Source organism: Lepidochelys olivacea, assembly GCF_965140295.1.
Source record: "Lepidochelys olivacea isolate rLepOli2 genome assembly, chromosome: 14".
NCBI lineage: Eukaryota > Metazoa > Chordata > Testudines > Cheloniidae > Lepidochelys > Lepidochelys olivacea.
In genome coordinates, this window is record NC_140424.1 from 38,698,049 (window position 1) to 38,768,350 (window position 70,302).

A 70,302-nucleotide genomic window follows, 5' to 3' on the forward strand; every position below is an offset into this window, starting at 1 on the left:
AAAACAACCCTACATCAATAAATTGCAATGATTTGGGCATGGATAAGGGCAGATTCATTTATTCCTAAAGTTAATTAAGTATTTTAGACCAAATTGTCAGAGTGGCCACCAGTGGTAGTTGGTGGCCATGCTGTGAGGCCACCAAAACATTTGTGGTGAGAACCCCTGCACTAGAGAGCTAACTGGGGCGCGGCTGCATCTGTAGCCATGACCTAAGAGTGCTATCGAATATCTTGATTTCTTTTTGGCCTAGCACTTAACTCGGTGGCACTGGTCTGTTTCGATGGCTGCATCGGATCAATTCCAACATTTCAGGGGAATTTCTAGGTGGCCATTCGGAGAAGGCAGAAGATTTTGCAAAAAGAAAAGGATTATTAGTGGTACCTTAGAGACTAACCAATTTATTTGAGCATAAGCTTTCGTGAGCTACAGCTCACTTCATCGGATGCATTCAGTGGAAAATACAGTGAGGAGATTTATATACACACAGAACATGAAAAAATTGGTGTTATCTTACACACTGTAAGGAGAGTGATCACTTAAGATGAGCTAATACCAGCAGGAGAGCGGGGGTCGGGGCGGGGGGGGGAAACCTTTTGAAGTGATAATCAAGGTGGGCCATTTTCAGCAGTTAACAGGAACGTCCGAGGAGCAGTGAGGGGTGGAGGGGAGGAAATAAACATGGGGAAATAGTTTTATTTTGTGTAATGACCCATCCACTCCCAGTCTCTATTCAAGCCTAAGTTAATTGTATCCAGTTTGCAAATTCATTCCAATTCAGCAGTCTCTCGCTGGAGTCTGTTTTTGAAGTCTTTTTGTTTTAATATTGCGACCTTTAGGTCTCAGATCAAGTGACCAGAGAGATTGAAGTGTTCTCCGACTGGTTTATGAATGTTATAATTCTTGACATCTGATTTGTGTCCATTTATTCTTTTACGTAGAGACTGTCCAGTTTGACCAATGTACATGACAGAGGGGCATTGCTGGCACATGATGGCATATATCACATTGGTAGATGTGCAGGTGAACGAGCCTCTGATAGTGTGGCTGATGTGATTAGGCCCTGTGAGGGTGTCCCCTGAATAGATATGTGGACACAGTTGGCAACAGGCTTTGTTGCAAGGATAGGTTCCTGGGTTACTGGTTCTGTTGTGTGGTGTGTGGTTGCTGGTGAGTATTTGCTTCAGGTTGGGGGGGCTGTCTGTAGGCAAGGACTGGCCTGTCTCCCAAGATTTGTGAGAGTGATGGGTCATCTTTCAGGATAGGTTATAGATCCTTGATGATGCGTTGGAGAGGTTTTGGTGACAATCGGAAAATGATGAGGGGGAAACAGGTGACAAGCCTGAGTGGGCAGAGCACCAGTCCCTGACCCAGAGCAACAGGAGCTTCGCTGCCGACATCCCGGTGCCCGATGGGGAGCTGCAGTCAGTGCCCACACGGGGAGCCAGCCAGGACATGGGCAGAGGGGATCCCTGAGAGGGGGCAGACACGAGAGGGGTTTAAATAGAGCCCAGGGGTGGGTTCATCCAGACCTACAGGTAACCAGAGGAACCCAGGGGCAAAGCTCTGACAGCTCCATGACCCGAGCGAGGGGAGCAGAGCTGGGAGCCCAGGGCTGGTCGCCAGTGAGCCTGGTGTGGAGAGAAGAGACCAGCTCTGACCACCTGCTCCCTGTGCCAGTCTGTTACCAGAGCGGATCACACACAGAGTGTCCCCAAAAAGAAAAGGAGGACTTGTGGCACCTTAGAGACTAACCAATTTATTAGAGCATAAGCTTTCGTGAGCTACAGCTCACTTCATCAGATGTGTCCCCGGCTCCCATCACCCCTGGATCAATCTGGAGTCTCCCTAGAAACCCCCCTTCTCCCCCGCCCCGGGATCTGCACGTCTCCTTTCTGTCCCCCCAGTGATCCTGTGGCTTCTGGGCAGGACGCCTGCATAGGGCTGGGAGAAGCTGCCCGTGCCCAGGGGAGGTGGGGTCCCCAGGGGGCAGGGTTTGGGGCAGGGGCCTGCAGATCGGTGGGTTGATCGCTAGGACCCAGGAGCGGCTGGGGGGCGGCTCTGGGGGGAGGATCGCGGGGCTCAGGCCCGGCCGCAGGAAGTGACTCGCAGCCGCTGCGGGGACTCTGGCTCCCGGCGAGATCCCCGCGCCCCGGCGGCTGGTGCTGGGAGCCCGGAGCCCGGGCTGCAGCCGGGAGAGGGGAACCTCCAGCCGGGCCCTGCCCGCTGCTCCCCGGGAGCCTCTCCCAGGGCAGAGCCCCCAGCCCGGCCAGGGCCCCTTCCCGGCCCGGCCCCTGCCCCGGGGGGCCCCGCTCGGAGGGAAGGTAAGAGAGACCCGGCACCCCCGGGCTGCAGGGGGCGGGTTTGGCCCCGGGCTGCTCCCCGCGGAGCCGGCTGCGATTCCCTGCCCCGGGCCCGGGAAAGCTGCCGCAGCCCCCGGTGTGCGCGGGGCGGGGGGAGCCCGGCCGGGCCCTGCTGGGGGTGGGGCTGGGACCCCTGAGGGGTGGGGCAGAGGAGGGGGGAGCCGCGAGGGGGCAGAAGATGGCAGGGAGGTGAGATCAGGGGGTATTGAGGGGGGAACAGGGATGTGTGAGGCCGGGGGCAGGAGGGGGATGGGATGGGGGCGGGGGGGTGGCTCTAAGAGGGGGCAGGAGGGGGATGGGATGGGGGTGGGGGGGTGGCTCTAAGAGGGGGCAGGAGGGGGATGCAGGGGGCGGGGGGAGGTGGCTCTAAGAGGGGGCAGGAGGGGGATGGGATGGGGGCGGGGGGAGGTGGCTCTAAGAGGGGGCAGGAGGGGGATGGGATGGGGGCGGGGGGTGGCTCTAAGAGGGGGCAGGAGGGGGATGCAGGGGGCGGGGGGAGGTGGCTCTAAGAGGGGGCAGGAGGGGGATTCAGGGGGCAGGATGAGACGGGGGCTGGGCTGTTGTTCCACTGCAGGGAGGTTGGGACGATTCAGGGTGATTAGGGGGCAGGGGGGCAATTATGGGGCTAAGGGGAAAGAGGCTGGAATGGAGGGAAGACATAGGGGGCTCTGGGAGGGACAGGGGGGATGTGGGGAGGGGAGCCTGGGGGGAGACCGAGAGCAAGAGGAAACTGGCTGGGGAAGGGAGAGCCGGGGGGCAGGGAGAAGGCTGCAGGCAGAGGGGTGGGGAGAGATACAAGGCAGCTCCTCTGTCCCGTGGGGTAAGGGAGGGTGAGGGGGCTGCCCTGCCCAGCGGGGATTTGTTCCCCTACAAATGGTCAAACCAGCAGTGGGGGATGGGCAGGGTGACCGTCCCTCCCGAACTGGGCAGGACAGTCCTGAAGTGCAGAGTTCAAGTCCCGGTCCTGGGCTGAAGGACTCCCGGACACCATTTGTCCCGGATTCCCTGCTCCGGGGCAGTGCCAGCCTGTTCCCCGTGGGTGGGATTGAGGTGGGCCTTAGCCCCCCTTCACCACGAGTCCCCCTCGAAGCCCTGCCCGCTGGCCAGCCAGAAGCTAGATTCAGGCCATGATAAGAGTCTCTCAGGCTGTAGTGGGGAGTCCCAGATCCTCCACCTGCTGGGCGGTGGGGGGCAGATGGGCCGGGGCTGCTATTGGCACTGGGGTTGCCAACTTTCTAATTCCAGTAAACTGAACACCCTTGTCCTGCACCTTTCGTTGAGGCCCCGCCCCGGCTCACTCTATCCTCCCTTCCGCCTTCATTTGCTCCCCCCCCCCCCTTCCCCATTTTCACTGCAAGGCCCAAACAGGCACCAGGAGAAGGCCAGGAGTGCAACAGTTTGAATGTGGGAGATGCACACACTTGCCTACACAGAGACTCTCTTTCCATACACTTTCTTGGGGTCCTACGGGGGAGGTGGGGCAGGAGTCCCCAAAGACCACAGGGCCCTGAGATAGGCAGTCTTGTGTCAGGGCCGGCCTCAGGGAAAATGGCAACCTGGGCCAACTTGCATTTTGCTGCCCCTGGCCCCTGTAGGCATGGAGCACCCTCACCCCAATTGCCTCCCTTCACCCCTAACCCCTGCACTGAGCCCCCTTTGTCTCTAACCCTGCCCCCTCCTGCATGCTAACCCCTATGTTGTGCCCCCTTCATCCCAACTCCGACCCCCCTCCTGTGCCCCTAAGCTCTGCATCCCCTTCCTGCACCCCCAAAACTGACCTGGATGCAGGGATGGAGCAGCTGGCATTGCTGCTCACTCCCCCACTGGGAGCCTGCCACTGGGGAGCCTCCAAGATCCCTTTTCGACCCGGTGTTCTGGTCCAAAATCAGACACCCGGTCATTCTCATCGGCACTCCAGCCCCCTGCCAAGGGAAGGTGGAGGGTCCGGGGCTCCCTGCAGTGACCTGGGCTCCCTGGCAGGTGTTATCACGGCCTGACTTCTGGCCTGGCCGGGGGCAGGGCCTCAGGGGAAAGAGGGGGGCAGGGGCGTGGCCTCAGGGAAAGGAGGGGCAGGGCTCCGGCATGTGTCCCACTTTTGCCTTTAGAAAAGGTGGGTCACCCAGAGATAGGGGGTGGGCTGGAGATTGACCCCGAAGGACTGAGAATTTTCCAGGCAAATGTCCACCCAGAATCCTCCCCCCTCCCCCCGCTCCCAATTTCATATTTGTGTTTTAAAACAATCTCCTTATCTGGGGGGTCTGACTCCTGGACTGACAGGACTGAACGGGGGCTGGTCTGATTTCTGCGCTGCATTCGGTGTCCAACCAGAGTCACTGCAAGCCGCAAGGAGTGGAATTGGGGTTTGGTTTGGGTTCAGTGGCAGTCGGTGTGTTCGGTTCTGGTTCAGTTACCAGGCAGAGGGGAGGGGGTTGGGAGTGAGCCCTGTGGCTTGCTTCAGTGGGGAACTGAATTTGGGGCCTGGGGCCTGCCTCAGCTGGGGCAATTGGAGGGAGGAACTGCCCTAAGGGGTGGGGATGGTGAGAGGAGGCCTGTCTAAGGGGAAGAAGAATTGAGCAGCCTTTTCCCTTGCGCTTGAAGAGTTAATGTTAACTCCTGGGACAGGGAGCCCCCACTTCTCTCCCCCCTCCCTCCCTGCTCCTGTGCGCTGCCCCCTTCTCTTCTCCTACTGGGACAGGCCGTTCCGGTAGCGATCAAATGCCTGGGTGTTGTTTTGTTGTCTTGTTTTATAATGAGTGAGATCAGAGTAGGTTTTATTTTATTTTGTCAAATATTGAACTGAAAAATCCAGTGTCAGAGAGTGGAGATGGATGGCAGGAGAGAGATCACTTGATCATTACCTGTTAAATTCACTCACTCCGGGGCGCCTGGCATTGGGGATGGGGAGAGACCCGGGGGACAGGGCTGGGGCCAGGCAGGAAAGTGACTCTGCACTAAAGGCCCCTTTCAGGGGCCTGCTGGTGAGTTTGTACCGGTGTGGGGGAGGAGGCGGCTCCCCCATGCCTGCGGGTCCCAGAGCTGCTGCCCTCAGTGACACAGCCAGGCTCACACTGAGAGCGAGCGCCCCTGGGAACGGGACAGGCCCCAGTTCTCCCCAGTTCTCGCAGGCAGAGGGGAGAGGGAAGGAGACAGGAAGGGGAACGGTGAGACTGAAAGGGGAAGCAGGAGCCAGAAGTGGGGAGGGAGGTTCCCAGCTCCCGGACCCGCCCGGATCCATTCCCTGCATCCCCCTGGGCAGCCTGACTCTCCTGGGAACAAGGGGAGGAGCTGACAGAGGAAAAACCAGGCTCTGCCTCTGCCCAGTCCCCGCGCTGCTGGGGGGACCCGCTGCCCTTCGGGCCAATGTCACGGGAAATCCCGCAAAGTGGCTCCTCTGATTCCGCTCTTTCCCAGCATTTCTCTTCGAGACTCTGTCCGGGGGGGGGGGGGGGGTTTAAAAGTGTCTCAGGGGGTTCAGTGCTGGTGGGAGGGGCCGGGTCTGTGTTGTAATAAAGTGACTGAGGGTTTTCCCAGCGTGGCAGAGCCCAGAGCATCTGTCTGCAGGGAGGGAGCCTGGGGGGAATCAGGGTGTGAAATGGACTCAAGCCCCTTCTGAAACCTCCCCCGTCGCCCCTCTCGCCCTGACAGGCTGAGGAATCACGTCCACGTTTCACTCCAGATCGTCCTGTTTTCCAGGGGACAGAGAAGGGAAATGGCTGTGATGGAGCCAGCTCAGGTAGGGGATTTTCAGGGAGCTGCAGGGGGCCTTTGCTGTACAGGGGGAGGGGCAGGAAACACACAGGGGGAGGCAGGAAGGGAACAGGGTGCGACAAACCTGCTGGGACACATTTATTTAGAGCCTGATTTTCTGAACAGACCCAGTAGCAGGTGGGGGGAGGGGGGAACATTCCCCCATTTCTGAACCAGGAAACACCCCCCTGGGCAGGGCTGGGAAAACTGACCAGACTCCCAGTGCTGGAGCCTGACCCCACTGGCCAGAGGCTGCTGTGAAATACGAAGGGAAGCTGTCGGGATTCCTGTCCCTATCTCCTGCTCAGAGCTCTGCTTCCTGTCTCAGCCTGTGGCTGGCAGGTGTGTGTTAAATGAGAAGACCCTGCTCAGCTCCGTGTGCTGGGGGGGACAAGGAGCTCTCACCTTCTCCCACCCCCTGAAGCCTCCTGGCTGCTCTGAGCAGGGTGGGGGTGGGATTCTGCTCCTCTGGGCCTCCTCCCCCTGACTAGTGGGATTATGGCTGGGGCAGCAGGCGCTGAATGGGGGAGACTTGTTGTTTCAGATGCCGGTGACCTTCGAGGAGGTGGCTGTGTATTTCACCGAGGGGCAGGGGGCTCTGCTGGACCCCGCTCAGAAAGCCCTCTACAGGGACGTCATGCAGGAGAACTATGTGATGGTGACCTCGCTGGGTAAGGAATTCCTGTGCCTCAGCTAATGGAAGCCATGGGATCTCCATGTCTGAATCTGGTCAGGTTCTTCCCTGGTCTGTTAGATTGGAGGAGGAGGGTCACATAGTCCACAGCTTCAGTGTGAGAGAAACTTGCATCTCCATACCCCATTCGAGGGAACAGAGGAGTCAGAAACATAATGGACAGGCTAGTTCCTCCCCATCTCTCCAGCTGTCCAGGGGCCAGAAGCAGGGTATTGTCCAGCCTGTATTATTTCTCCTTCACACCCATTCACCTTGCTCCATTTGTGAGGAGGGCTCTAGATTCTGCAGGCTTGAAAATAGGCAGGAGTTCAACACCCGAGCTGTGTGTGTGTTAACAAGTCCCCCGGAGCGCATCTACCCTGAGACCTCCTCGTGAGGGGGTAAACAGACCCCCTGACCCCCAGATCTCTGCTGCTCCCAAGGGGTCTGAGTTACCACAGTCCAATGTAGGGTCAGGTTAAACTCAGGGAATGTTCCTTGTGACAAATACTCTACCAAGACGCCATGTGCCCTGAGCTTTTCTGATTTCACCCCCTGCGCAGGATTCCCCATTCCCACACCTGACCTCATCGCCCGGCTGGAACGAGGGGAAAAGCCGTGGGTCCCGGATCTCCAGGCCGCCGAGGAAAGGGAGAGCTTGAGAGGCACCTGCACAGGTGAGGAGTCACAGAAACTGAGACAGAACCCTCTGGCAAGTGAAGGAAAAAGCTGGGACTCCTGAAATGTGCTGTGAGCGAGAGGCCCCCGTTCTGCACCATCTCACCCAGGTCAGGGCTGCAGGCAGCAGGTGTTATATCAGTCACAGCTTCCTACCCATCCTGTTAGCTGTTGGGAATTTCCTCCCTGATTTTACTTCCCTGGGGGTGTTTGGGTGGGATGTGAAGGCAGAATCCAATGTTTCCATCTCCCCAGTCACTGTGTCCTGTTTTCCCTCTTTGCTATTCCCCTTTCTGTCCTTTTTCCCTGGCACATTCAGTGACTCCTGTCTGGATTCTCTCTCTCCCAGCAGGTGAGAGGACAGTGAGTGAGAACAAGGAGGAGACTCAGCAGCAGGAAGGTCCTGGGAAAGCGGAACCGCAGGAGAGGTTTTTGAGAAGAGCTGAAGGGAATTTTTCCCAGTGCTTGGAGCAGGGAAATGTCTGGGGAGATCGACACAGATCAGAGATGCAGCTGGGAAACTATCCTGGGAAGAAACTGGATGAATCCACTGAATGTGGCGGAGGATGCAAGGATCCCAAGGAAACCACAGCGCAGCAGACAAGTCACAATGAAGAGAAACCCTACAAATGCCTCGACTGTGGGAAAAGATTCCGTTTCAGTGCAAACCTTCTTACACATTGGAGAACCCACACAGGAGAGAAGCCCTATGAATGCTTGGACTGTGGGAAAAGCTTCCGTGAGAAGTCAAACTTTATCACACACCAGAGACTGCACACAGGAGAGAAACCCTATAAATGCCTTGAATGTGGCAAAAGTTTTAGTCAGAGCTCAAATCTTATTGCACATCAGAGAACCCACACAGGAGAAAGGCCCTATGAATGCCTTGAGTGTGGGAAAAGATTTAGTCAGAGGTCACAGCTTATGGCACATCACAGAACCCACACAGGAGAGAAGCCCTATAAATGCTTCGACTGTGGGAAAAGTTTCAGTAGGAAGCTATGTCTTATTGTGCACCAGAGACTGCATACAGGAGAGAAACCCCATAAATGCCTTGAGTGTGGGAAAAGTTTTAGTCAGAGATCACATCTTATGTCACATCACAGAACCCACACAGGAGAGAAGCCCTATAAATGCGTAGACTGTGGGAAAAGCTTCAGTTGGAAGCCATGCCTTATTATACACCAGAGACTGCACACGGGAGAGAAGCCCTATACATGCCTTGAGTGTGGGAAAAGTTTCAGCAAAAGTTCATCCCTTACTAAACATGGAAGAATTCACACAGGAGAAAGACCCTATAAATGCCTTGAGTGTGGGAAAAGTTTCAGTGTGAAATCAACCCTTAATACACATCAGAAAACCCACACAGGAGAGAAACCCCATACATGCTTGGAGTGTGGGAAAAGCTTCATTCAGAAGTCAAAACTTAGCGTACACCAGAGAGTACACACACGAGAGAGACCGTATTAATGCCTTGACTGTGGGAAAACTTTCATTAAGCGCTCACACCTTACTAAGCGTCAGAGAATTCACATAAGCGAGAAACCCTATAACTGCCTCGAGTGCGGGAAAAGTTTCATTGACAGAAGAAAACGTACTCATCAGAGAATCGACACAGGAGAGAGACCCCATGAATACTCGGACTGTGCAAACACATCAGGAATTCGTGCTGTTACTACTGCCTGCAGCGATAGGACTCGCAGTATTTTTCTTTCTCCGTGGGACAGTGAATTATGAAGCTGGAGAGCCAGAACCGTTACGTGTCGCTGACCTCCTAAGAGCGCAGGGCAGACTGGAAGCCCAGGGGAAAATGACTGAGCAGCTGAGAGCCTGCATGGACCCCGCCCCGCAGGAATTCACAAGAGAACCCCGAAGCATACAGGACATCGCCCAGATGTTGATCCAGTGCAGAGGACCAATTTGGAATTTGAATCCAGAGACGGGAAACATGAGCTCTGCATATATTACCGCAACAGGGAACCCTGGTACTACATGAAAGAGCCAACCATGGACGTGTGTCTTGCCCGGCTGTGCTCCCACCCAGAACTGCTGAGTATCGAGAACCTGCTAAAGGTGGACAACCAACCGGAGGCTGGAGGGAAGATGACTGAGGTGCTGAGACAATGCTTCAAACTCACCCTGGAGAAATTCTCCAAGGAGCCAGTGTGCTTGCAGAACGACGCCCGGCTGGTGATCAGCACAGTGGGAATGAGGATGGTCTTTCCCCCTGGAAAAGGGGAGAATGAAATCAACGTGTATCCTGACAACATGGGGCTTGTTCAGTACGTGGTCAAAGTCCCGGGATGGTGGACCTGGATAGCCAGGACTATGGTGACCATAGCTCTTGTTACAATCCCAGTCTTCATTTGTCAAATGATGATCTATTAGAAGACTAGGCAACATCATTAAAAACCACTTAGCTTTAGAAAACTCCCACCAAACACAGGGTCCTCTATTCAGTATTGCCAACTCTTATAATTCAAAGTACAAAGTAATTTTCTAGCTGTTACGGTAGCTGAGAGAGCCATGGGAATGAGACCACTAGAGGCTCAATACTTAGAAAGGGAATAAACAGAATCCAGCACAAATACAAAACGGGGAATAACTAGCTAGGGGGAAGTATTTTGGAAAAGGATCCAGGGATTATAGTGGTTAGAACAGGGGAACTTTTGAAAACTGCCTCCGATCCATTCCCAAATCCCAGAGAACATTCTGAGTATGGAAGGGTGGGACCCTGTTGATTCTGGTGAAAATTGGAGAACTGGAAAAGCCTGGATTTCTACCAGAATGAGGCCCACGGCGCGCCCCACTGGCGGTGCCGGATGAAGGTCTCTGGCACCTTCTGCTGCTATCAGCACAAGTCGCTCACTCGATTTTGTGACCTTTGGGTGGGCTAGATCAGTGAGTTTTCAACTTTTTTTTATTTGCAGACCCCTAAAAAAATCCAAATGGAAGTGCAGACCCCTGTGGAAACCTTAGACCAGTGGTCCCCAACCTTTCTGCAATATGCTATTCCCAGAAGACTCTGGAGGGCGCCGGACACCCCGCCGCTGCACTGCCACTGCCGAGCACCGCCGCCAGAGAACCAGCTGCCGAAACGTCGCCTAGAAATGGCAACGGCATTTCGGCGGTGGGGTGTCCTGCAGGCACACACAAATGGCCCATTGGGCACCACGTTGGGGACCACTGCCTTAGACAAAGTCTGCGGGCCACAGGTTACTATCGGGCTGTAGTTTACGCTGCCCTTCTCCTAGTCCCTAAAAATGCCTCCCTTGGAAAAGCACCTGGGGACCTAGAATTCAGTCACTGAGGCGTTTCAGCAAGGATCACGTAGGGGTCGACCTCTACGCATTCAAATCCAGAGAAAGAACAAAAGGAACTTAATTCTTAAGTACCAACTTTATGAAGTCTTGTAATGATAAAGAAACATAATAACTTAATTTCTACAACATAACGAGGCCACTGTATAATCCACCTACATTATCGTCACCATTCTACATGAACTTAAATAAAGAAAACAAATTGACTCTAGACAGGTCAGTCCCCACGGAAACGCAGCAACAAGAAACTCAGGGTTCCCAAACCTGAGGTGGAGTTTACCTGAATCTCCATCTTTGCTCACCAAAATCTATATGCTTGGCTGCATCAAAAGCAAGGCAACAACATCTTCCCTCTTCTTGCTTGTCGAAACTTCCAGCTGGAATCCAGACAGATTCTTCCGCATCCTCTGCGGAAATCAGTTCGCTGGTCAGCTAATTAATTAACCCACTGTGCAGTTTAAGTAGATAGATTCAAAAAGCCTTGTTACTAGAAAAATACAAAGCTGAGACCAGCGAAATATTGACGACTCTTTCCCCATCACACTGAACTAAGAGATGAGTTGGTGACTCAAACTGGTTCAGATGATTTTGCTAACGGAGTTTGCTATTGCACAACATTCAAAGCATAAAATGAAAATAAGAGAAATGAATTTTCCCTCCCAATTACCCCTTTCTGTAACAAACACCGCCGGGGATTCCTTAGCAGAGAGTTAATACTTGCACTAACCTGCTGCAAAATGCTTCAGAGCCAGGGGGAAAGCCCAGCCTGCTTTCTCCCCCTGTGACTCGGTTTCTCCCAACCCAGCCAGGGCACATGGCCTTTTGCAAAGCAGCTGCCCTGACGATCCCCCTCCCCCACAGCAGACTCTGACTCTGGCTACAAGGACCCCAAATGACCACCCCCGATTCTAGCCACATCTGGGTGTCAAGAGGCTAATTGTGAATCTGCCTCACAACAGTAACCCTAACACAACTTCTCCCACTCCCCGCCCCATAGATCTCTCCCTCTTAGGCGCCCACCTACAGCCAAGCTCCCGCAAGCTGATCACCTGGTCCACCCCACTCTGGGCAAGCCCACCACCTCCAATCCAGGTCCCTCGCTGCCTCCCCCCCCGCTGCCAAGTTCCCATCCCCCCACTCCACCTGCCCCCCAATTCAGGCCCCTCTCCACCCTACAGCCAAGCCCCTCAGCCAGTCTCCTCCCCCTAATTCTGGCCAACCCAGCCAGACCCCATACCCCATCCCCACTCCAGCCAAACTTCCCTCCCCACCCCAGCCAGGCCCATCTGCCCCCCACTTTGGCCAAGCCCCCAACCAGACCCAAATAAGGCCCCCAAATAGGAGAGACTCATGCTGTCTCCTTCTGGGCCCGGGTGAGAATTTTCAGCTCCTAATTTTGTATAAAACAGTAATGATAATGAGCTGCCCGGCCCTGCGCCTCACTTCCCTGGGGTCTCACAGACCCGGTTCCTCCTTGGCCAGGTCATCATCGTGCCGGGCTGCTCAGAGGCCTGGTTGCTGTGGTGCCGAGATCAGTTGATAACTGGGGTGTTTAACACACACCTGCCCGTGCAAATCCCTTCTCAGAAGCTGAGGGGACCCTGGGTGGGGACCTATTAAAAGGAGCGGAGCAGAGGAGACAGGAAGCCTGCGGTGAGGGCCCCTTGCTTCTTCTGAGCACCTCCTACCACCGTATCCTCCATCAGCATCTCTAGCCCAGCCTCTGAGCTTCATCCTCAGTGCCCGGCTGAGCTCTTGAACGATCCCAGCTCTGTGGTGGAGCAGCATCCCTGGGGCTTCCTCACTGGCAAGCCTTGGCTGACCCCAGCTCTCCCACTGAGCCACTGCTTCAGTTCAGCCCTATTTTGGGGGTGTGCAAGTCCAACCTAAGCTGATCCTCTTCCAGATCTTCAGCTCCTTCTCTGAGCTCATTTAAACTCCCCTTCTCATCCAGCAGCTGGTATGGGGGGGACCCGGGCCCGGCCAGTACTCTGGGTCCCAACCTGGAGACCCTACAAACAGCCACCACCCACTGTGTCCCTTTTAACTCTTGTTGCTGCTGCTCCTGTTCTCTAGGCACTTCCCTGTGGTCCCAGCACCTTCACCCTTAGCTCAGGACTGAAGTCCTGCTTGAATCCCTGCAGACATCCAAGGGCTCCCTTGCTGCTCTGGCCAGCAACTGAAACTGCCCTCACTAGCATGCTGCTCCTTTTATATGAGCCTGCTGGATTCTAATTGGCTGCTTCCTGCATCCTCTCTCTGATTAGCTGCTTCCGCGCAGCCACTCTAGGTGGCCTGGAGGACTCATTTCTACTGCTCTTTTCCTGACATGGACGTGCGGTAGGACCTCCAAACCTAATACACCCGGTCAGAAAGCCCTTGTAGTTTTTTCGCTATTAACAAAAAGCAAGAAAGGGCATGCCCCTGATTTATTTTCTTTCTTTGATTGCCAAATTTTAACCATGAATCTTCAAAATCTGGAATACCATAAGGGCAACCCACTCTCCATCCCATGCTCTTAAGAAGTGAAAGTCTTGAAAGCTCTTATCTGTAGCGAATTATAGCGGTTTTTATTAAGCAAGTTGTTATAAGTGCAGAATAATTTTAAAAAGTAATAATCTGATGGGGAAAAAACGCTGGTATCATATTTGTAGGACAACTTCATTGTTAAAATTCTACCATCATCAGTACATGCCATTGTTTCAAAGCTAGATAAACAGTGGTGAAGTTGCATAGGCAGCTATATAAGATAACATTTTCAAAATCAACCACATGCTTTTCATTTCCTCGTAGCCCTCTGCAAACACCAAGCACAGCTTTACGATATTTAGCAGATAATCTATTTCAAAGCCAAATTGATGTAAATGTATGTAAACATGCCATTACAAGGATTTAAATAATAGGTAAATGGGTGCATATACTCAAAGCTGCAAGCAATTATCTCTAAGATTTTATAAGTGCTAACATGGCTTAATTGTGTTTTCTTAACATGAGTCATTAATAAGCATCCAGCGGCCCAGATGTTTCATGTTATGTTCCACCCTAAAAGCTGTCTTTGACTAATTAAAGTGGGCTGTTAAAATAATCTTAAAACAGATCTTGAAGAATTTGCTCAGTAATCAATTTGTAAAACATCCAGCCGCAGCTCTGTCTGTCTATCCAACCAGCTCCATCTTTCTACATATCACTAACTCCATCCACGAGGTGGGATGTTTGGTTGGCCTAAACTTGTTATGGCAAGGTAAAAACTATCGTCCTTTGACTTCACTAGGATTTTACATTGAGATTGCTACCTGGGTGTAAAAACACACTTTTCTGTAGCGAAGGCTCGTAACATGGGTTAATTAACTTGGGTTAGTTTGACATAAGTGAATAACACACCTCTTTTTCCTAGTTGAAAAACGTTTAACTCACTTTAACAACTGAAAATGTGTCAATCTCAAAATTTATTTTTGGTTTTCAGGCAAAGGTGATCAAAAAACAAAACACAACCTCCTGCCTCGCCCTCCGCCTTCCCCCCCCCCCCAGTTTGACAACTGAAAACTAAGATGATTGAACATGAAAAAGGAAATGGTTGTAGCGTGCATTTCGAGTTTAGCTCTCTGTCCTCCCCTAGTGGTCAGACCACGTAAAGCTCCTTTACTAGCAGATCTGGGTTCTTTATTATTTGGGAGGTGGGATGGGTTGTTTGGGGTTTATTTTGCTTAAAACAGCTGAAAATTTTTGAACTGAAAATGGCCAAAAATGTCCAGCCAAAAAGTGCCAAAAATGTGTGATTCAAAACTACGCAAACTTTTAGTTTTCTGACAAAAAAAATGAAAATGTTCAAGCAAAGCAGACATTTTTCAAAATTTTCTTTTTGACAAAAATCCAATTTCCTATTGGAAAAAGGTTTCAGTGAAAATTTTGGACCAACCCGAATAATGGATCTAATTTTAGACCTGTCCTATTTTAGATATAGAGGTCACAGTTTCATTCTGCACTGCATCAGACTGTGGTAACCAAAAACAAATGGAAAATGAAAACTGAGAGAAAGTTTGTGTGTGTGTGTGTGTTTAAATTCATGTACAATTAATTTCTTGAAAATTTCTGAAAAAATAAAAATTTTGGGAAAAAATCTTTTGGATTCTGTGAAAAAATATTTTTGGAGGGGAGAAATAGGCTACTTTTTGACAAAAAGAAGTTTTTCTTTAAAAAATTTCAACCATCTCTACACATGGAGTTGGAGGATGTGAAAGAATCCTTGGAAAAGAGTTGGTTTCTCCTTTAGTCCCAGTCTTGCCAAGCCCAAGTCATCAAAAATCACGAATCAGGACCCCGAAAGCATGAGATTGGCTTAAAAATGGTGAGATTTTAAACAACAACACACGTTTCATCCTGTTCACTTACTGCCTGGTTTTGCAATTTTAGGTGTCAATTTTCTGGCTTTTCCACACAACCCCCATTTAAAAAAAAAAAAGAAAGCTGAGTTTCTCAGGAAATCACTTGACTCAGTGAGCTTTGAGCGTAACACAAAATATGGCGATGAAATGGAGAAAGTTGGCGACACTGGGATCCAGCTAAGATGCTCTCAAGTTGAATCCTGTTCTGAAGGTCGAAGCCTTTTGGCAAATTCCGATTTTGTTTTCTTTTCCTCCTCACTTTCTTGGTGGGCGGTTGGTTTTGGGCATTTTGACGTCGTGCGTGAATTCCCCGTTCATGGAGAAGACGGTGATCGTAATCTCCCCTTTCCCAGACTTGAACATCATCCTGTCTCTGGTGGTGTCGAGCAACATCGGCGCATTCTCCCAAACACGCTTAGGTGCCTCCTCCAATGCTTCCAGAGCATATTGAAAGCAGCCCCTCAGCTCCTGCGTTATCACCCCAAATGACTCCAACTTGTTTCAAGCCCTCACTATGCTTGATACGCTCATAGGTGTGGGGCGGGTGCCAAGCCACCTGAGGTAAACCTCCCCCATGGGCTCGTTGACAGTGTAGACCAGTTTCCTGTTGCTGTAGGACACGCTGATCTCACATTTGCCCTTCCCAGAGACAAACGGCAGATTTCTCCTGTTGCTCTGGATCACCAGCTTCGCGTTCTCCTGCACACACGGGGGCTTCTTCTGGAAGCCTCGGATGGCACAGTCAAAGCAGGTTTTCAGACCCTTGGGCATCTCCTCCCAGGAATCCAAGCTCCTCCCAGGTTTGCGAGGCTCAGAACCCTCAGGCCAGCTGATATCCTCCCTAGAAAGATATTCAACTTATGTGAGCTGACATTATAGCTGGGTTTCCCAGAGCCCTGTTTATACAAGACGTTTCTCACATACCCGTCTGCCAGACACGAACACCAGCAATTCCCCATTCCAGTGGAGCGTCATCTTGGCGTTGTTCTTCACAGTCGGGCTCCTTGGCGAAATGCTCTTCTGCACACTGGAAGATATCGTTCAGCGATTTGCTCATCGTGCTGATGGACTCCATTTCCCTCTTCCCCTCCTGCAGGCCACCGGTGCTCAGCTGATGGGTCTTGACCAACTGAGAACCCATGTTGGCCCCATCTTAATTGACTCGGACTCCAGCTCTCTAAACAAGGGGATCCCGCCTTGCTGCAGCTGGGCCTGAAAACAAAAACAAAATCAACCCATCATGGAACAATTTAATTACAGCTGAGTGATGTTGCGGGACTTGCAAAGCGACTTCTGAGAGAATGGGTTGAATTTGAACTCCTGCTGCTTCAGAGTTTACTGAAGAACCCAGCATTGCAGGAGACAGACAGATTATATGCTCTGGGGAGGTAAATCATCTCTGCTCAAGAGAGCTCAGAAATGGAGCAATAGGGTGGGGATGTTAATATGAATGGAGTTGGCACTGGCAGAACTGGGAGGGGAACCTAGAGCTGGGATAACAGGAGGGCTGCAGTTTGGGATTGAGGGGCACCAGCAGAGATATGGGTTGGAAGTTGAGGGCTCAAATAGCATGGGGGGCGGGAGGGGCTACAGACTAAGATCTTTAACCATATGTAATTGCATCTTAAAAAAAAGAATAGAAATTATCATTCTTTTGTCCTTAAGGAGGCTGAGTCTCCCCTTCCCTCACATCTTACATTGTCGTTATTCCGGTGTAAATATGAGTTATCACCAGATTAGAATTCTCCACTTGCTTTTGAGAGCTGATACCTAATTTGCACAGGCTTTGTGTGAATGTCAATAACACAAGGCAGTAGGAAACAAAGTACCTGAAGTTGGAGGACACCAGCTGGGGCAAAGGCATACATGCTCATGATGAATGCCCCACGGGAATATGTGGCCTACCTCTCTCCATTCTGAGAACTGACCATGCATTCCTACCCTTTGTTTCCTGTCTTTGAACGAGTTACTGACCCAGGAGAGGACCTTCCCTCTTATCCCATGACCACTTATATGACACAAGAACCCATCAGTTAAGCTGAATGGGGGTTGTTCACTGCCTGGGGATTGCAAACTCAGCGTGGACATTCTCTTTGCTGCTTCAGCAACCGAGGGAAGGGGAAGTGAACCCAAGCAGTGAGGCTGTTGGGTGCTGGGTCTTTTGCAAGCTCTGGAGTGCAACGCATGTTTATTTCAGACCAAAGCAGGGAAAACCGAATTCATGGAGGTAAGGAGAGTCACACACATGCCAGCTACGGGTGGAAAATCGGCTCACGCTCCATTCGCTCTCCAGGTACAAGGGAATCCAGCGCTGTGTAATACCATGGGTGCATGTTTCTTAGGTGTTGATCCTGGATCTTTAAACCTTTGCCATCAACTTCCGGGTCAGGACAACAGAGGCAAAGCCTGCAGATGTATCTCTACTGCTACAATGAGCAATACCTCACCCACACATACTACAACACACCTTTCGAGATCCAAGGGTCCCACGCCTGTCTACCACAAAACTTGCCCAGGGCCAGGGCCGGGGCAACCACTACGCGAACTAGGCGGTTGCCTAGGGCACCAAGTGGTTGGGGGCGGCCAAAAGCGCGCTCCGGGGAGGCGGTGGAGCGGAGGTGAGCTGGGGCAGAGGGGCGCGGGGAGGGCCGCCTGCAGCAAGTAACGGGGGGTGGAGGGGGAGTAGCGCCGCACAGGGGAACCACTCCCCGCCACAGCTCACCTCTGCTCCGCCTCCTCCCCTGAGCACCGCCCCACGCTGCCGCTCTCCCTCCCAGGCTAGCGGCTCCAAACAGCTGATTGGCGCCGCAAGCCTGGGAGGCAGGAGAAGTAGAGCAGCAGCGGCGTGCTCGGGGAGTAGGCGGAGCAGAGGTGAGCTCAGGCTGGGAGCTGCCGCACGGCTCCCCGGGAGGGAGGGAGGGGGCGGCGGGGAGTTGCTGCATGGCTTCCCGGGTGGAGGGAGAGGAGTGGGGGGCCAGCAGCGGGGAGCTGCTGCAGGGGGGGCACCTCAGGGAGGGAGGGAGGGGAGCTGCCGCAGGGCTCGGGGGTGGGGGCGGGTGCAAGGTGGAAGTTTTCTCGAGGGCGGGAAACATCCCTGCACCGGCCCTGCCCAGGGCGCGAAATGCCCCAACCCCCAGACAATCACCGCGCTGTCGAATGAACGCACAGAGGACAAAAATGCTAAAACACCGGCACACCAGTGGGTGAACGCTCTTCACAAAGCGATCGACCCATCTCTGATCCCTTCGTCACCACCAGAGGCATGGGCGGTGTTTGAAAACTCCCCGCCTTTCAAGGAGGCTAGTCTCTCCAGCCCTGCTCCTCCCACCCAAGCCACCTCTCACCTGCCAGAGCCCAGAGGCCCCACCCTCATGGCCGGAGGAGTCCTGGCCAACCCGCCCCGGGCCACCAGATGGTCCCAACCCTGGGACCAGCCTGAGCCACCCACTGTCCCGAGCCACCTTGGACCATCCTTAACCCTGCCTCGGCCCGTGATCCCCACCGCCCGTGATCAAAGGAAACACCCTGCACAACAGGGGGGCTCAGCCAGCTTTGCAATAAGTCCAGACTCTCCGGTTACCATCTTCAGCCCTGCAGCAGAGCTCTGTGTGGCTCGAAATTGCTTGTCTCTCTCACCCACAGAAGTTGGTCCAATAAAAGATATCCCCTCCCCCACCTTGTCTCTTTCAAGAGAAGACGAGTTAACTTCAGCTCCCTGCTGTAGAAGATGGTTCTTTACTTCAGGCTCTCAGGGTACATTAGCCTCGCCCTGGGGGCTATCGATTGCATCCCTGGCATCGACCAAGACAGCACTTGTTATCTTTGAGGATTTGACTCCCTGATTTGAGCCTTAGTCCACTGATATTTTAAAGAGGGAATCATCTACTACCATAGTTTTTGCAAGATGTATGTGCCCCTCACTCCCGCCTCGCAGCCCCTGCTAGCCCAGCCCAGCCCCCCAGCTCTGCCACTGCCCCTCACTCCCAACCCACAGCCCCCCTGCTAGCCCAGCCCTGCCCCCCAGCTCTGCCACTGCCCCTCACTCCCAACCCGCAGCCCCCTGCTAGCCCAGCCCTGCCCCCCAGCTCTGCCAGTGGGGGGGAGTGGGGGAGTGTGTGTATGTGGTGGGGGGCGGGTTATCCTCAGTTCCAGGGAAAGAAAGCAAACTGAAACTAATGACAGGTTTCAGAGTAGCAGCCGTGTTAGTCTGTATCCGTAAAATGAGAAGGAGTACTTGAGGCACCTTAGAGACTAACAATTTTATTAGAGCATAAGCTTTCGTAAGCTTTTGCTCTAATAAATTCGTTAGTCTCTAAGGTGCCACAAGTACTCCTTTTCTTGAAACTAATTAATAGGAGACGGGGAGGGGGGAATTTTCATTCATGCTGCAGCCCAGCAGAGCCAGGGCCCGGTTTTGCTGAGAGACCAGGAGAGACTGGAAGTGCTGGGGTATGAATATCACTGACCTGCACCCCACTGCCCGCTCCCTGGTGCCCCCCACTCCCGACCCGCAGCCCCAGCAGCGGGGCTGTGTGTGTATGGGGGAGCCCAGGGCTGGGCTAGCAGGGGGCTGTGGGTCGGGAGTGAGGGGCACCCAAACTGATCCTGTCTCCTTCCCGTTCCTTAGGGATCAGGGCAGCGCGGAGCTGGGCATCCGGACACTGAGTTGCACTGAGCCCTCCAAGGGACCCCAGCTGGCCGTGCAGATGGGCAGATGGTCAACACTAAACAGGTCTATGAGTCAACTAGAAATAGTCATGCTCTCATCGCAAATATCATTAATATTTTCTGATACTGGAAAGGAGAGTAAAAGGCATTCATTCAGGCTTACACAATTTCTCTGGGATGTCAGCTCTTAATTTGATTAATACTGCACACAGAGAACAATAAAAATAAGTAATCAAGTGACACAGACAGCAAACCAAACCACAACCAAACAAGTGACAACACAAAATATGAAGGGAAGTAAAACATCAAGTGGCTGGTGATGGGTATTTTAAATGAGTGTTTAGGACCCACGCTGCGCAAATACAACAGAGCCCTGTAGAAACAGGCTAGTTTCAGAGAGAGAGAGAGAGTGTGTGTGTGAATGGGAGCCCTCTGCAGAGCTGGAACCAGGGGTGAAAGTGAGCCGGTACAGGCTGGTACGGCGTACCGGTAAGAACCCGCTCCTGCCATATGCGGCCCACATTAAAGCACTGCAGCAGGAAAAGACCCAGCAGTGCTTTAATGTCCCTGCCCCTTTTGTCCCCCCTCAGCCACCGACCGGGGGGGGGGGGATTTGCAAAGGGAGCAGCTGCCCCGAGGCTGGATTTAAAAGGGCCCGGGGGCTCCGGATGCTGCGTCCGGAGCCCTGGGCCCTTTAAATCACCACTGGAGTCCCAGGAGGCGTGGGCCTAGGGGCCTGGAAGGACTGGCTGGGAGATGCTGACCCCCCCCAACCCCACCCCTTCTGCCCGAGGCCCCGCCCCTTCCCGGGGCCAGAGCCGGCCCGGGCCCCATACCAGTCAGTGTCCGGAGTTACTTTCACCTCTGGCTTATAGAAAAGATCTGGCCTTCACGGTTTCCAATACCTCTCCCCAAACAAATTCTAAAACTTAAGGGGAATCACTTGTTTGGAATCCAACGCTAACTGAAAGGCCAAACGAATAAACAGCACCCATGGTAAAGTTCTTCCAATTTTAACAATTTACCGTGTATTCATTAGTAACCCAGGATATTTTTTTTAAAAAAATCATTAGGATCACAGTTGTCAGCTATCTACAACACTCCAAAAGAATTCCGTTGTTAAAAGAACCCTTTTCTTTCTTCCCTTAAGCCTCCTATGTAAACTTTGTTTGAAATGCAACTGTGCCAATGTCATGAGCCTGGCCTAGCCACATGCTTTTGCTCCAGTATTAATTCACTGACGCCCCAATCCTGCAGAGACCTTTGCATGAGAGCCCTCCGCATGCAGCACTGGTTGCAGGATCAGTATCTAAGACAGAGTAAATAGCATGAAAGCAGCTTCTTAAAGTGACACCAATCAACATAAAATCCCAGATTTCTTTTACCCTTGGCCTGCTGTACTTTATCCATAAGATCACTCCCATGTAGCCACATCCCCCACATACCCCAAAATGCCAGCAACTCACCAGAAATCTTGGCACCCCCTGCAAAGCCTGCTCCCTCCCACCCACCGCAGTCTACTCATCCAACCTAACCACGAACTCCCCAACCCCCCTCAGCCCACTGACCCCCACCTACTCCCTATTTCTCCCATCACTTCTTCCTCCACCTCTGCTCCAGGGTCCAGGTCAGGAGGCACCTAATTAGTGAAGCCAGCCTGCAGGGCTCTACTAATTAGGTGCGAGGCCTTGCATTCCCTCTTTGTCCCCCCACACCCAAGGATTATGTTTTACTGTATTGAGTTCAGAAGTCAAACAAGTATTTGAAAGTGAAACCACACATTAAATTACAACTGCCAGCCTATTTAACAACTCCATGATAAAGACGACACCAATGCTTGTATAACACCGACAAGTTTGAATCTGCTGAATATGTAATTAGAGCAGGATCAAACTCTATTTACATAAACACACGCAAAGTCTCTTCCCCGCCCAGCTAGCTGTCAGGGAAGCATTCATTCAGACCCTGCTTACAAAAGTGTACCCATTTGTAGACACTTACATTGGTTTACACGTAGCTTACATCGATTACAGGACTTGGTCCAGGTGTTTTATATCGTTGTAACTTAATTTGGTAAGGGATCTATTTAAACTAAATCGATATAAGACTAAATTAGTCTTGCTGGAGGTGTGACTAGAGGATCATAGTGATGTCAGGCTGGAAGGGATCTTGAGATGTCATCTAGTCTTTCCCCCTGCACTGAGACAGGACCAAGTAGACCGCGAACATCCCTGGCAGGTGTTTGTCCAACCTGGTCTTAAAAACCTCCAATAACGGGGATTCCACAACTTCCCTAGGTAACCAGTTTGATACTTAACTGTCCTTAGAGTTAGAAAGTTTCTCCTAATGTCTAACCTCAATCTCGCGTGTTGCACACTGAGCCCATCACTTTTTGTCCTACCCTTGCTGGACCTGGGGAACAATTGACCACTGTCCTCTCTGCAGCAGCCTTTTGCATATTTGCAGACCATCAGGTCCCCGCTCAGCCTTCTCTTCTGTGGACGAAACATGGCCAGTTTTTCAACCTTTCCTCATAGGTCTTATTTGCTAAACCTCTCATCGTTTGTGCTGCTCTTGTCTGGACTCTCTCCAATTTGTTCACATCTTTCTTAAAGTGTGGTGCCCAGAACTGGATACAAGTCCTCCAGCTGAGGCCTCCCCAGTGCCATATAGAGTGCAACAATTACCTACTGTATCTTACACCCAGCGCTCCCATTAGTACATCCACGCATGGCATTTGCCTTTTTCGCAACAGCATCACAGTGTTGACTCATATACCATTTATGATCCACTCTAAATTCCAGATCCTTTTCTGAAGTTCTGCTGCCCAGCCAGTTATTCCTCAGTTTATGTTTGTGCATTTGATGTTTCCTTCCAGAATATAATGCTTGGCATTTGCCTTTACTGAATTTCATCGTGTTGATTTCAGACCAATTCTCCAATTTGTAAAGGTCATTTTGAATTCTAATCCTGTCCTCTCAAGTGCTGGCCACCCCTCCCAGGTTGGTGTCATCTGCACATCTTAGAAGCATACTCTCAACTCCATGGTCCCTCTCCATTATCCAAGTCGTTAATGAAAATATGGAAGAGTATGAGACCTAGGACAGAGCCCTATGGGACCCCACACAATAGGTCCTCTCATTTGACAGCAAACCATTGATAACTTCTCTTTGAGAACCCACCTTATAGTAATTTCATGTAGACCATATCTCCTTTGCTTATGAGACTGTCATGTGGAACTGTGTCAAAAGCCTTAATAAAGTCTAGATATAACACACCTACTGCTTTCTGCCATCCACTGGGCTGGTTATGCCATCAAAGAAGGAAATCAGATTGATTTGGCATGATCTGTTCATGACAAACCCACGTTGGCTGTTTCTCATAACCCTATTATCTTCTAGGATTGAACAAATTGAGCATGTAATAATTTGTTCCAGTATCTTTCTGGGTATTGAAATTAGGCAGGCTGGTCTCTAATTCCCTTGATCTACCTTTTTTCAGATAGGCAAACATAGCGCCTTTCTCCAGTCCTCTGTCCTCCAGTCTCCAATCCTCCATACGTTCTTGAAGATACTTGCTAATGGTTCCAAGATTGCTTCAGCTGGTTTCTATGGTGAAAATTCTTCAGGACCCACAAACTTAGATGTATTTAACTTACCTAAATATTCTTTAATCTGTTCTTTCCCTATTTTGGTCTGAGATCCTTTCCCCTTGTTGTTAATATTAAGCATCTGGTCACAATGAACCATTTTGGTAAAGACCTGAAGCAAAATAGGTATCCCACATGTGAGCCTTCAGAAGCAGTCGTGCAGGTTAGATTTTTTTAATTGAAATCTGGCTTTTCAAGGGAAGTGGAAAATGTGGTGGGAAATCTTTCATCCCTTTGAAATTTTTCAGTTTTTTGATTAAACTGAATAACAAATTGTTAAAGTTTTTAAATCAAAAAATGCTTTTGTGAGTCTTGGCTTCTGAAAAAAGTGAAACAAACTTGGAATTTGGGGTGGGTTTGCTCAGTTTTCTTTCTCCCCCCCACCTCTATTTTCCAATGGAAGAGAGAGAAAAGGCAGAGCGAAAAGTGTGGGTGAGGGGAATATAATAACCAAAGAACTGAAATGTTTTGTTGTTTGGGTTTATTTTTTTTCAACGAAGGAAAAATTCCACTAAAATTGTCCAACAAGACAGCACTTTTAAAAATTTCCTTCAATTTTTTAATTTTTAAAATTAATTTGGCAGAGAAAATATTTTTCTCCTAGCTCTAAGAAGCAGCACCTGCCCTGGAGCCCTCAGAAAACATTGATTCACACAACAGCAGTTTAATCATAAAGAAAGTGAAATTTGTAGCCTAACTGACAATGGTTAGCCCAACAATTAAACTTTATAACACAATCTGCCAATATTAGCTTTGGCATAAACACTGTCTAAGGGAACAATCACTTCAAGGTCTTAATTCTTTCACTTTTGCTGGAAAAGGGATGATTCCTCGGTTGAGTTTCGGGATTACACAGGGTATTGAGCTTTTTGTTCTGACAAGGGAGCTCACAGCACCAGATATTTAAAGGCTAAATCCCTTTGAAAAATCTGGCCCACAGATCAGTGTCCGATCCCTCCCTTGCCTCTGTGTGAGGAACCATAGATCTCAAATGCTGGTCCACAGGGTGCTTAGGAGCTTGTCAGTCTGAATCCGCCACCCAGTGTCCTGCTAATGGCTGCTAGAGTAGGGGGTTTTAAGGGAGCTGCTGGGGGGAGGGGGTGGAAGGGAGAGGCAGGGAGGAAGCAGGGTGTGATAAACCTGCTGTTAGGGGGCTTATTCCTTCACCCACTTACTTCCCTGGTCCTTCTCGCATGAACAGAGAGCAACAATACCCGAAGTTTGAAGGTGCAAACAATTCAATGTTTATTGGGGTGAACTTCCAGCAAGCATGATTCCAGTTTCCTTCCTTAGTGTCCCCCTTCCCAGCTCTGATACCACAGAGCCTTACACCTGTGTCCCTGTTCCCATTCCTGCCCTTAGCCAAACATGATTCCAATTTCCCCACCCCCATTCCCTGTTCCTATCCTCTGCCTTACTTCCTGATTGACTGCAGACTAGATAGTAAAACTTGAGTTCTGCTTAGCTATACCTTAACCAATCATTTTCCTGAAATTTAACTAACCGATCCTAACATATTGTAACATGATTATTTAACCAATTATATCCCGCCACCTTAATTAGTTTACACCCAGCAAAATTAATTATACAACAGATAGAAACAATCACAGAACCAGACAGAGACCATGCAAATAAACAATAGCAAAGTAGTTTCAGAGTAGCAGCCGTGTTAGTCTGTATTCGAAAAAAGAAAAGGGGTATTTGTGGCACCTTAGAGACTTACAGCTCACGAAAGCTTATGCTCAAATAGATCTGTTAGTCTCTAAGGTGCCACAAATACTTCTTTTCTAATAGCAAAGTGGGAACTATAATGACAAAACAATACAGAAGTGAGGATTTCACAACTACATCTATAAAGACATAAGGGTTTCCCAGCTGTGTCTATTGATAAGGAGTTCTTACTGAACAGAAAACTATCAAACTAAACTTCCTTTTACATCCTCTAGGGCTCTTCCCTTTCTCTAGAGGTGATCTGATCTCTCGCCTTTCTAACAGCCACAGATTGCTTTATTTCAATGTGACTAGTTTGGAATGCGAGGTTGTGACCATACACTCCCTAGTTTATGGCTGCCTTTGCTGTTTAGCCAAAGAACAGGGCCTCAGACTTTCTTTTATACCTCTATAACTAGCTAAGTGATAAGAATACACCTAAATTCTTAAAGTATAAGCCTTTGCAGCCAGGCCTGAATATCTATATCCTAACAATATAGATCAGCTGAGTGGGGGCTAGAGGAGCCGCACACTAAGATCAACCCAGAAGAACGGGTGGATTCTCTCCCCGGCGAAAGAGGCCGGCGGGAAAGTGATGATCAGGTCCCCGTTACCAGCATCAAAAAACGCCACCTGCCTCTGTTCATAGTCCAGATAAACCTGGATCCTGCGGGGTGCCTGGCTCGGGGACAAGGCGATGTGCTGCACAGGGGATGTGAGAGCCTGGTACTGATCCTCACTGCACTCCACAGCCCAGATCCCCCCCTTGCGGTTAAGGCTGATCCATCCCTTCCTGCTCACAGACTCTTTGGCCACCCCCACAACACAGACTCCCTCCCCCTCCATCTCCACCTCCCAGTAATGTCTCTCCGAGGTGAATCCCGCACAGCCCAGCACACAGGGCAGAGAGTCAAATCTCTCAGGGTTGTCGGGCGGATCCTGCTCTGTGTCTCCCCATCTCACACTTTTCCTATCCGCAGACACGGTGAGGTCATGATGGGCCGTGTCTGGATCCAGAGTCACATTCACTGGGGAGAGAGAATCAGAGTGTTAGGGGCAGAGCTCAGCCCTGGGGGATTCAGAGGAACAGCCATGTTAGTCTGTATCCGCAAAAACAAAAGGAGTACTTGTGGCACCTTAGAGACTAACCAATTTATTTGAGCATGAGCTTTCGTGAGCTACAGCCCTGGGGGAGGGTCTGATCGTGTCAGTGACAGAACCTGCCCCAGCTGGGGAGTGATTCAGAGAATCTCCTCCCTCCAGGATTTACCCAGCTCTGAATGGGGAGCAGTGCTGAGATCTCAGCAATGCACACAGGGGATTCACACTCCTGACAGAGCCAGTTCAGTGACAAAGTGAAAGGATCAGCTCCGCTGAGCCAGGCCCCCAAACCAGAGTCTGAGTCTCAGTTATTCCATCCTTGTGCTTGGGGGAAAGACAAGGGGGGATAGAGGGAGGTGGTTTTAAGCCACCTTTGTCCTTCCTTTAGTGTACCTGGCCCCTAGTTACAGGGGCCTCAGGGCTGCAAAGCAGAGAACAGCCATAGTGTAATGCATTCTGTCTGTGTCTGCCCTCCCTTGGATAGGGCGAATCGGGGCAACCGCTCCGGGCCCCGCGCTTTGGAGGGCCCTGCGGGCCAGTGTGATTGGCCGGCGCAGTCGGTCTCAGAAGAAATAAATCTGTCACTTCCACCCCAGACTCCCCTAGTGACGGCCCTGGCCCCCAGCATGGCCCGCAACCCACTCCTACAATAACGGCTGGAGGCAGAGTTGCTGAAGAGTCCCTCTGCCAACTTCACATGGACTGGGGTGGCTCCCTTCCACCGGAGCTATTTTCTGGGGACTGTTTCCATGCACCTTAAGGCCCCTTTGCTCTGACAGAGCAGCATAAAAGGGCCTGACAATCAGGCTGGATCTTTCCCCATCTGCACCCACCTCTCCCCACATGTGTGATTAGAGATTCTAGCATCATCGAAGGCTCCCAGCAGATTACAGGGAATCCAAAGTCCCCCTGTCCAGTGACACAACTTTTCACAGCCCCCCTCTCCCTGCAGAGCCCCCTCCCTCCTAAAGATCAGCGAGCTTAGCACTTCCTGCTGCCGGTGAGTGCAGGCCCAGCCCTGCTGCAGTCCTCAGGGGAGTGGGGACAGGGCTGGGGCAGAGCAGGGGAGGGGCGGGGGTGGGGGTGGGGCAGAGCAGGGGCTTTGGGGAAGGGGTGGAGTGGGGGCGGGAAGAGGCAAGGCTGGGGCAGAGCAGAGGCAGGGGCCATGGGGAAGAGCTGGGGCAGGGGCTGCCAGCTGCGCCAAATTTCCTGGTACCCTATGCAGCTGTGTACTTTGCATATGGGTAGCGAGGGCCCTGTCCACACCGATGGCCCCAAGGCTATACATTGGCTAATACAGTATTGCCAACTTCAAGAGATCAAATCTCATGAGATTGACCCAAAAATCATGACATTATTCAAAGGAGTATATTGTCATTTTTAGGTCTGTCTCTTGATGTTTGGACTCCCCTGGCCCCTCCCCAGGGTGTGTGCATGTGACAATGAGTGTGGCCCACTCTCCCACGTGTACTGGATAAGGTGATTTTGACTCCTGCTGCAGGAGCTCTCACTGCCACATCTGCCCATCTCCTGCCCAGCAATTAATCCTGTCCCCCAGACACCATCAGTTCTGTCCCCACCCAACCCCCCTCAATTCAGTCCCCCAGCCCCCGTCGTCACTGCCCCATCAGTTCATTTTTAGAGCTCTCAAATATCGAGATTTTTTTTTCCAGCCACAGCTCTATCATGAGATCATGAGTGAGGCTTAGTTTTACTTATGTAACCCTTCTGCCCGTCAGAGTTGGCAGCAACAAGGGCCGGGTTCAATATCTAGGGGTTCCATTCCAATAACACAATGCAAACCGGCTCGAGCCCCCACCCAGTGACCTGGGACCAATATATACCACCCCCGCTGGGCGCCTCCAAGAGGCAATACTTCCCCTCTCGCAAGCACATAGTCTGAGTGTAGCAAAAGTCTTTTAATAACAGAGAGAAACAATGTGGCATTATGTTGGGGAAACACCACCAACAGGATTCATAACACAACCCATGAGCAAAAACAACCCCACCCCAGGCAAATTGGGGCATGCCCTTTTCCCTTTGGTTCTTGAGTCCAGCAACCCCAAATCACCCAAAGTCCCAAAAGTCCAATGCCCCAAAAGTCTCTGTCCCTGGTCAGGGCAGCCCCAGAGTTCGAAAGTTTATCGGCGGAGCTTTACCTCCCAATCTGGGTGGAAATGGGACAGGGGTAAGAGGCACCTTACGTGATCTGAAGCTGACCGCCCCATAGCTCCATAGCGGCGCTCCGCTCCGCCAGCCGCCCCACGAACTCCTTCACTCAGCTCCACGGCCCACAAGCAGCTCCTGCCATCCACACACTGCTCCGCGTCGAACTGCTTCACCAGCCGTCCCGCAAATTGCTCCACAATATATCTTCAGGCTCCCCCACTACTTAACACAACACTCAGTGATTTCAGCTCTTAGGTGAATTCAGCTTATAGTAGGGGAGCCCCAGTGCTGGTGCACTGTCAGCCCAAAGTGAGCTCAGCAGCCTATAACTAGACTTCTAATGAAATCAAAATTAGCTCTGATATTCCACAGTGGAGAGAGGAGGAAGTGCAATCAGCATGTAAGGCCCTCACCAAGGGGCCCATGCCACCAAGTATTAATACTTGTCCCCAGCCTCTCTCCATTCACACAGTTTTGGAACCCATGACCCTTGCCTAGCGAGTGCTACTTAGTTGATGGTGAATCCCTCCATCATAACAAAAGGCCACGTACAGTTCCAAGCACAGTTCCCATAATCAGGGTAATAGCAATTTATTCTTCCTGCCCCAATAACAGAGACACTGGGGATCCCACAGCAGCCAAAGTGACCATTTGGGCAGCTATGGTCTCATTCTAGGCGTGGTGGGTGTGCCTATGCAAATGAGATCGGCCCCTGAAGTTCTTTTCCACAACTTGCCACACCTCACCACCAGATGTCAGGGTGGAGCTCATCCTGACACTGCTTACATCCTCCCCCCAGCCGAGACTTTGTCGTCCCGACAAATCACACTCCCTTTATACCAACTCATTGGTTTCCTCCAAAGGGCCTCAGGAAGCCCACTTTAGCTTCCACAAGCCTGTGTGCTAAATGTATTGGCTCCTCACTAGTCACCCCAGGTGCATCATAAGTTAACCGTTTCACTGGTCTTATCACCCTGTCTCGTCTATTGAGAATCTCTGTTGCCGAGGTAGGGGGAACATCCTCTTGAGTGACGGATGGAGAGGCTTCCCTGGAGGGTCCCTCGGCTACTGGCGTAGGCCCCTGCACTCCTAGTTCTAACGCTGGAGGGTCCAAGGTGCCCAGGACATCCTCTACCTGTCTGTCCCCATTGTCCAATAACCTGTGTTTGTCATCACAGGGGGGTCTCATCAGCAGCACCGGGGTATCAGAAAGGGGCCTAAATAGTTCCGCCAATGGGTTTAGGGCGGAAAAGGGAGAACTCTCGTTTGGTTCAGCTGATCGAGACTGAAATCTTGTCTCCATCCCAGGATACACCAGGGTTGTGTCTTCCTCCTCAGACTCACTCTCAGATGTGCAGAATAGGGGTAAGTTAGCTGCAGGGGGCCCACTGTCTGTGTTGGATGGCGGCTTTGGTCTAGCACCTCTGTTCTGCCCGGCGGCCCTGCCGTGGCCCATCTCACAAGGGGTGCTTACCAATTCCCCCACAGGGAGCAAAAGGTTTCTATGCACCGTCTTTATTTGCCCTGGACCGTCTTCAGGTTTGATCTTGTAGACCGGCAGATCTCCCAGCTTTTCCATCACCAGGTAAGGTATTGCCTTCCATCTGTCAGCTATCTTGTGTTTGCCAGCCATACCCAAATTTCGCAGCAGGACTCTGTCCCCCGGCTGGAGCTCCTGCGAACGCACTCTAGCATTATATCGATGTTTGTTGCGGTCTGCGTTCTTCCGAGCCGCAGCGGTAGCTAAGTGATAAGCATCCCGCAGCTTTTCTCTTAGTCGGGATACATATTGCTGATGAGTTTCATAGCTATCTCCATCCTCTGATACACCAAAGCACAAGTCTATGGGTAATCTTGGTTCTCGCCCAAACATCAAGAGATATGGGGTGACTCCCGTAGCATCGTTCTTTGTGGCATTGTAGGCATGCACCAGAAATGCGACATGCTGGCTCCAGGTTGCCTTCTGCTCTGGTCGCAAAGTTCCCAACATATCTAATAGGGTTCGATTGAACCTCTCTGGCTGAGGATCACCTTGGGGGTGATAAGGCGTTGTCCTAGACTTTTTAATTCCTGCTATCTTCAGCACCTCCTTCAGAAGGTGACTCTCAAAATCCCGCCCCTGATCAGAGTGTATCCGAGCCGGGAATCCATAGACTGAGAAATATTTGTCCCACAATACTCGAGCAACGGTGGTGGCCCTCTGATCACGTGTGGGATATGCTTGTGCATACCGTGTAAAATGGTCAGTCACTACTAGAATGTTTCCAACATTCCTCTTGTCTACCTCTACAGACAAGAAATCAATGCATACCAACTCCAAAGGTTTGTTGCTGGTGATGTTCTTGAGATATGCAGCCCTCGTGGGCAGAGTTTTCCTTTGAACACATCGAGCGCAAGTCTCACATTTCCTGCGAACATCTTCAGCCATTCGGGGCCAATAGAACCTACTACGAATAAGTTCCAGGGTCCTCTCCATCCCTAAATGCCCAAAGTCATCATGCAGGGCCCTCATGGCCAGGGCTCTGTACTTTTTTGGCAGTACTAGTTGTGCTCGTTGTTTTTGTAAAGGGTCAGTGGTCATTCGGTGTAGCACTCCCTGAATCAGTTTTAGTTTGGTCCATTCTCTCAATAGTAGTTTACCCTCCGGGTTAGGTGGGACAACCGCAGTTGGGCTTCGCCCCTCCCTTTTGGCAAGTAGTGTATCACGAATGTCAATATCTTGCCGCTGGGCTTCTTGCCAGTCAGCCGCATTGAGCATGGGCAAAGGAGATTGGTCTAATGCAATATAGTTCACCGAAGCAGAAGGCATGCATTCAGGGGGCAGGCCCAAAGCTTCTGCAACACATCCCTGAAAGTCTTCACGGGCCTCTGGCTTTCGGCGACTCACACTGCAAATAGCTCTCACTCCATCTGTAGGTATCACAGCAACTTCTGGAGCCTGCGGACGCCTGGACAATGCATCTGCATCTACATTGCTTCTCCCTGATCGGTACTGAATGCTGAACTCATAGCTAGCCAAGGCGGCCACCCATCTCTGCCCTGTAGCATCCAGCTTAGCACTTGTTAACACATAAGTCAGTGGATTGTTGTCTGTCCACACCTGGAACTGAGCACCATACAAGTAGTCTCGAAATTTCTCAGTGATGGCCCATTTCAAGGCCAAGAATTCTAGCTTGTGGGTGGGATAGCGAGTTTCACTATCAGACAATCCTCGGCTGGCAAAGGCTACAGGTTTACATTTGCCTTTCACTTCCTGGTACAGGACTGCTCCCAGACCCTCCAAACTGGCATCAGTATGCAGGATAAATGGTTTGCTTGGGTCAGCAAAAACTAGGACTGGAGCATGAGTTAGGCAAGTAATGATTTCTCGAAAAGCCCTTTCACATTTTTCATCCCACCGTGGCCCAAATGGTGCAAAGGGGCCATTGTGTCTCTGCACAGGAGGCTTTGGGGACCTCCCCTTATTCTTGGTCTTAGATTTGTTCTTGCTGGACTGATGTCCCCTGGTAAGATCATTCAGAGGCTTTACAATCGTAGCATAGTTTTTCACAAATCTGCGGTAGTAGCCACTAAATCCAAGGAAGGTCTTGAGTTCTCTGTAGTTACTTGGACGTGGCCATGTAGTGAGTGCTTCTATTTTATCAGGATCAGTACTCACACCTTCTTGGGACACAATGTGACCCACATACTTCACTGAGGTTCTGCAGAACTGGCATTTGTCAATTGAAAGCTTCAGACCATAATCCTTCAACCTATCAAGCACTTTAAGAAGTCTTTCTTCATGCTCCTCTAAGGTTCTTCCAAACACAATCAGGTCATCCAAATAAACTAACACTTGCAGTAAATTCATGTCTCCCACAACTTTCTCCATGAGACGTTGAAAGGTGGCAGGTGCTCCAGAAATCCCTTGGGGCATGCGTTCAAACTCATAAAACCCTAATGGGCAGATGAAGGCTGTCTTCTCCTTATCTTCTTCTCCCAGAGGGATCTGGTAGTATCCACTTCGAAGATCCAACACAGAGAACCACTGGCTTCCCAGCAAACAGTCTAAGGCGTCTTGCACTCGAGGCATAGTGTACTGGTCGACCACAGTACGGCTGTTTAGGGTGCGGTAGTCAATACACATCCGGATTTTCCCATTCTTTTTGCGGACTACCACAATGGGTGAGGCGTATGGGCTGCGGGACTCTGTAATGATGCCATTCGCAGCCAGCTCCTGAAGATGATGTTGCACATCTTCCATCTCAGAGAGAGCAATCTTCCTAGATCTCTCCCTGAAAGGTCGAGAGTCATGTAGTCTGATATTGTGCTCTACTCCTTTTGCACATCCCACATCCCACTCATGCAGTGAGAACACCTTGGATCTTTCACAAAGTTTCTTCCTCAGGCGATCTTTCCAGTCCTCGGACACTGGTGAATCTCCAAAGTCAAACTTTGCTGGGTCTATTGCCGAAACTGGAGTTTCATACTGGGGTTTTACAATCGACTCAGGCTCAAAGAGGTCTGCTATCTTTTGTCCTTGCTTCACAAAAATATCACGACTCGTTTCATTAGCAATCAATATAGTCACCATTTCCTGGGCTTCAGCAGGTAGGGTTATGACTCCACTGGGGACCAGCACTCCTTCAGGGAGCTCTCCTCCCATCGGCTGCTCTATCATTGCTAACGTCCCTTTACTGCCTTTCAGACAGGTACTCATGACAAGCACTTCTTGCTCCGTCCTTGCAGGCACTACTAAGGGGGTTGTGCCCGCGTACTTCAGTGCCCCAAGCGGTAGCTCAGATGTGTCCCTTTTAGCGCTCTCAATTTTCCTATAGGCTTCAGCACAAAGCGTATGGATCATCAGGGTATTCAGGTACTGGTCCCCAGCCCGCCTTCTGCAGTAATCCGCGAGTACCTTGAAGAGACTGGAGTTGGTCCCTATCAGCACAGACACATCAGAAGTCCCTTTAGGGTCAGGGCATATTAAGGCAGCTGTGTCTACCTCTTCTCTTACCCCAGCAACCTCCTCTGGGAATTCCAGGTGCACTATGACATACCCTTGATAGGGGTATTCATTTATGCTGAGGCCACATAGGCCAAGGCCAGTCAGTGGCTGTATAGGCAGGTGCCTAAGCATCTGTTGGTAGAATGACTGAAATATAATAGTCACTTGAGATCCAGTGTCAAGCACTGCTTTACACTCCACCCCTTCGATCCTCACCATGACCTCTGCTCGAGGCCCTATCAGTCCTGCAGGGATCCCAGCTGGACAGTCTTTTCTGGGGGAATCTTCAAATCCTGCAGACCTGGGGGGTCCCCGTCCCCAGACCCTCTGGCAGCTACCGGATCTCTCCCAACTGATCCTCAGCTTTCCATACACTAAGGAGGGGTTTTCTTCATTACGGCACTTGGCAGCACTGTGTCCATCCTGACCACATCGGTAGCAGAAGAATTGACCTTTCCCCCTTCGCCTGGGGGGGATGGTGGCTCTAAGTGCGGGCTTCTCAATCACCACAGTTTGAGGCTTCTTATTCCTAGAAGTCTTAACTCGGTCAACGGTACTTTGCAGCTCAGCTATCCGTTCCGTCAGGACCTGCATTTGTTGGGCAAGTTCCTCTCTGGTGCTCACCATCAGTACACTGGCCATTTGCAGTGGTGTTGTGCTGGCTGGCTCCGATGTTTGGGCTTCCCAAAACTCACTGGCAGCCTGCCTTTCTTCCTCCTCTCGGACCTCTTTTATCAGCTGGGAGTAACTTGGGGGATGTTCCCGTCGTTCTCTTAGCCGGAGATGAAGTAGAATCGGGTTCTGATACTGAGTTCCTCTTACAATTTGAGCCAGTCTGGTCTGATCCATCTGCTCAGCAGTCACTGCTCCCCTCATGACAGCTCTCTGAAGCAGTCTCTCCAGTCTCTGTATGTAGGCTGAAGCCTTCTAGCCCTTTTGTTGTCGGGAATTAAGGAACTTACAGTAGCTGTCTTCAGGGCCCTCTACGCTCCCAAAGTTGTGTTCAAGGGCCTCTAGGCAGTCCTTCACACTGACCCCAGGGTCAATGAGCTTCAGGGTGCGAATCACATCTAATGCTGGGCCGCCAAGGCTCTCTATAAGGCATCTTCGCTTTTCTGCATCTGGTACGGCCCACTCTTGCAGCATTTCAGTGGTATGCTCTAACCAGGGTTCAAACTCCTCCTCCCCAGCAAATAATCTTAACTTACGACAAGAGTCTGACTCAGCATGGGGAAGCACAACCTTTTCCAATATTTGCCCCAGAGCTTTTGTCCAATCATCAGCCGAGGCTGCAGCCTCTGAGCTAGAAGCTGCTGAGCCAGGGCCCAACAAACCTGACATATTAGCCATTATACAAACAGTAATTTCCTCAAAATATAAGCACAAACAAAAAAAAATATAAATTGTTTCCCAATGTAGTGGATCACTCAACAGGTGCTTGCGAGGGGTACTGACCCAGGCGATCCCGGACGAGCCCCCAAAAATGTAACCCTTCTGCCCGTCAGAGTTGGCAGCAACAAGGGCCGGGTTCAATATCTAGGGGTTCCATTCCAATAACACAATGCAAACCGGCTCGAGCCCCCACCCAGTGACCTGGGACCAATATATACCACCCCCGCTGGGCGCCTCCAAGAGGCAATACTTCCCCTCTCGCAAGCACATAGTCTGAGTGTAGCAAAAGTCTTTTAATAACAGAGAGAAACAATGTGGCATTATGTTGGGGAAACACCACCAACAGGATTCATAACACAACCCATGAGCAAAAACAACCCCACCCCAGGCAAATTGGGGCATGCCCTTTTCCCTTTGGTTCTTGAGTCCAGCAACCCCAAATCACCCAAAGTCCCAAAAGTCCAATGCCCCAAAAGTCTCTGTCCCTGGTCAGGGCAGCCCCAGAGTTCGAAAGTTTATCGGCGGAGCTTTACCTCCCAATCTGGGTGGAAATGGGACAGGGGTAAGAGGCACCTTACGTGATCTGAAGCTGACCGCCCCATAGCTCCATAGCGGCGCTCCGCTCCGCCAGCCGCCCCACGAACTCCTTCGCTCAGCTGCGCTCCGCTCCGCCAGCCACCCCACGAACTCCTTCGCTCAGCTGCGCTCCGCCAGCCGCCCCACGAACTCCTTCGCTCAGCTGCGCTCCGCTCCGCCAGCCGCCCCACGAACTCCTTCACTCAGCTCCACGGCCCACAAGCAGCTCCTGCCATCCACACACTGCTCCGCGTCGAACTGCTTCACCAGCCGTCCCGCAAATTGCTCCACAATATATCTTCAGGCTCCCCCACTACTTAACACAACACTCAGTGATTTCAGCTCTTAGGTGAATTCAGCTTATAGTAGGGGAGCCCCAGTGCTGGTGCACTGTCAGCCCAAAGTGAGCTCAGCAGCCTATAACTAGACTTCTAATGAAATCAAAATTAGCTCTGATATTCCACAGTGGAGAGAGGAGGAAGTGCAATCAGCATGTAAGGCCCTCACCAAGGGGCCCATGCCACCAAGTATTAATACTTGTCCCCAGCCTCTCTCCATTCACACAGTTTTGGAACCCATGACCCTTGCCTAGCGAGTGCTACTTAGTTGATGGTGAATCCCTCCATCATAACAAAAGGCCACGTACAGTTCCAAGCACAGTTCCCATAATCAGGGTAATAGCAATTTATTCTTCCTGCCCCAATAACAGAGACACTGGGGATCCCACAGCAGCCAAAGTGACCATTTGGGCAGCTATGGTCTCATTCTAGGCGTGGTGGGTGTGCCTATGCAAATGAGATCGGCCCCTGAAGTTCTTTTCCACAACTTGCCACACCTCACCACCAGATGTCAGGGTGGAGCTCATCCTGACACTGCTTACACTTAGAAATCACATCTCTCATGATTAGTTCGTGAGAGTTGGCATGTCTGCTGATAGGTGATGTCTATCTAACCCCCTTTGACATTTTTAACATTTTTTCTTTTGACTTATTAAGTAGAGAGATAAAACAGAACTGTATATTTTTGTATGTTGAATTTTCTCATTCTTCATTGTACCACTTGTGCATTTGCTCATAATAATAATAATATTGCCAGGGGTTGTGATGTATGGGCATAAAGAGTTCTGAAAATGACATGAGATGTTCCTCTCTGAGTTTCCAAAAGGCTCATTTTTAAACTCTTAGATCGCTCTGGACATACACTGCTCACCCCCTCTCCCGCACCCTAGCCCATTGGGTTAACCCAACCAATCGTTAAAAATTCTAAATTATAACAGAGAAAAGAAACTACTTTTCTGTTTTTAGGAAAGAGCTGGGTAGCCACCAGTAATACGGTGATCAGCTCCCGTCAAATGCAAAATTGAAACAAAACCTGAACTATGGTGCTGCCAATGAGCCACCATAATTCATATGAAAGTTTTCACTCCCCCTTTGATACGAGAAATTTACCTTTGTGCAACTGCTGTCTAGACGACAGTAAACCTAGAGGAAGAAATGGGTGAAAAAGATTAAATGTCATGTTGTCATCTTTCGGAATATATTCACATTGTTAATGTTCTAACACAAAAGCAATATGAAAAGAAAACAAACTTTATTAAGTTATAGTTCAGGAGGTTAAGTGGAATTCAGACCAGTACAAACCATTACACACCTCACTAAAAAATAACCACAAACATTAAAAACAAAGCACATTACCTAAGGTTACATGACATAGCCAGAGATGTTTTATACAGCAATTAAACACCTGTGGCTGGCCCATGACAACTGACTTGCAGGGGCAGCGAGTTATATGGGCCTGTGGTACCCATGAGCCAAGAATATTCAGGGTCTGGGGGCCCAGCTCCACCAATGTTCACGACCAAGTTTTTCCCCAGCCCTGCCTGCTGCCTCCACACGCCTTCCCCAGAGCATCTCCCGGCCCTGCCTGCTGCCCCCGGGTGATTTAAAAGGGACCGGGGGGTCCTGGCCACCGCCACCAGCAGCGCAGTAAGGCTAAGGCGGCTTCCTGCCCGCCCTCGCTCCGTGCCACTCCCGGAAGCGGCTGGCATGTCCCTGCGGCCCCAGGGGTGGGTGTTTCTGCGCTCTTCCCCCGCCCCAAGTGCCAACACCGCAGCTCCCAGCCAATGGGAGCTGCAGGGCCAGTGCTTGTGGGCAGCAGCGCATGGAGACTCCCTGACCCCCCCCCCGACCCCTAGGAGCCACTGCCAGAGGGGTGTGCGGGTCGCTTTCGGGAGGTAAGCGCCGCACCCCTCACCCTCTCTCACCCCCCAACCCCTGCCCCAGCCCAGAGCCTGCACCCCAGCTCCCTCCCTGAGCCTGCACCCCACACCCCCTCCTGCACCCCAACCCCCTGCCCCAGCCCAGAGCCCGCACCCAAACTCACTCCCAGAGTCCTCACCCCTCCTGCACCCCAACCCCCTGCCCCAGCACAGAGCCTGGACCCCAAACCCCCTCCTCCATCCAAACTCCCTCCCAGAGCCCAAACCCACTCCTGCACCCCAACTCCCTCCCAGAGCCTGCACCACCTCCTATACCCCACCCCTGCCCCAGCACAGAGCCCACACCTGAACTCCCTCCCAGAGCCTTCGGCAGGTGTGGGGGGATGGACAGGACTTGGACCCATTCTGGGCACCACCAAAAATTATACAAACCAGCTGCCCCTGCTGACTTGGCTGGCAGGGCTCGGGCAATGGGGCTGTTTAATTGCAGTGTAGATACTCGGGCTTGGGCAGAAGACTGGGCTTTGGGACCCTGTGATGGGAGCGGGTCGCAGAGCCCAGGTTCCAGCCCAAGCCCGAACCTCGTGACCCTGAGTCAGTGGACAGAGGCCAGCCACAGATGTTTAATTGCTGTGTAGACAAACCCTCTGAAACCAACAGACCAATACACAGAAACTTTTTCACTGATTAGCAATCAGCTTTAAATCTGCCCCTGAACCATTAGTATTTAGTAAAACTGGATCATCCTTCCTGAAAGACCTGGTGGTCTCATTATCTCCAGCTCAGGAGGATAAAAAGTGGAGAATCTCTAAAGCAGGGGTGGGGAACCTACGGCCCACAGGCCAGATCCGGCCTGTTGCTAAATTTCCTCCGGCCTGCAGTGCCGCTCCCCTCCCCGCCTACTTGCCCTGACGTGGGGGGGAAGCCCCGAGCCTCTGAGAAGAGCTGCGGGAACTAGGAGTGCGGAGGGTGCTCCAACACCCCCCTGGTTTTGCGCTGGTTCCCAACCGCCTGCTCTGTGCCCAGGGTCCTGGCTGGCTGCTGCCCCCGGCCCCACATGTGGGGTCTCAGCTACTGCCAGGTTCCCGTCTGCTGGCCCCGCACCTGGGGCTCTGCTCCTGCCCCCAGCTGTGGTCCCAGCCTCAGCCCCTTTACCCCTGTCCACATCCTGCCCCTTCCCCCCTCCGCCCCTGGAGTCATGGCCCAGTCTTGCTCCAGCTCTGGGGAGAGGGGGCACAGACAGGAGTAAGGGGGGTGCCAGGTAAAAACTTTGGGACCACTGGCTTTCAGCACCCTGACTGTAAAAATTGTTCCAATGCCCCAAGCCTCCACACCCCCTCTCTGTCCCCCTGCGGGTGAATGGCCTGCGATTGATTTTTTTCTGTGGGTCAGTGGCCCATGATAGCAAAAAGGTTCCCCACCCCTGCTCTAAAGCAAGAGAGGGACTATGATGACACAAGAGGACTTGCAGACAAAAAATCCAAACAAACATACTTCAAAAACAGTTAATTCAGCAAGAAGCTCAAGCTAAGGTTAACGTTCATAGCTGCTAAGAAAGGAAAAAGCCCAGGGAGTCCGAATTTAGGACCCTAATCCAGTGTGTATTGCTGTATTGAGAGCTGAGTAGGGAATTCTTGGGTTCCAAATGATTAGTTGACTATCTTCATCCACAATCATTGTCCCTACGAGATTTCCCCAGCTCTGTCAATTATCAGTGTAATATAGGTGAGAAAATTCCCCAGATGATTGTTTATTACCTTTGAATTTCTTCATTATGGTCTTCAGAGATGCATTTCTTTGAGAAGATTCCCAGATTCTCCATTTTAGTTCAGAAGAAAAGGCCACAGGGTTCTGAAACTCCTCCCTCTCACATCTGAAGAACAACCCAGTGTTACTCCTTGTGGAGTTCTTTCATATTTGTGTTTTACTAAAATGAATTTTATTCTAGTGAATGGTTGTAGCTCAGGAGACCCTGGAGGATTAAATTCTCTATTGCCCCAGGAGTAGGTACAATACCAGCTTTGACACCACAAGCTCCCCCTTCGTTTTGGTGAGACCGATATTGGAAAACTGCATCCAGGTCTGGTGTCCCCATTTTAAAATGGACGTTGAAAAAGTTGAGATGGTTCAAAGAAGACCCGCAAAAATGATTTGAGGGCTGGTAAAAATGCCTTCCACTGAGAGAACCCTGGCACTAGAGTATGGGGTATAAATACTTTCATGGGGAGAATATACTTGGTACTAAAGGGCTCCTCAATTTAGCAAACAAAGGCAAAACAAGGACCAATTGCTGGAAGCTGAAGACAGAGAAAGTCAAATGGGAAATAAAACAGACATTTTTAAGAGTGCAGGTGGATTAACCATTGGAAGAAACTGCCAAGGGAAGTGGTGGATTCTCCATCTCCATTGACAAAGCCCTGGCTGGGATTATTTAGTTGGGATTGGTCCTGCTCTGGGCAGGGGGTTGGACTAGATGACCTCCTGAGGTCCCTTCCAACCCTGATATTCTATGATTCTATGATCTCTTGACGGGGCACCAGAAGAGGGCGGGCCATGGCCCCATCACTTTTAAAAGTAGGAGAGCTATGCTCTCTCGCTTTTTACCTGTCTTAAAGATAAGTTATGGGGGGAGGAGGCAGAGAGGAGCAAGCAGGTGGTAGGGTCTCTAGGGAAGAGGCAGAGCAGGAGTGGTGCCATGGTTTGGGCACCAGTGGCCCCCCACACACACTTTTAGGGAGCTTCAAGTGTTACTGTCTGTTGATGTCTTTAAATCAAGACTGAATGGCTTTCTGGAAGGTGCTTTAGTCAACACTTGTTAGGATTTAGTCAAATACAAGTTATTGGGTTGAATAGAGGAATAACTGGGTGAAATTTAAGGATCTGTGATACATAGGCACTGACTCTGTGGGTTGCTCTGGGGCTGGAGCACTCACGGAAAAAAACCAGTGGGTGCTCAGCACCCACCAGCAGCCCCACAGATCAGCTTCCCCCCCTACCCGCCAGTGCCTCCCACCCGCTAGCTGGCCCTGCCGATCAGCTCTTCCCCCTGCCGATCAGCACCTCCCACCCACCGGGCGATCAGCTGTTCAGCAACAGACAGGATGTGCTGGGGGGAAGGGGGTGGAGCAAGGACGGGAAGAGGCTGGGCAAGGCAGGAAGATGTAGGGTGGGGCCTGGGCGGAAGGAGTGGAGTGGGGGCAGGGCCTGGGGCAGAGCGGGGATCAAACATCCCCGGGAAATGAGAAAGTCAGTGCTGTGATAAAGAGGAGGTCAAATGTGATGATCTTATGGTCCTTTCTGGCCTTCAACTTTATGCATTTATGAAACTCAGTAATACCATGTGGCAATGAGTTCCACAGGTTAATAATGAATTGTGTAAAAAAAAAGTATTTCCTTTTCTCAGCTTTACACTAGTTGACCTTCAGTTGCACTGAACATCCCGCCTTGATCTTGTATTGTGAGTGTGGGTAAGCAGGATCACCTGACTTATATCCTGTACACCATTTAAGGGAGATAATTAGTGACAATCCTTGTGGTGATTTAGATACCCATTCTACCAGGACCTGGAGTGAGACCCACTAACCCATTTCAAAAGATAATTTATGTTCTTATTTAGTTCTTTGGACCCTTACAATGGTCAGTCCACTAGCACAGGGGTTCTCAGCTACAAAGGCTAGTGTGTGTTCACTCCACACTGAGGGAGTGGCAAACTGCTTAATGAACTTGCACTGTCCAAGGGAACCTTGAGCAGCATAAGCCAGTGCAGTTCTGCGGGGTAGGGCTGGAGCTGGGGGGGAACTGGCTGGTGCCTTTCTATTGCTGGTTCATCAATGGCTGGGAGATGATTCATGTAACACAGTTGGGCGTGTCCCTGCCCATAGGTGTCTGTGTAAGCGCAGTGCCTGTGAGGCTTGTAGCTTGACAACAGCATCACACTGCGAGAGGCAGCCCAGGTTGGGGATTTGGAGGGCTCAGCAGTCCCACACTCCAGGATGCACCCCGGGAACCCCGTCACACTAATGTAAATCTCCCTTGTTGCTACTTAAACCAATGACTTCTTGTTCTGCCCTCTCTGGACTTGAAGAACAACTGATCACCACTCTCTGTATAACAGCCTCATACATATTTGAAGACTTATCAGGCCCTCCCTCAGTCTTCTCTTCTCTAGACTAAACATACCCATTTATTTCAACCTTTCCTCACAGCTCATCCATTCTAAACCTCTGATCATTTTTGTTGCTCTCCTCTGAATTCTCGCCAATATTTCCACATCTTTCTTAAAGTGCGGTGCCCCAAACTGGACACGGTATTCCAGCTGAGGCCTCACCGTGACAGAAAGGGTGGAACAACGTCCTCCTGTGTCTTACATGTGACACTCCTGTTAAGACATCTGTGGTGGAGTGTTCACCATCAGCCCTCAAAAAGAGTGCGGGAAGCTGAGAAAGAGGAGATTAGTGAGACAGGCCACACATGAGCGGTTTAGGCCAGAGAAGCAACCCTTGATTGGAAGATGAAGCTCTGCTCAGCCGGTGGGAGCTGAGCTAATATAAAGCCAGGAAGCTGGCAACAGAAATTGGCTGCAGTGAGGAAGTCTGGAGCCACCCTCTGTGCAGTCAAAAGCGAAAAAGAGGGAACCAGGGAAAGAATAGCATGCTAGGAGCATGGCCCTGAAGAAAGGGAGTACTTAGAATCCTAGGGTTAGAAGGGCCTGCAAGGGTCATGTCTAACCCCTATAAGAGAGAAGGGTGGAGATGAAAGCCTATGGGATGCGAGTAGGAAGCAGCCCATGTTCAGAGCAGACCTTGCCTGCATGTGGGCTAGAACCTGGAGCAGTGGGTGGGCTCGAGTTCCCCTAGCCACTGATGGAGTGACATTGCCTGGACAGTGGGACCAGTGAGACACTATACGCCAGAAGGGGAAACCATTTAGTGATCTGGCTGGAGGGCTGAGTCATGAAGAGGAAGCTGCAGCTCTTGGAGTGAGAGATGAGGCTGCAGAATGAGAGAGAGCAGTGGGGGGGGGGGGGGAAGAGACTGCAAGAGGTGGTGTTGGACCTGGAAGAGAGCTAAATCCCCAGAACAGCCAGGAGGAGACACCACCTGCGGTGAATACAGCAACTTGTGACAACATCCCAAAATGACATTTGCCTTTTTCACAAGAGCATCACACTGCTGACTCGTTCAATTTGTGATCCGCTTTAACCCCCAGATCTTTTTCTGCAGTACTGCTGCCTACCCAGTTATTCCCCATTTCATAGTTGTACATTCGATTTTTCCTTCCAAAGTGCAGTACTTTGTCTTTATTGAATGTCCCCTTAAATTGATTTTAATCCTTCCTCCCTCCGCCCTTTGTCTCTTGTATCTATTTAGACCAGGGATCGGCAACCTTTGGCACGCGTCCCGTCAGGGAAAGCCCCTAGCAGGCCGGGCCACTTTGTTTACTTGCCGCGTCCGCAGGTTTGGCCGATCGCGGCTCCCACTGGCCACGGTTCACTGTCCCAGGCCAATGGGGGCTGCGGGAAGTGGCGCGGGCCAAGGGATGTGCTGGATAACCTTCCCGCAGCCCCCCTTGGCCTGCGACAGTGAACCACGGCCAGTGGGAGCTGCAATCATCCGAACCTGCGGATGCGGCAGGTAAACAAACTGGCCCGGCCCGCCAGGGGCTTTCCCTGGCAGGCCACATGCCAAAGGTTGCCGATCCCCGATTTAGACTGTAAACTATTTGGGGCAGGGACTGTCTTTCTATGTGTCTGTGCAACGCCCAGCATGTTGGGACCCGATTTGGCTTTGAGCCAATACTAGTGATAATAGCAAATTATATACTCCTGAGAGCAGGGAAAGTCTCTTCCATCATATCTGTTGCTACGCCAAGCACACTGACAGAGCTCACTTCATAATAAGAAACAATTAATAAACAGCTCATTGAATAGTCGTCAGATGGCCCTGACTTTCCATTCCTACCAACCTAGGTGGAGTCTGGAGTGTTTCTCCACACCCAATCTTCTGAGGTCCCCATTCCACCAGCGACACTACAAATCAATACCTGGTTTGTAGGTAAATAGCTCTTATCTCAGGCTGCTCTATTCTGGAGTCTAGTCAAAATGACAACAGCCCCAAGATTAGATTTAATGGAGAGAGATTGGGAACCAACCCCACACTCTGCACTGTTGGACCATGGGGAGCCACGTCTCATGTTTAAAATCCCTTCCCTGCGTTGGGAAGTGAAAGGGAGAGTGACAAGGAGCCACCTACCTGCTCAAGATGTCTTTGATGTCCTGGAGGAGAAAAATAAAAGGAAATTCAGTCCCATATCTCATACTAACGATCCCTCCTGCTCTGGAGGGGACTCACTTTGTCTTCACAGTTTGAGGTTCAAAGAGAAAGTATTTGTCATTTATTAATGCAAACAAAAACATTAAATGTGTTGCCTTTGTTCTTTTGGATAAGTGCTCTGACTGCAGGATCTGGGCCCAGGAAGTTTGTATATGGAGACACACAAGCTCTTTGTGTAACAACATTTGGATAACCAGCTGGCATATGGAATCAGAGGGCTCGGTCTTGCAAGGTGCTGAACAAGGATCTTCTGAACAGTCACAGGTTTGGGGAAGATCCCCTCCAGCAGACTCCAGTGGGTCCAGAGGGAGGCATGTCCCCCCATGCTGTTTTGCCCCCATGCTGTCAACTCTCTGCCCACTCTCCCACAAGCATTCTGAATGCCCATCCTGTGGACTTCTTGACATCCACAGGAAGTTGGGGCTGGGTGAGAACAATGGGTGTGGGGTACAGAGTAACCCAGGGCCAATCACTATCCTACACCCCAGGTTCAATGCAGGAAACTTGAGGAGTGAAGAATGCTGCCCACAGCAGATACTGGTTGCAACAGAGAATTTGACCCTAGATAACATCTAGAGAAGTCCAGGATGCTACGGTTTTTTTCCTTCTTTTTTTTTTTTTTTTTTTTGAAGAGCAAAATCATTAGAAGGCTTTTGGAATTCTAACGACGACTTACTTTCAGGCTACCATAAGTAATGAACAGCTTCCCTAACTAACTTCAGTTCTGGCAGACAAAATCACCACAGCCTCAGACCTCATGTATCAATTTTAAGGCCAATATTTTCCCTTTTTGTGATATGCAGGAAAAGTGGCAAGATCAGGCTTTAAATGGAATCTTAGCTTCAATCTTAGCTATTTCCATAATTAAAGACTGGTTCCATCTTTAATCTTTTGGAGTTAGCATTTGGAACGCAGGAAACGCCAGACTGGGCTCAGACCAGAGGGCCATCGAATCAGTATTCTGTCTCCAAAGGTGGACAGTGCCAGATGGTTTGGAGGAAGGTGTAAGATAATCTTCCTCCTATATTCTCATCCTTCTCCCTAACAGTTAGCGACTGGCTAAAGCAATGAAGTATGAGGTTTAATATCACTCGGCATATTCTTGTTATCCATATAAATATCTGATCACTTTTTGAGTTTTGCGTTTTGCTAAATGCTTGTTCTCAACGACATCCGGTGGCAATCAGTCCCACAGTCTAATTACGTGATGTGTGAAAAAGCGTTCATTGCATCAGTTTTGAATTTGTCACCTTCTAATTGTATTGAATTTCCCTTTGTTTTGCATTATGAGACAGGGAGAACAGAGTTCGGAGTTTGCCATTTTTGGAGGAGTCTTCTCCCACTAGAATTCAAAAGAAGAATTTCTTTTCATTTAGGGCTCGATCCAATGCTCGTTGTACTCAAGAAGTATATTTCCATTAACTTAGTGGGCACTTTATCAAGCCCTTAAGGAAAAATAATGTATATTTTAGCAATACTATATGTTCCGACCATTCACTCCTACACTCCAAAAGTGAAGAGTTCGGAGACTTTCTTGCTCTGTGAAAGATTCTGGGGTGTTTCTAACACTGTCTGACCTGCAGGAATTCACTCGCTGGCTGCTGGCACTTCTGCTCCATCTCAGTGATCAGGGAACTGAGAGAAGATATTTCCTCAGATAATTTGGCAACATACTCAGCCCTCCCCTTTTCAATTTCCTTATTCAGCTCGTCCAGCTGGAGTCGCTCTTGTTCCTCCAAAAGTTGCCGCAGTTGCTGAAATTCAGAGACAATCTTCCGCTTCTCAGTTTCTAGCTGTTTCTGAAATGAGGAGATACAAACAGGAAAAGCACAGGTCAAGGACAAGACTACGGAGCGAGTCACGGGACACTTTATGCACGTGGCAGCATGCCCTTGCAACCCCACAGAATTTAACTTCTGACATTTTATGGAAAACATACTCTGCTCAGTAGACTGAAGTTTTTCCAATAGATTTTCAAGAGTCATAACTGGTGTTTAGAATATGAATTTTCCTTGCATGATTCGGATAATCTATGATCAGTGGCTTCTAGAAAACCAGATCCTTCTAATAACAGGAAGCATAGCAGATGTGGGATTCAGAACTGGACTGGCAAGGATTATTTTAGTAGAGGAAACAGTAGAACCCAAAAAAGAAGCACTCGACTTGAACTGGGGAACACAAATTGCTGGGAAGACCCCTTTTTTGCACATGCAAATCTGAATTTGCAGGTTGCTTAGGAACGAGTGCATGTGAACTGGACAGAAGTCTACCAATTCATGCTGTTTCTGGAGCACTCTCTGGCCCCTGAATCTCTAGGAGCAAGGAAATCAGACCAGATTTGGAACCCAGATCTTCTTCATGGCACTGTCTAGTAGTGATACCATTAAGCGCCTGTTCCAGAGCTCACTGAACTGAAGTCTTTCCAATTACTTCCTTGTGCTTTGTTTTAAGCAGTAAGTGAGCCTCCTCCTCTGGGACAGCAGATTCCTATAGCAGCTGCACTGATTGTCCAGCTGTGGTTATCTCTGTTGAAAGTACAGCTGGCCAAAATATTGGGGGGGGCGGGGAATTTGCAAAAAATAATTGAAATGTCAAAGTTGTTTCTATTTCTCAGTTTCCAAATGGAACTTTTGATTTGTTTGAAAAATATCTTGAAATAACTTTTGAAAAATGTCATTTTTCTTTTTCCCTTTTCCCAAAATGGAACAAAATAATGTTCATTCCCCCCCCCCATTTTTCTTTTTAGTACGTCCTCTGTGTACCTCTTCAAAAGATCTCCCATTTTTGAAAAAGTGGCAAAAAGAAAAAGGAAAAACTAAGGGGAAAAACCCCTGGAAATTATTCATTTTAGTGCACTCAGTAGAAAAAAGGACTAAAAAGGGAAAGAAAGATAAAAAACAAATATGAAAGTTTTAAAATTTCTCAGCTTTTTAAAAGCAGAATGAAAATTTCAGTTTGAAATGACACAAAAATGTTTGTTTCATTTTGAAATTTCCCGTCAACAAATTGAAAAATTTGTTGCAAGTGTCTTTTGCCCATGAAAAAAAACTTGTTTTCTACTAAACCCCTTTTATCTGCAGGAAGCTTTTTTTGGTTGAAAAATTTCAACCAGCTTTAGTTGAAAGACTAAAGGAGAAACTACTGTTACGCAAACAAATTACACTTGAATTATCAGTGAAGATATTTGGATTATTAAAACTTTCTTTAATGCTGCATTTTCCTGCTTACTCTCAATTAAAGCAGAACAGTTTTCCTTTACAATGAGAATAAATAAGTTATCATCTTTCACGGACGAGAACATGTTACTCACTATTCCTCTTATGTTACTCAGACTAAGCAGTGTCTTGATAATGTCCCTGTGCGCATTTGCTTCTGAGTAATAACGGCACCTACCAGGAGTTCATGGCTTTTATTTTCCCCACTCAGTTTAAATGACAGAATATCTTCTCTCTCTTCCTTCAGAATCTCCACAAGGCTCCAAATTTGGTCCTAACAAAAGAAAAACTGGTATAGTTTTGATTGTTTTTGGAGAATTTCCCCCCATTTGTTTATATTTGCAAGAATATCAAATACATAATAAAATGGGTGAGTGCTCTAACCACATGACTATACAGTCATTCTCATTCTCTCTCTCTCTTTGGCCCAAATTACTTTTTATCCCCAGTGGAATAGCTTCTACAGGGGAGAGGGAGAGAGCCCCACATCACAATAGCCCAGTGGTTCTCAACTGTGGTCCACCGGTTGTTCAGGGAAAGCCCCTAGCAGGCCGGGTCGGTTTGTTTACCTGCTACATCCGCAGGTTCGGCCGATCGCAGCTCCCACTGGCCACGGTTTGCCGCTCCAGGCCAATGGGGGCAGCAGGAAGGGCGTCCAGCACATCCCTCGCCCCGCGCCGCTTCCTGCAGCCCCCATTGGCCTGGAGCGGCAAACCATGGCCAGTGGGAGCTGCGATCGGCCGAATCTGTCGACGTGTCAGGTAAACAAACTGGCCTGGCCTGCTAGGGGCTTTCCCTGAACAACCGGTGGGCCACAGTTGAGAACCACTGCAATAGCCCATGGTTAGGGCACTCACCTGAGAGATGGCAGATCCGTGTTCGAATCTCTTCTCCTCATCAAGTGGAAGAGGGACTTGAACCAGTGTTTCCTACTTCCCAGGGGAGTACCCTAACCCCTGGGCTAAAAGTTAGGAGGGAAGGCTGCCTGTGTGTACTAACTTGTGGGACCTGATCTGGCAGGTGTGCTCACAGGCCACTTACCAGGTTGGGCCCCAAACTCTACTTAGGCCTATCTTCCTCCAGACTGTGAATTGCTCTAGGGCTTAGGTGGGAAATAGACATCCGGATGCCTAGAGGGAAGCAGCACTGCAGTGTGCATGCCTAGAAATATAGGGATGATGTAAAAGCTGGAACGAGCCAGAAAGACCCAGAACAACATTTTAGTCAATACAATTGTTGCAAAAACCAGCAGGTACCTTTACAGGCAGTTAAGAACAATATTTTAGTAATGAGAACAGATTCATAACACACTGTACTCCTAGGAGAAGTCTGTGCCACTGCGCAATGCAGAATTTTGCAGAAATTAATGTTGGGCATGCAAAATTTCCTTTTTTCCCCACAGAAATGGGCTGCAGAGATGTTGGCCGCCACTAGTGGCTGCTGGACTTGGCAGAGCCCAGCTTGCAAATAGAAGACAATGCCAGGGAGAGTGGGAGGGAACTGGAGTGTTCCCAGCAGCTGTTGCAGTTGCCAGCATGCCCTGAGGGAAGGAAGGGAGCAGCAGCAAGCAGGAAACTCTGTGCAAGCCCAGGACCCAGCATCAGGCTGTTTCTCCTTCTGGATCCCTGGGCTCTGGAGAGGTAGGGTCTGTGAGTGTCTGGGCCGGGGGGAATGTCGCAGCTAGCCTCTGGGGGAGACGGGGTGTGAGTGTCTGGGCCGGGGAGGGCTCCACAGCTGGGCTCTTGGGGGGAGGGGTTGTGAGTTTCTTGCCCCCTGGCTGGACTCTGAGGGGGAGGAGGCAGAGAAGTAGGAACTGGGTTGTTTTAGGGGTTTCTTTAATCTCTACTCCTGGCGGGGACATGCAGATAAGTTGTTGCATGCCTTACTAAAACTGTCACAGCATGCGACTATACACGTAATACAACTAACTGAAAACACTACAGAAAACCTTTGCTGAAGCCACCTTTAGGTGCCTGTTCCAAGCTCCGGCTAGCTTTATAAACAAAACTGCCCAGAACACTCAGTTCTGAAGAGACACAGGGAACAAAAATATGCCAGAAACACATCTTAATAAACAAAATTGTTGAAAAAACAATGATTACTGTTACAGACACTTCAGAACAATATTTTAATTAATGAGAACTGACTAATTACACGCTGACAGATTTCAGAGTAGCAGCCGTGTTAGTCTATATTTGCAAAAAGAAAAGGAGTATTTGTGACACCTTAGAGACTAACCAATTTATTTGAGCATAAGCTTTCATGAGCTACAGCTCACTTCATCGGATGCATTCAGTGGAAAATACAGTGGGGAGATTTATATACACAGAGAACATGAAACAATGGGTGTTATCATACACACTGTAAGGAGAGTGATCACTTAAGGTGAGCTATTACCAGCAGGAGAGTTGGGGGGGCGGGGGGGAACCTTTTGTAGTGATAATCGAGGTGGGCTATTTCCAGCAGTTGACAAGAAAGTCTGAGGAACAGTGGGGGGTGGAGGTGTCGGAATAAACATGGGGAAACAGTTTTACTTTGTGTAATGACCCATCCACTCCCAGTCTCTATTCAAGCCTAAGTTAATTGTATCCAGTTTGCAAATTAATTCCAATTCAGCAGTCTCTCGTTGGAATCTGGTTTTGAAGTTTTTTTGTTGAAGAATTGCCACTTTTAGGTCTGTAATCGAGTGACCAAAGAGATTGAAGTGTTCTCCAACTGGTTTTTGAATGTTATCATTCTTGATGTCTGATTTGTGTCCATTTATTCTTTTACGTAGCGACTGTCCAGTTTGACCAATGTACATGGCAGATGGGCATTGCTGGCACATGGTGGCATATATCACGTTGGTAGATGTGCAGGTGAACGAGCCTCTGATAGTGTGGCTGATGTGATTAGGCCCTATGATGGTGTCCCCTGAGTAGATATGTGGGCACAGTTGGTAACGGGCTTTGTTGCAAGGATAGGTTCCTGGGTTAGTGGATGAGCTGTAGCTCACGAAAGCTCACGCTCAAATAAATGTGTTAGTCTCTAAGGTGCCACAAGGACTCCTTTTCTTTTTGCGTAATTACACACTGTTATTAACAGTTTCTAACTGTGAACCTTTTATTTGAACACAAAAAGGGACCTGGAACACACGGTTCCAAAAGTGGTCGGGGACCAAAGGGATACACATAATACAACTAACTGAGAATAATGCTATAATACAGAAAACCACTGACACACCCACCTGTTTAGCAAACAGCTTTATTAATAAAACCACCCAGCAGACTCAGCTCCGAAGTGGCTCATGGAACCAAAATAAAGGGAAATGTCTGGAACGGCATTTTGATAAAGAAAATTGGTTTAAAACAACTCAGCGGAAATGGTCAGAGAACACTGGGAGCATTATTTTAGTCATGAGAACTGATTAACAGCTGTCATTAACCCATTCCAGCCCAGAACCATTTTTAAAACGAAGCAGGAGCCTGAACTGTCAGTTCGGAAGTGGCTCAGGGGACCAAAGTTGTACATATAGGTGAGACTAATATAATGCTAATGAGAAACTTGTCTTTAACCCGGGTTTTCGGGTGATAATTAGCTTTAGTACTAAAGTGGTTCCAAAGTGTCACAGGGGACAAAAATGATGCATGTCATACAAGTGAGAGCAACATAGCACTACTGAAAACACCAGCCTAAGATGTTACCACAGAAATGGGGTCAGGGAGCAGGCAGTGTGGAGGATAGTGTGGGTATTCCAGGGAGATGAATACTCCTTCTTGCTGCTTCAGAACGCATGTACCTGTGGGAACACCTGTTTTCACCCCGTTTTCACCTCTGCTTCTCTGCAGTTTGGAACCTTGACATTCCCCCCGCACGTAGCTCTCAATCGGCGTCGAGAAGGCACAGAGCGGCTTAAAGGGTGTGGAAATCCCCTATGTACAATTGCATGGCACATAAGTAGGCTCAGAATAGGCCACTAACCTCCTAGGTCCCCATCATTGTTGCCAATCACTAAGTTGGAAGTGTGTGTTGCTTAAATGCAATACATTATTCTACTTTAATCATCCTATTCTATCATCGGTTGCGTCTCGACAATTGTCCAGTCGGTGGTGTGTCTGACCTGTAACTCTAATCTGATTTGCACAAAGCTTTGCAGAAGATTTAACAAAACCTAAAATTCACAGGTGCACAAATACAATAAAATAGATTGTTTAGTCTTTTTTTCCTCCAGTATGTGTAGTTTAATCTCTATGTATATATTGGGACAACTTTCACTGCAAGAAGCTCTGGACATTTTAAGAAATCCTATAAAAGACAAAATATCCACTCTTCCAGCCTCTAAGCCAAACAATGGACAGCTGCTTGCATACCATTATGAAGGGCAAAAGGACAAAAAAGATGACTGGAGGTGTGATCAATATAAATGGATCCACAAAGGAAGACATCTTTTCCCAACGGGGACAGCCTCTGGTAAGGAAGAGATATTTTCGAAGACTGATCGATACAGATGAGGTTTTGTGTCACAGATACGGATATAAAGTTCTTGATGGAAATGTGGACAAAGTGATTGTTCATTATTTGGGACAAGACGAAACACCTGACCCATGTGTGCCCTATAGGAATATGAGAAAATATCCCTTGCGATCTCGTGGTTGTACAATGCCATCTGTACTGTCAAAAGTTGTGGAGCAGAAACATTTAGGCCTCTCTAAAAATTACCAGTGAAAAATAACAGCCTCTAATGTCTCAGCTGCACATATGAGAGTGATGTCTCAAAAATACACAAGAAATAAAAAATAATGTGTGAAAAACCGAAAAGCAGAATCAGTCACAATGCTTAGTGATGTGGATGACCTTCACTGTCCCCGGGAAGGGTTTGTGTAATATTGCCAGGTCCCTGAAATCTCTGCAAGTTTGGATCTTCCAGAATTTATTGGTATTTTTAAGAGGTGATAATACTGAAGAATACACTTCTTTCATATGCCCGTTTCAGCTAGGAGACTTTCCCGCTCCCCCTTCATGTGCCTTTTCTCAGGAAAATCCAGCAATTCCTGTGGCTGCACTGATTCATGACAAGTGCACATGATATTTTTTCATTTCTAGCAGAATGTGTGTCCCAGGTCAGCAGCGGTTCCACTGTACTAGTACTTGGCTACATGTATAAATTTCAGCCCTGGGCCAATTCAGAACTGACTTTTCTGGGTCCTTATTGGCATTAAAAATGTTTTGGGACCTGAACAATTTAATAACAGTGTGTTATATGTCTGTTCTCATTGCTAAAGTATTGTTCCTAAGGGTGTCTAACCGTAACTGCTCTTTTTTGCCATAATTTTTTTATTAAAATGCCATTCCTGGCTATTCCAGCTTTTACACCATCCCGTGATTTCTTACCTTGTAATTCTGGGCAGCCTCCTCTATGGGAACCACAGTGTGTTCTCTGTGATCTTGGGACAGATGACAAACCAAACAAATGGGTGTTTGATCCTCTTGGCAGAAGACATCTAAAGCCTTCTGGTGTTTTTCACACACTGTCCCAACTTCTGGTTCTTTTGTTGGCTCCAGTGTAAGTGTTCTGGAAGCTTCTACAATATTCCTTAGCTGTCTGTTTGGTTTGAAGTTTCTCTGGGAAAAGAAAAGGAGTACTTGTGGCACCTTAGAGACTAACCAATTTATTTGAGCATGAGCTTTCGTGAGCTACAGCTCGCTTCATCGGATGCATACCGTGGAAACTGCAGCAGACTTTATATACACACAGAGAATAAAAGTTTGTTTCATATTCTCTCTGTGTATATAAAGTCTGCTGCAGTTTCCACGGTATGCATCCGATGAAGTGAGCTGTAGCTCACGAAAGCTCATGCTCAAATAAATTGGTTAGTCTCTAAGGTGCCACAAGTCCTCCTTTTCTTTTTGCAAATACAGACTAACACGGCTGTTACTCTGAAACCTGTCACTCTGGGAAAAGGTTTCTCTGCACTCAGGACAGGGGAAGTTTGTACTCAGTGCCTCCCAGCACTGAGTGATGCAGGCCTGGCAGAAATTGTGCCCACAATCTAGATACACTGGATCGTTAAAATAATCTAGACACACTGAACAAGTCAGTTCACAACTGGGAGCAGTTGTGCTGGATTCACAACAGCCCTGGCGGCTTCTGCAGAGAAGAGAGTTTCCTTTTATTGTTCTCAGAAATGGGCTGATTCTGAACTTTGCACACCAAACAGGTGTTTCCTACCTTTTCATTGTCTTGTGTCACTCTTGGGAGGCTGGAAACTCCTTTTGGTCCGAGTCAGCACCTGGAGGCAGCACCGTGACAGACTGTGGAGTGCAGCACCTGACGTGCTTGATCCCTGCAATGGTGCAGCCCGGCCACCCTGCAGAACGGTTGTTTGAGAACCAGCACCTGCCACACCTACACCTAGCTCTATACAGCATGTCCTCCCGCCTTTGCTGTGTCACTGCACTGTGGGACTCCAGAGGTACCGACAGCCTCGCTCGTGGCACAGCTCTCTGCAGCAGGTGGTTGTGGGAAAATTTACCAAGTATTGTGGGCTGCCAGCGGTATTCCAGCCTTTAGAAGGGGAGGATCCTAGAGTCATGCCCCTCCAACCCAATGACTGGGGCAGCGGCCATCTTTTTTTCTGCTCAATGTTCGCCCTCTGTGGTTGATACAATAATTTCTAAATATCGTCTTCCTAGCCATATTCCCGCAGGTCAGCAGGGAATATCCACATGGTCTGTGACTGAGGGAAAAGGGGTGGCTGGGAACAACAGGGGCCAGAATCACTGTCTGATTCTCACCAACTGCAGCATGGAAACATTATATTTTTGTATGTTGAACTTTTCCCCCCCATCTTCGTTGTACCACTTGTGCGTTCACTAATATTGTAGCCAGGGGATGCGATATGTACATAAAGAGTTCCAAAAAAGAAGCACGATATCAGACCTGATTTTCTAAAAGGCTCATTTGTAAACTCTCTGATCTCTGCTGAGACACACTGCCCTTCTCTCCCCAGCCCATCTGGTCAGCCCCCAACCACTATTAAAACATTCTAAATTATGACAGAGAAAAGAATCGCCGTTTCTGTTTTTGGCAAAGACCGGTGTAGCCACCAGTAATACAGGGTTCGGCTCCTGTCTAATGCAAAATTGAAACAAAACCTCAACTGTGGGGCTGCTGATGAGCCACCATCATTCATATGAAAACATTCACTTGATCCCAGACATTTACCTTTGTCCAAGTGCTGTCTGGACGACAGTGAGTCTTGAGGGAGAAAAAGGTGAAATAGAGTAAATGTCCTGTTCTCACATTTATGAATATATTCACAGTATTAAGATTCCAAAACTACAGTAAAATGAAACGAAAACAAACTGCATTAACTTACAGTTCAGGTGGCTAAGTGCAATTCAGATCAATAGAAATCATTACACACGACTAAAAAATAACCCCAAACATAAAAAAAACTAAGAAAATTACTTAAGGTTACATAAACATCTCTGAAACACATAATTCCCACACAAACCAATAAACAGAAACATTTTCACTGATAACATCCAAACAACCTTAAATCTGCTTCTGTACGACTAGTACTCAGTACAGCTGACTCCTCCTTCCTGAGAGATTTGGTGGTCTCTTTGGGTGTGTCTACACTGCAATGTAAGCCCAGGGTCAGTAGAACTCAAGTTAGCAGACCCTGGGTTTGTTAACCTAGGGCTTGAGCGTCTACACTCATTTGTAACCCCAGGTTAGGAATTGTTGAACCCTGGGTCCCAACCTGGGGCTCCAGCATCTACATTGCATTGTGTGGGCCCAACTCTAACAACCCATATCCCAGACTTCCTAGCACCCTCCCAAAATGTGGCTGGCTCTAGTGCTTAGTTCCTGATGCAGTGTGGAAAAACTTGACTGTCCACCAAATCTGACTGTCTAGAGGACAAAGCACATTACCCCATAGGATACTTTTGGCAGACTCATGGAGAATGAGTCCAGTGGGGCTGCGTCTATACTACGAAGCAATAAGGTTGAACCCTGGGTCCTAGCTTGATCCAGGTGTGGATCCTCCATCCCTGTGGGGTTCTGAGTCCTTGTGTCTGAATGATGGGCTAGTGTGATTTGTGTGGAGATGGGTGGGGGTTAGTCTTGAGCTGGAGTTTAAACCCTGTGCTTATATTCTAGTGTAGACATACCCAGTATCTCCAGCTCAGAAGGATAAAAGATGGAGACTCTCTAAAGCAAGAGAGGGACTAAGGGTGACAGAGGAGGACTTGCAGGGAAAAAACCTCAAACAGACATACTTAAAAAACAGTGAATTCTGGAAGAAGCTCAGGTGAAGGTTAATATTTATTGCTGAAAAAGAAAGGAAAACCCCTGTCAAGATTCCTCCCCCACTCTGAACACTAGGGTACAGATGTGGGGACCTGCATGAAAACCTCCTAAGCTTATCTTTACCAGCTTAGGTCAAAAAGTTCCCCAAGGTACAAAATATTCCACCCTTTGTCCTTGGATTGGCCGCTACCACCACCAAACAAATACTGGTTACTGGGGAAGAGCTGTTTGGAAACATCTTTCCCCCCAAATACTTCCCAAAACCTTGCACCCCACTTCCTGGACAAGGTTTGGTAAAAAGCCTCACCAATTTGCCTAGGTGACTACAGACCCAGACCCTTGGATCTTAAGAGCAATGAACAATCCTCCCAACACTTGCACCCCCCCTTTCTGGGAAATGTTGGATAAAAAGCCTCACTAATTTGCATAGGTGACCACAGACCCAAACCCTTGGATCTGAAAACAATGAAAAAGCATTCAGTTTCCTTCCAAGAAGACTTTTAATAGAAATTGGAGTAAATAGAAGTAAAGAAATCCCCTCTGTAAAATCAGGATAGTAGATACCTTACAGGGTAATTAGATTCAAAACATAGAGAACCCCTCTAGGCAAAAACTTAAGTTACAAAAAAGATACACAAACAGAAATAGTTATTCTATTCAGCACAATTCTTTTCTCAGCCATTTAAAGAAATCATAATCTAACACGTACCTAGCTAGATTACTTACTAAAAGTTCTAAGACTCCATTCCTGGTCTATCCCCCGCAAAGGCAGCATAAAGACAAACACACAGACCCTTTGTTTCTCTCCCTCCTCCCAACTTTTGAAAGTATCTTGTCTCCTCATTGGTCATTTTGGTCAAGTGCCAGCGAGGTTACCTTTAGCTTCTTAACCCTTTACAGGTGAGAGGAGTTTTCCTCTGGCCAGGAGGGATTTTAAAGGGGTTTACCCTTCCCTTTATATTTATGACAACCCCCAAACCCTAATCCAGTGTGTATATGCTGTATTGAGACCTGAGTAGGGAATTCATAGGCTCCAAATGATTAGCTGACCATCTCAATCCACAATCATTTTCCCTGAGTGATTTTCCCACCTCCGTCAATTAACAGAGTAATATATGTTACAAAATTCCCCAGGTGACTGTTTATTACCTTTGAATTTCTTCACTGTGGTGGCCAGAACTGGAGAATTTTGAGAAGATTCCCAGATTCCCCATTTCAGTTCAGAAGAAAAGGCCACTGGGTTCTGAAACTTCTCCCTCTCACATCTGAAGAAGACCCCAGTGTTACTCATGATGGAGTTTGTTCATATTTGGGTTTTTTTTTTTCTAAAATGAATTTTATTCTAGTGAATGGTTGTAGCTTCCCAGACCTTGGAGGATTAAATTCTCTATTGCCCCAGGAATAGGTCCAATACCAGCTACCAAATACCTCAGTGCCCAGCTGAGCTGCCTCACTCCCCCCCCTCCACTGACCCTCATGCCCGCCGCTTGCTCACAGCGTCCCTCCTCACTTCCCCACCCCTTTGTGGGGAGAGGTGTAGTGCAGGTAGGCAGGCAGCAGCAGCAGGTGGTTGGTGGATGGGTGGGTGAGGCCTCATATCTCTTGGGGGTGCCTGCGCCAGGGAAGGGTCCTCAAAAGACAAATGAGCACTTACCAAAATAGTCCTTTTGATTTTCTTTTCACGTTTCCCTAGCCTTTGTCATGAGATTTTCTTGTTCTTTAATCAAAGAAAACGATCAGTATCTATCCACAAAAACACTGAGGGCGAGTGCTGGATACGCACTCCGAGAGGCAGGGGCTGAAATGGGGAAGGAAGTTGCTGCCTGATCCCTGCAGAGATGTAAGATACACTCAGGAGGGGGAGAGGGTGGGTGGGCATGGCCTTGTGTGACGTTACATCCCATATTTTTCACAGAAATATTGTTATGATATGACTATGGCATAGCGAAGATATGTTTTATGCAAGATGGGTCATGTGCGGTATCATTGAACGGGTTATGATCTACTGAATGTGTTTATCCAATTTGTATACATGTATCGTTTCTGTATCTGAAGTTAGGAATATTGACTATGTAACAATTACAACTGTGTGTGTATTTGGGGGAACACCCACCAGACAGTCGGCAGTCAGCCTGGATGGGCCATTAAGAAGGACAATAGAACTTTCAAGACACTAATCTCCTGCCTTCCGGAGAAGCTTCCTGGGATGCTGCTTTGACACTGCAAGGTCAGGTGATGAGGTCACCTGGTAAGGAGTCCCGCCTTGGACACTGCTGGTACTTTTCCACTAGAAACAAGGGATTCCCGCCTTATGTAAATTCTATTTAAGGCTGGGAAGTAAGGCAATCCGGGGTCTTCTCCACTGCCTGCCTGCCCGCCCAAGAAGGAAGACTGCTAAAAACACCTGGAGAAACAAAGGAACTAAGCAGGGGAAAGCCAAGGGCTGAGTCCGGGCTGAGACAGGGGTCTAGCCTGTAAAGGGACATAACTGGACCTCTGAGCTGCAGGAACTCTGCAACCTGCCCAAAACAACATTTGGGGTGAGAAATTACTATTTGTAACGTGTTTCTTCAGTGTACTAAGCTTAGTTTAACAAATTTATGTGGGCATAAGCTTTTGTGGGCTACAACCCACTTCATCAGATGCATGGAGTGAAAATACAATAAGCAGTATATATATTACAGCGCGTGAAAAGATGGGAGTTGCCTTACCAAGTGGGAGGTCAGTGTTAATGAGGCCAATTCAATCAAGGGGGAAGTGGCCCATTCTCAATAGTTGACAAGAAGGGGTGAATGTCAACAGAGGAAAAATTACTGTTTGTAGTGACAGGTTTCAGAGTAGCAGCTGTGTTAGTCTGTATCCGCAAAAAGAAAAGGAGGACTTGTGGCACCTTAGAGACTAACCAATTTATTTGTTTGTAGTGGTAACCTAATCACCTTGAATTGGCCTCGTTAGCACTACCTACAGTAATTTTCCCTCTGTTGACATTCACCCCTCTTGTCAACTGTTGAGGACAGTCAATCCACCTGGGGAGGCATTTTTTGAGCATCTCCCCCTGACATAGCTGCCGCCACTGGTTGGGGGTGGATTAATTAGCTCTCCTGCTGGCTTAGAGCCGATACATGAGAGCAGCATTTCTCAAATGTGGCCACTGTGGCCACATGAAGCCACCTGATGCTTTTCTTGTGGCCACAGCTAGCTGGGCGGTAATTGGGGTGGGGGGGAGGAGCAGCGGCCCCCTCCCCCAGCGTCACCAGCAGGCATTGGGCCCTGTCCCCTTCTGGAGACACAAACGCTGGAGGAGCAGGCATCCAGTGTGTGTTCCCACCTTGCCGTGGGTGGTGGGGCTTGCTTTTCCCGCCTCAGCCCTGGTAGCGGCTGGCAGGCTCCAGCCCTGGCGCTTCGGTCTCCAGCCCTGACCCAAGACTCAAGGCCCCGCCCATTGCCCCAGCCCCCACGGCCTCCTCTGGCCCTGGATTCCAGCTGTGCAGCAGGCTCCAGATCTCTGCTGCAGACTCTGTGCCCCGGGCTCACCACCCCTCCCATCGCCACTGGCCCCCGCTGCCGCCCTACCCACCTGCCACCTCCCATCCAGGGCTTAATTTCTCTCCCAGCTTGCTGAGTTTGAGTAAGTCTGCTTGCAAAGTGATATTTGTAGTTTGTGAATCACTTTTCGCTGCCTCCCAGCTCGCTAGCAAGTCTCCTGCTTTGAGGCATGATATTAACAAACGTACAAACATCACTTTTCACAGCAGCAGACTTACTCACTAGCAAGTCTTCTAAAACTAACACAACCAAAAAAAGCAAAAGAAACAATAATTAAAAAATAAAAAGACAAGAATATGCAAAGCACCTTATTGGTGTTTCTATTCTGTGTAGGTGCAGTAAAGAATACAGAGAACTGTACATTCTTATTATTGAGTCTGAAAAAAAATTATGTAAATAAATTACAATGATTTGGACATGGATATGTGCATATTTCTTTGTTTTTCCTAAAGTTAATTAAGTATTTTAGGAAATATTATCAGAGTGGCCACCAGAGGGAACCCCTGCACTAGAGAGCTCACAGTGGTGCAGCTGTATCAGCAGCCATAACCTAAGAGTGCTGTCTAATCTCTTGGTCTCTTTTTGGCGAGCAAAATGAGGCCCTGCACTTAACTCCGTGGCACTGGTCTGTTTCGATGGCTGCATCTGTTCAATTCCAATATTTCAGGGGATTCTCTCCGGGGCCATCAGGAGAAGGCGGATGATTTTGCTGACAATTGGGAAAAGAGGAGGGGGAAATAGGGGACACTCCTGAGCGGGCAGAGCACCAGTCCCTGACCCAGAGCAACAGGAGCTTCGCTGCTGACATCCAGGTGCCCGATGGGGAGCTGCAGTCAGTGCCCACAGGGGGGAGCCAGCCAGGACATGGGCAGAGGGGATCCCTGAGAGGGGGAAGACAGGAGGGGAGTTTAAATAGAGCCCAGGGATGGGTTCATCTGGACCTACAGGTAACCAGAGGAACCCAGGGGCAAAGCTCTGACAGCTCCATGACCCGAGCGAGGGGAGGGATCCGAGCTGGGAGCCCAGGGCTGGTCGCCAGTGAGCCTGGTGTGCAGAGACGAGACCAGCTCTGACCACCTGCTCCCTGTGCCAGTCTGTTACCAGAGCGGATCACACACAGAGCGTCCCCGGCTCCCGTCACCCCTGGATCCTCTGGAACAACCTGGAGTCTCCCTAGAAACCCCCCTTCTCCCCCCGCCCCGGGCTCTGCACGTCTCCTTTCTGTCCCCCCAGTGATCCTGTGGCTTCGAGGGAGGACGCCTGCATAGGGCTGGGAGAAGCTGCAGGAGCCGTGGGGAAGTGGGGCTCCAGGGGGCAGGATCTGGGGCAGGCGGCTGCAGCGCGGTAGGTTGATCGCTAGGACCCAGGAGCGGCTGGGTGGCAACAATGGCCGGGCTCCTTGTGTCCCGGCCGCAGGAAGTGACTCGCAGCCGCTGCGGGGACTCTGGCTCCCGGCGAGATCCCCGCGCCCCGGCGGCTGGTGCTGGGAGCCCGGAGCCCGGGCTGCAGCCGGGAGAGGGGAACCTCCAGCCGGGCCCTGCCCGCTGCTCCCCGGGAGCCTCTCCCAGGGCAGAGCCCCCAGCCCGGCCAGGGCCCCTTCCCGGCCCGGCCCCTGCCCCGGGGGGCCCCGCTCGGAGGGAAGGTAAGAGAGACCCGCCCCCCCGTCACCCCCGGGCTGCTCCCCGCGGAGCCGGCTGCGATTCCCTGCCCCGGGCCCGGGAAAGCTGCCGCAGCCCCCGGTGTGCGCGGGGCGGGGGGAGCCCGGCCGGGCGGGGCTGGGGCTGGGACAGACACACGGGGGGTGCCGCCGTCCGCTGCCCCCACCATCTGCTGCTTTGCAGCTGGTGCAGGGGCTCGTGTGAAGGGTGCCGCTCACTCACCTCTCCTGCATGGGAGGCCAAGGGGTCTCTGCTGGCCGTAGGGGGAAGGGGGGCAAAGGAGTCAAATGTGGGGGAGAGAATCCGTGCAGGGGCAAACTGATGTGCAGGAGGGTCAAAGCGCTGGAGGTAGGGGAAGGAGATGGGGAAATCAGAGACCGGGGTAGGAACCAGGGTTAAGAACAGGAGGACTTGTGGCACCTTAGAGACTAATCAATTTATTTGAGCATGAGCTTTCCTGAGCTACAGCTCACTTCATCGGATGCATACTGTGGAAAGTGTAGAAGATCTTTTTATACACACAAAGCATGAAAAAATGGTTGTTTACCACTACAGAAGGTTTTCTCTCCCCCCACCCCACTCTCCTGTTGGTAATAGTTTATCTAAAGTGATCACTCTCCTTACAATGTGTAGGATAATCAAGGTGGGCCATTTCCAGCACAAATCCAGGGTTTAACAAGAACGTGGGGGGGGGGTAGGAAAAAACAAGGGGAAATAGGTTACCTTGCATAATGACTTAGCCACTCCCAGTTTCTATTCAAGCCTAAGTTAATTGTATCCAATTTGCAAATGAAATCCAATTCTGCAGTCTCTGGCTGGAGTCTGGTTTTGAAGTTTTTCTGTTGTAATATCGCAACTTTCATGTCTGTAATCGCGTGATCAGAGAGATTGAAGTGTTCTCCGACTGGTTTATGAATGTTATAATGCTTGACTCTGAAACCTGTCATTATGCAAGGGTTAAGAATGTGGCTAAGGCCCGGCCAGACAGTATCAGTGGGGAAACCCCAGGGTGTAGAGGGGTTAAAAGCGACAGCCATGGGGGTGAGCAATCTGCAGTGGTTGCAGAAAAGGATGTTGGGGTATAAAGGGGCTCCCCTCCCCCTTGGGGGATGCTACATCTCAGCACCCGCTCCCAGGGCTGGGTTCTCACACAGTTGCATCCCAAGGCCCAGAGGCATGGAGCTGCTCAAGGAGACCTGATTCTGTACAATATTTCACAGCCTCCCTCCCCTCCCAACGTTTTAGTGTTTAAAATAATCCCTGATCAGTTGCTAGCTCTGCATAATGCCTCATAGGTGCAGCAAGGTGCCTGGTCTGCCTAGGGATCCATGAATGGGAACCCTTCTGCTGGCGTCTAAATGGGCTGGGATGTAGGAGACCCAGGTTCAATGCCCCCCTCAAGCAGAGGAGGAAAGCAGGTTTGAATAGGGGTCTCCCACATCCCAGATGAGTGCTGAAAGATAGAAGGTGGGACAGCAACACGGGGGGAGGTGGAAGGGGGCTGAAGAGGGCAGGGAGTGTAAGTAAGGGGGGATTGACAGGGGAACAGAGACGTGTGAGGCTGGGGGCAGTACGGGGATGCAGGGGGCAGGAGGGGATGGTGGCAGGGGGTAGTGGTTGCACTGAAGGGAGGATGGGGTGATGCCGGGGAATGGGGGGGATTAAGGGGCTGAAGGGAACAAGGCTGGAATAGAGGGAAGATGTGAGGGGGGGTCACTGTGAGGGAAAGGAGGATGTGGGGAGGGGAGGCTGTGAGGAGACTGGCTGGGGAATGGAGAGCCAGGGGGCAGGGATAAGGCGGAAGGGTGGGGAGCGATACAAGGCAGCTTCCCCGCCCGATGGGGTAAGGGAGGTTGAGGGGGCTGCCCTGCCCAGCGGCCAGTGGGGATTTGTTCCCCTACAAATGGTCAAACCAGCAGTGGGGGGGTGGGTAGGGTGACCATCCGTCCTGAATTGGGCAGGACAGTCTTGTAATCCAGAGTTCAAGTCCCGGTCCTGGGCTGAAGGACTCCCGGACACCATTTGTCCTGGATTCCCTGCGGCATGGCTCGGTGCCTGCCCGAGGTCCAGGGGCAGCGCCAGCCTGTTCCCTGGGGTGGGGCTGAGGTGGGTCTTAGCCCCCCTTCATGATGAGGCTCCGCCCCCTGCTTCTCCTCTTTTCCCCAAGGCTCTGCCACCTGGCCAGGCCAGAAGCTAGATCCAGGCCATAATAAGAGCCGCCCAGGCTGCATTAGGGAGCCCCAGACCCTCCACCCGCCCTGGGTGGCGCACCCTGAGGCGGTGGGCACACATGCCATGGCTGCTCTTGAATACCCCAGCCCCCTGCCCAGGGAAGGTGGAGGGTCCGGGGCTCCCTGGGCAGCTCTTATCACAGCCTAGCTTCTGGCCTGGGCAGGGCCTCAGGAGAAGGAGCAGCAGGGATAGGAGGATAGGATAGCAGCCTCAAGGGATAGGAGGGGCGGGGCCATGGAGGGGGCGGGGCTCCTACATGTGTCCCGCTTTTGCCCTTTGAAAGGTGGTCAGCCTAGGGATACAGGTAGGGGGTGGGCAGGAGACTTCCCCCGAAGGGCTGAGAATTTACGAGGCAAATGTCCACTGAGAACTCCTCCCTCGCTCCGCACACAGCCTGCTCCCCATTTCATATTTGTGTTTAAAGAAGGTCTCCTTATTGGGGGGGGTCTGACTCCTGGGTTGACAGCACTGAACAGGGGCTGGTCTGATTTCTGTGCAGGATTCGGTGTCCAACCAGAGTCGCTGCAAGCAGTGGAATTGCGGTTTGGTTTGGGTTCAGTGGCAGTCGGTGTGTTCGGTTCTAGTTCAAGACACCCCAAAATGGTTCTGTTACCAGTTAGTGCCCTAGAAGGGGGAAAGGGGGTTGGGAGTGATCCCTGTGGCTTGCTTCAGTGGGGAACTGAATTTGGGGCCTGGGGCCTGCCTCAGGTGGGGCAATTGGAGGGAGGAGCTGCCCTAAGGGGTGGGGATGGGTGAGAGGAGGCCTGTCCAAGGGGAAGAAGAAATGAGCAGCCTTTTCCCTTGCGCTTGAAGAGTTAATGTTAACTCCTGGGACAGGGAGCCCCCACTTCTCTCCCCCCTCCCTCCCTGCTCTTCTCCTTCTCTTTTTCTGCTGGGACAGGCTGTTCTGGTAGCAACCACATGCCTGGGTTGTCTTGTTTTATGATGAGTGAGATCAGAGTAGGTTTTATTTTATTTTGTCAAATATCAAGCTGAAAAATTGCTGAAACTTTATTTTAACTGGAAGCCATTTTTCCCTGAGTTCGATTCAGGCTCATTGAGGAAGAGGGGAAAATGATGGTTTGAGTCTGGTTCCAGTTCAGTTAAGCATATCTGTTCAAGCTGGTTCTCTGGTTCTGTTCTGGTGTGAGTCCAGGTGGGCAAATGAAATCTGCAGCTGCTGAACTGTCCTCATAAGGGGGTCTGCGGGGCTGGCTATTGCTATGGAAGAGGAGGTTGGTGTCTGTCTCTGTGTGCTCATGATTAAGGCTGCGAGTTTGTCATGGACTTCATGGATTCCGTGACTTTCCATGACTTCTGCAGTGGCCGGTGCAGCTGGCTCCAGGGATGCCCAGCAGCTCAGGTCCCTGGGCCAGTCTCACCAGCCACTGCTGGGGCAGTCGTCAAGGGCCAGCACCCCTGCCCCCAACAATAGCAGGAGGAGTTTATGTGTGGGAGGGGGCTCAAGGCTAGGGGTTGGGGTATGGGAGAGGGCTTTGGGAGACGCTTACCTACTGGAGGCTCCCCGGAAGTGGTAATCGGTCCCTCCCAGGATATCAGCTGTGAGACCCTGTTGGGGAGTGACTGTGTCTCTTTGGGACAGGATCCAGGCCCTGCTCCTGTAACTGCCAAGGGTTTGAATTTGAATCCAGGGAGCCAATCGGTGGAGAGGGAAATGGTCAGTGAAAATGCAGATGACCTGGCTGGCAGCGGGGAGGAGCTGCTAGGCTCAGGCTACCTGCATGTCTGTAACCAGACCCCTGGGGCTGGGTGGGACAGAGAGATGCTTCCCGCCCCCTTGCACACCAGAGAGGGGGCTCACACTGGCTCTGATGCAGTGAGGAAAGCAGCAAGCTCGTTGCCTACCCGCACTGGGACAGCAAGGGCAGTGCTGAGCACAGTGGGAGCTGAGACCCCAGCTGAGTGGGGGGAGACACAGGCAGGGCAGGGTATCTGTTGGGAGTGGCAAGGTGCTTGGTAAGGAAAGTTTGGATGAGCCTAGGCAGCCTTGTGAGCTGATGGCTTTGTCTAGTCAGCAGTGTGGGAAGGCGAGGAGAGTGGAAGATGAGTGTCCCTGGACCTTACCTGTTACCTGCGTGGAGAAGTGTGACAGTGAAGGAAACGTGCCTGTGTCTGTCAGGGGTATTGACTTGCCTATGGAGGGAGCTACCCTGATCTCCAAGCAGTTGTCTGTGACCAGCCTTGTGTGCTGGGACAAGGGGAATGAGATCTCAAGCTGTGTGTCTGGTAAAGGAGAATGTGTGTCCGGCTCTTCTTTGTCTGTGGAGCAGACAGAAGGGGCCTTTCGGCCTGTGATGGTTGAGAATAGTGCAGTTGTCTCAGAGTTGGTTCTGGATTCAACTAAAGCCCAGGAAGGGAATGCTCCTAAGTTTATGTCTGCTAGGGAGAATGGCCCTGTAACTAGGTCGCAGCCAGTTAGTGTCTGTGCAAAATCCCAGAGCCCAGACTATTCTGATGCTTGTATTTTGCCTGTTGCTAGTGTGTTGTTGGGAAAGGGTGTAGCAACTCTGTCTAATCAGAGTGAGATCCTAGCCAGGGCACAAGGAAAGCAGAAAGGTGATTTGATCGTGTTACCTACTGAGGGTGTGGAAACCTGTAGCAAGTAGGAGAAGATTCCTGAACTTGTGTGTGGCAAAGGGAAGGAGAATGCTTCCAACCTTTTATCTAGGAAATCTGTAAGTTTGCCTGAAGGGGGATTGTGTAGGAATCCGCCTGATGCGCCAGAGGTAATTCTGGATGTAAGTGAGACCCAGAAAGAGTCTGTTGTTGCTTAGGAAAGAGTTCGTCGAGAGCAAGCACTAGGTGAAGAGGGTAAGAGCAGAATTTCTGTGAGAGGTGAATTGTTGCATAGAAAAGCCCTACGGAAAGGAATCCTCATGGTAGTCTTTGCAAGCAGTTTACTGCAGCTGAAGGGTGTGAAAGTGATTTAATCAAGAAAATTTCAGTTCCTAACAGCCAGAAATTTTCTGTTGTGAATGGATCCACTGACTGTCCTGTTGAAAGATCCAGTGTGGATAGCTTTGAGAAGGTCTCAGATGAAGTGAAAGCTGTTAAGAAAGTTAAACAGTCCTATAACCCAGTGGCTGTGTTTGGCCAGCTTGTTGGGGAGACAAGGTTGTTGAGAAAGGGATGTCTCCATGCTAGTTCTATCAGTGAACAGTATGTGGCCCAGGTCAAGATGGGGGCTCTTAACCAAGAGAGCCCGAATGGCAGTCCTCCACACTGGAGCGCTGGGAGAAAACCCGATCCCAGTTTGACCCCCGGGGGTTTTGGGGTGGCAAAAGGGCATGGGCCGCATAAACCTTCCCACATGCGGCATACAAGTGCTATCGACCACCCCCGACCTAAGGGAGGGCATGAAACTGGAAGGGCGTAAAACTGGAAGGGCCTGGTGTAATTCCCACCAAGGAATAGGAGAGATGCTGGGGCATCCATGGGAACGTAGGTGGCTTCGAACTTCCCTAGGTCACCGGCTAAAGTGACCCCACTCAGTTCGATCTCGAAGGGGGGAGAGATGTGACGAAGTGGGACTGTTCTTAATGTTTCCTCTGAATAGTGTGGGGGTGCCTCAGTTTCCCCTATGCAGTTCTTAAGTATCTAGGTGGTGGGATAAGGGTGTATGATCAGTGCAGAGCCCTAGAGGGCAGGTGTGTGCAGGGATCTGGACACAGAGAATGTCTGACACCCTGTTTCCTGGCAACTGATGGCCTGGGCCCTCCCCCCCTGCCAGGTGAGAGCTAAAGGGTTGGAGAACAAAGGAATCTGGTGATCTCCTGGCTCGGGAAAGGGACAAAACCCAGAGGAGGAGGGGCTGGAGAGAGTTTCAGTTTGGGGCTGGCTGGAGACATGGAGTGAAGGGCAGACGTGGTTGTCTGGCTCACTGACCCCCAAAATGGACCCGGCTGAGGGGTCCTGTTCTCTGCACCTACAAGCTCTGTGTTAGACCGTGTTCCTGTCGTCTAATAAACCTTCTGTTTTACTGGCTGGCTGAGAGTCGCGTCTGACTGCGGAGTTGGGGTGCAGGACCCTCTGTCTTCCCCAGGACCCCGCCTGGGCGGACTCGCTGTGGGAAGCGCAGGGAGGGGCAGAGGAGGCTGAATGCTCCGAGGTCAGACCCAGGAAGGTGGAAGCTGTGTGAGCTGCGTGTCCTGCAGACAGGCTGCTCCCAGAGAAAAGACCTCACCAGAGTCCTGCCTGGCTTCGTAGGGAGCAGTTCCAGAGCATCGCCCGGGGACTCCGTGACAGAGGGGGCTCAAGGCTAGGGGTTGGGGCATGGGAGAGGGCTTTGGGTGACGCTTACCTACTGGGGGCTCCCCGGAAGTGGCAACAGGTCCCTTCCTTGGCTTCTAGCTCCACATGCAGCCTCCACCTGCAGGCACTGCCTCCGCATATCCCATAGGCTGCAGGTCACAGCCAGTGGGACCTACGGGGCTGGCAGTTCATGGAGCTAGGAGCTTAGGGAGGGACATGTCCTGGGGCACGGGAACACTTTGAATAGTGGGGGTAGTGAAAGCCAGTGCCTGTACCCATGTCTGTCCCCCCCCAGCTGGCAGCCAGGGCACAGGGGGGCCGGGGTGAAGGGCTGGGACCCAGGACTGGGACTTGGAGAGCACAATGGGCTGGGACCCAGCCGGTGAGGTGGGCCAGCTCCCAGGCACGGGAGGCTGGCAGCGGAGTCCCGGTTAAAACCTGCATCACCTGCACCCCTAATTTTGCGCTTATGGACATGTTGTGAGAAGCCAGGTAGGGAGCCTGCCAGCCCCTGCCCTCCCCCGTACCAGCGGGGGTCAGAGGCTGCTCCCACCAGAGCACCCATCCCAGAACACTGTCCCCCCAGCACCCGCGGTGCCCTCTGGGCCACCCCCCCCAGCACCCGCAGCCCCCCCAGAAGCACCTGAGGTACTCCCAAGAGTTAGTCAGGGGTACAGTACAAGTCATGGACAGGTCACAGGCCGTGAAGTTTACAGCCTGTGACCTGTCCCTGAGTTTTACTAAAAATACCCATGACTCTAAGGGAGCCTTGCCCATTATATTAGCGCCCGGGAGTTAATTGAGCTTCCTGGGTCAGCTGATGCTGCCTCCTGCATTGTGATCTGGAGCTCAGACTGAGCAGCTGCTGCTCCCACAGTGGGGTCTGTGCCAGGGAGAGACCTTCATTAATCCCCCTCTGTGTCCAGCCCAGGGGGGACTTTCTCTGTGCCTGGAACCAGCCCCTGAGCCCGAGCCTGCAGAGGATGCGGAGAGACCCAGGGGACAGGGCTGGGGCCAGACAGGAAAGTGACTCTGCACAAAGGGCCCCTTTCAGTGAGTTTGCTGGTGAGTTTGTACCGAATGGGGAGGGGGCTCCCTGTGTGTCTGCAGGTCCCAGAGCTGCTGCTCTCAGTGACACAGCCAGGCTCACACTGGAGAGCGAGCGCCCCTGGGAACGGGAGAGTCCCCAGTTCTCCCAGGCAGAGGCGGGAGGGACGGAGACCGGAAGGGGAATGGTGAGACCGAAAGCGGCAGCAGGAGCCAGAAGTGGGGAGGGAGGATCCCAGCTCCCAGGCCTGCCTGGATCCATTCCCTGCGTCACCCCTGGGCAGCCTGACTCTCCTGGGAACAAGGGGAGGAGCTGACAGAGGAAAAGCCAGGTTCTGCCACCAGTCAAGTCACTGTGCTGCTGGGGGGGACACACTGGCCTCGGGGCCAATGTCAGGGGGGAATCACCCAAAGTGGCTCCTTTGATTCTGCTCTTTTCTAGCATTTGTCTCAGAGACTCTGCCCTGGGGGGGTTCAGTGCTGGAGGGAGGGGCTGGGTCTGTGTTGTAATAAAGTGACTGAGGGTTTTCCCAGGGTGGCAGAGCCCAGAGCATCTGTCTGCAGGGAGGGAGCCTGGGGGGAATCGGGGTGTGAAATGGACTCAAGCCCCTTCTGAAACCTCCCCCCGTCACCCCTCTCGCCCTGACAGGCTGAGGAATCACGTCCACGTTTCACTCCAGATCCTCCCGTCTTCCAGGGGACAGGGACGGGAAATGGCTGTGATGGAGCCAGCTCAGGTAGGGGATTTTCAGGGAGCTGCAGGGGGGAGTTGCTGGGGAGGGGGAGGGGGAGGGGCAGGAAACACATAGGGGGAGGTGGGGAGGGGCCAGGGTGTGATAAACCTGCTGGGGCACGTTCAACTTGGAGCCTGATTTTCTGAACAGGCCCATTGAGGGGGAGGGGGAAACATTCCCCCATTTCTGAATCAGGAAACACCCCCCTGGGCAGGGCTGGGAAAACGGACCAGACTCCCAGTGCTGGAGCCTGACCCCACTGGCCAGGGGCTGCTGTGAAGTACGAAGGGAAGCTGTCGGGATTCCTGTCCCTGTCCCTGTCCCCGGCTCAGAGCTCTGCTTCCCGTCTCAGCCTGTGGCTGGCAGGCGAGTGGGAAATGAGAAGACCCTGCCCTGCTCCGTGTGCTGGGGGGGCGGGGGGGGGGACAAGGAGCTCTCACCTTCTCCCCACCCCCTGAAGCCTCCTGGCTGCTTGGGGGGGGGGGGATTCTGCTCCTCCAGCCCTCCCAGAGCTTCCATTTTATTGACCTTTCTCCCATGAACAGTGAGATTGTGGCTGGGGCAGCAGGTGCTGAGTGGGGGGACTCTTGTTGTTTCAGATGCCGGTGACCTTCGAGGAGGTGGCTGTGTATTTCACCCAGGGGCAGGGGGCTCTGCTGGACCCCGCTCAGAGAGCCCTCTACAGGAACGTCATGCAGGAGAACTACGAGATGGTGACCTCACTGGGTAAGCGACACCCGTCCCTTTGGTTATTGGAAGCCATGGGGTCTGCGTTTCTGAATCTGTTTTTTCCACGGTCACATAGTCCCCAGCTCCAGTGTGGGAGAGAGACTTTCATCTCCATACCCCCTCCTATGGGATTGGGGAGTCATAAACCCAGTGCACATGCTGATTCATCCCCATCCCTCCAACTTTCAAGGGGGCAGAAGCATTGTATTATCCTGTCTGGTTTAACTCTCACTCTCACACAGAATCCCAGTTCCCCTCCTTTCCTGGGACTAGCTCCAGCCATGGGGAGGGCTCTGGAGATTTCACCATATGCAGGGTTTAACTCCTGAGCTGAGTCTGCCTCAGCAAGTCCCCCCAAGTGCACAGATTCTGGAAAGCCCTTGGGATGGCTTGACAACCATCACCTCCAAACTGCTCCCCCCAGATATTTGCCTCTCCCAAGGGGGCTCAGGGACCACGTCCCCCCAGCACAGCATGGAGTCTGGTTAAACTCAGGAATGTTCTTTGTGACAAATATTCCTCCAATATCTGATGCGCCCTGACCTTGCCTGATTTCACCCCCTGCGCAGGATTACCCATTCCCAAACCTGAGCTGATCACCCGGC

The 70,302-nt window shown here is 50.5% G+C and overlaps 3 protein-coding genes across 4 annotated transcripts in view; 2 read left to right on the forward strand and 1 right to left on the reverse strand.

The window, feature by feature from the left end:
• The first annotated feature begins 5,905 nt into the window (after positions 1-5,905).
• Positions 5,906-14,840, forward strand: LOC311530884 (uncharacterized protein). Its single transcript, XM_084647888.1, has 4 exons — positions 5,906-6,096; positions 6,655-6,781; positions 7,347-7,460; positions 7,811-14,840. The coding sequence occupies exons 1-4, from the start codon at positions 6,073-6,075 to the stop codon at positions 8,929-8,931; spliced, it is 1,386 nt and encodes a 461-aa protein (XP_084504014.1). The 5' UTR covers positions 5,906-6,072; the 3' UTR covers positions 8,932-14,840.
• Positions 14,841-25,706: 10,866 nt separating this feature from the next.
• LOC311530994 (zinc finger protein RFP-like) lies at positions 25,707-53,396 on the reverse strand (the record flags this gene model as incomplete). Its single annotated transcript, XM_084648057.1, has 9 exons — positions 25,707-26,218; positions 36,864-36,896; positions 39,391-39,506; positions 43,885-43,907; positions 45,543-45,764; positions 47,359-47,454; positions 52,551-52,781; positions 53,112-53,307; positions 53,389-53,396. 9 exons carry the CDS (start codon positions 53,394-53,396, stop codon positions 25,707-25,709), a joined length of 1,437 nt encoding a protein of 478 aa, XP_084504183.1.
• A 16,161-nt stretch (positions 53,397-69,557) lies between these two features.
• LOC311530860 (uncharacterized protein) overlaps positions 69,558-70,302 on the forward strand; it is a 4,414-nt gene continuing 3,669 nt past the window's right edge. For both annotated transcript variants that reach the window (XM_084647833.1, XM_084647834.1), the window contains exons 1-2: positions 69,558-69,694; positions 70,267-70,302. The exon at positions 70,267-70,302 is cut by the window's right edge and continues 78 nt beyond it. In XM_084647833.1, coding sequence (XP_084503959.1) covers positions 69,568-69,694; positions 70,267-70,302 — 163 coding nt within the window. In that variant the 5' untranslated portion in view covers positions 69,558-69,567. The remainder of the gene's footprint in view (positions 69,695-70,266) is intronic.

What these genes read in the sequence shown, in the direction of transcription:
- LOC311530884 (XM_084647888.1), top strand. Translation starts at nt 6,073, where the DNA reads ATGGCTGTGATGGAGCCAGCTCAG. An exon ending in TGTGATGGTGACCTCGCTGG is followed by an intron (nt 6,782 to 7,346) that starts GTAAGGAATTCC and finishes CCCCCTGCGCAG; the next exon opens with GATTCCCCATTCCCACACCT. An exon ending in CTTGAGAGGCACCTGCACAG is followed by an intron (nt 7,461 to 7,810) that starts GTGAGGAGTCAC and finishes TCTCTCTCCCAG; the next exon opens with CAGGTGAGAGGACAGTGAGT.